Source organism: Bos grunniens, chromosome 3, assembly GCF_055505025.1.
Source record: "Bos grunniens cultivar Pamir isolate PY7600 chromosome 3, Bosgru_T2T1.0, whole genome shotgun sequence".
In the NCBI taxonomy this organism is placed as follows: domain Eukaryota; kingdom Metazoa; phylum Chordata; class Mammalia; order Artiodactyla; family Bovidae; genus Bos; species Bos grunniens.
The window spans coordinates 5,349,091-5,420,589 of record NC_141167.1 but is presented as its reverse complement, the minus strand read 5'-3'; the positions used below and the strand labels follow the sequence as shown (position 1 = coordinate 5,420,589).

At 48.0% G+C, this 71,499-nt stretch overlaps 1 protein-coding gene and 1 long non-coding RNA gene across 2 annotated transcripts; one reads left to right on the top strand and one right to left on the bottom strand.

Annotated features, from left to right (window-relative positions):
* Positions 1 to 49,140: 49,140 nt before the first annotated feature.
* On the bottom strand, positions 49,141 to 53,238 carry LOC147374888 (uncharacterized). Its single transcript, XR_015161491.1, has 2 exons — positions 52,194 to 53,238; positions 49,141 to 51,197 (listed from the first exon to the last, which is right to left on the bottom strand). It is a non-coding gene; the product is annotated as an uncharacterized LOC147374888 (long non-coding RNA).
* Positions 53,239 to 53,902: 664 nt separating this feature from the next.
* ACKR3 (atypical chemokine receptor 3) lies at positions 53,903 to 66,759 on the top strand. Its single transcript, XM_086394198.1, has 2 exons — positions 53,903 to 54,374; positions 64,859 to 66,759. Exon 2 carries the CDS (start codon positions 64,885 to 64,887, stop codon positions 65,971 to 65,973), a length of 1,089 nt encoding a protein of 362 aa, XP_086250324.1. The 5' UTR covers positions 53,903 to 54,374; positions 64,859 to 64,884; the 3' UTR covers positions 65,974 to 66,759.
* Positions 66,760 to 71,499: the final 4,740 nt, after the last annotated feature.

The following is a 71,499-nucleotide window of genomic DNA, read 5'->3' as shown; positions in this document are numbered from 1 at the left end:
TCATAACTTTCCTTCCAAGGAGTAAGAGTCTTTTAATTTCATGGCTGCAGTCACCATCTGCAGTGATTTTGGAGCCCAGAAAAATAAAGTCAGCCACTGTTTCCACTGTTTCTCCATGTATTTGCCATGAAGTGATGGGACCGAATGCCATGATCTTAATTTTCTGAATGTTGAGCTTTAAGCCAACTTTTTCACTCTCCTCTTTCACTTTCATCAAGAGGCTATTTAGTTCTTCTTCACTTTCTGCTATAAGGGTGGTGTCATCTGCATATCTGAGGTTATTGATATTTGTCCCGGCAACCTTGATTCCAGCTTGTGCTTCCTCCAGCTCAGCGTTTCTCATGATGTACTCTGCATAGAAGTTAAATAAGCAGGGTGACAATATACAGCCTTGACATACTCCTTTTTGTATTTGGAACCAGTCTGTTGTTCCATGTTCAGTTCTAACTGTTGCTTCCTGACCTGCATACTGGTTTCTCAAGAGGCAGGTCAGGTGGTCTGATATTACCAACTCTTGAAGAATTTTCCACAGTTTATTGTGATCCACACAGTCAAAGGCTTTGGCATAGTTACTAGAGATAGTATTTCCCAAACCATTTTCCTTTAAGAAAAAAAAGTTGCTACTTAATCATGTGAATACTCTAGAAAAGGTGACTTTGTCCTCAGTATTTAATTATGCAGCTTCCTGATCATACCACCGGGTCTCTGAGCAAACTCATCTTTTTGGTCTTCTGAATATATATGAAGTCATTTGGATAAACATTGAGTGATGCCCATTCTGTATTTATTTGGTCTCCAAAATCAGTGTGGACAGTGACTGCAGCCATGAAATTAAAAGACGCTTGCTCCTTGGAAGAAAAACTATGACAAACCTAGACAGCATATTAAAAAGCAGAGACATCACTTTGCTGACAAAGGTCTATCTAGCAAAGCTATGATTTTTCAGTAGTCATGTATTGATGTGAGAGCTGGACCATGAAGATGGCTGAGTGCCAAAGAATTGATGCTTTTGAACTGTGGTGTTGGAGAAGATTCTTGAGAGTCCCTTGGACTGCAAGGAGATCAAACCAGTCAACCCTAAAGGAAATCAATCCTGGATGTTCATTGGAAGGATTGGTATTGAAGCTGAAACTCCAATACTTTGGCTACTTGCTGTGAAGAGCTGACTTATTAGAAAAGACCCTGATGCTGGGAAAGATTGAAGGCAGGAGGAGAAGGGGATGACAGAGGATGAGATGGTTGGATGGCATCACTGACTCGATGGACATGAGTTTGAGCAAGCTCCAGGAGACAGCGAAGAACTGGGAAGCCTGGTATGCTGCAGTCCATGGGGTTGCAAAGGATTGGACATGACTGAGCAACTGAACAGCAATTTATTCCAAGCACAATGGTTCTCACTGTGCAATAGGAAGAGATCGGTCTGATATGAACGAATCCTGCCTTCCAGGAGCAGAGGTGGTAGTGACCCAGGGGAATGATAATCTCAGGCTTCCTTATCCTGGGAACATTCCTGAAGGAATGACAGGCCCAGAAGAGCCATCGGCACTTGTCTGATTTACTTCTGTCTCAGATACTTCAGGCCCTCAGGACATGTCTGTTTCTTGAGCATCCCTTCTTGCCCAGGCTCTGGCAGAGAGAGGGACCTTCTGGCCTCTTGAGGAAGTCCACTTGCCTTGGGACAACTCTCACTATTAGCCTTTTTCATCAAAGCTCTAGGGCAAAACAGAATAGCCCTCTTCTTACAGGAGCAGCCTTTTAAATGCTTAAGCCCATTAAAATGTCTGCTTCCCACAAGTCTTCTTAATTACAGGGTTCAGTTCAGTTCAGTTCAGTCGCTCTTTGCGACCCAATGGGCTGCAGCACGCCCAGTCAAGTTCTTCAACACTAGTTCCCTTGCCATCAGTCACTCTGTATCTCTGTTCACTGTCAGTGTCCTTTAGACATAGACCGATGGATCAGAACCTTCCAGGTTCAGGCTGGTAGGTGCTCCATCAGGCAGCAACAGGGGCCCCACGTTGGCCTTCGCCCCTTCCATCTGTTCTTGGGCAGTCACAGTCAACCAAACCTCTAAATCGCCCCATAGTCCGCCTGCTGAGCCCCTTCTGTCATTCAGCATGCCCACTGTGCCAGCCAGGTCCTTGTCTTTCCTCAGATTTGATCCAGACCGTCGATGAGAATGTTCTCTATGAGAAAGCTGGAGAGCCTGGCAGCCCAGCACTAGCAGTGTGTCTAAGTGAGCATCAGTCTGACGCGTTATCCGCCTCCCCTGCCGTCGTATCATCTCTTGGTCCTCAACAAGTCCATGAGACAGAGATGCAGTCGAGTTTGTCACCAGTATAGAGCGCTCTCTCTTTCTACAGTTTTGTTCTTCTCCACTAAGCTGGTCACTATGGCAACTGAAAATTCAGATTATCTTGCATGCTTTGTTGTAGAGAACCCACTTGTCCCTGCTTCCTTTTTCTAAGAACCCATAAATTGTTTTTTTTCCCACTTTTTTTTTTTTTAATTGAAGGGTATTTGCTTTATAGAACTTTGTGGTCTTCTGTCTTACATCAACAAGAATCAGCCATAGGTTGATTCTCTCCCAAACCTCCCTCCCCTCTCCCTGCCCATCCCACCCTTCTAGATTGTCACACAGCCCCCGTTTGAGTTCCCTGAACCATACAGTAAATTCCCGTTGGCTAGCTCTTTTATATATGGTAATATAAGTTTCCGTGTTTCTCTCTGCATATATCTCACCCTCTCCTCCCCTCTCCCCATGTCCAAAGTCTATTCTCTATGTCTGTTTCTCCGTTGCTGCCCTGTAAATAAAGTCATCAGTACCACCTTTCTAGATTCCATATATATGTGTCAGTATGTGATATTTATATTTCTCTTTCTGACTTACCTCCCTCTGTATAATAGGCTCTAGGTTCATCCACCTCATTAGAACTGACTCAAATGCAAATCGTTTTAACGATCTATTCTGGATCCACTATGAAGTTCACTAGACCAGAACCTAACCTGCTTTTCTTTTCTGAAACACCAGTCCCTGCTCTGCACGAACCCTCCTTTCCAGGAGAGCATGGTGATTCAGCCAGCCCAGGGACCTGGCTCCTCACACGTGAGTCTCCTGAGAAGTCTGCACCAGAGTTAAAACAGCACAGAGAAGCTCCACCCTCTCTGACTCCTCTGTCCTCCCAAGTCCATCCCAGAGTCCTTTCCTGTTAGAGTCCCTCTTCTGGCAGGAAAATACCAAGTTCATTTTGTTCAGTGGCCATACTCTCTGCTTCCCTGGACATCTGGCACCCTAATCATTATTCTGACTCACCTTTCTGTAATTTCCTCTAAATCAACCCCGGTGGCTCAGACGGTAAAGAATCTGCCTGCAGTGTAGGAGACCTAGGTTTGATCCCTGGGTTGGGAAGATCCCCCAGAGAAGGGAATGGCAACCCACTCCAGTATTCTTGGCTGGAGAATTCCGTGGACTGAGGAGCCTGCTGGGCTACAGTCCATGGGGTCACAAAGAGTCAGACAAGACTGAGCAGCTAACACACACATTTCATTTAGAATGAAAATGCCTTTTTACACGGCCTCATAATCTGACCGCCAGCTCTCTGGGAAAAGTCATAGCTCTCTGATATGTGTGATGTCCCTGGGAAGCTGTTTACTGATACCCTTCTACACAGAGCCCCACACTCAACCCTGTGCAGTTGACAACGATGACTGGGAAATTCTGGCTCCCCAGAGGAGAGGAGAGGAGAGGAGAGGAGAGGAGAGGAGAGACAGGTCTCAGGTGATTAAATGCCACAGTGCCAAGTTACCTGGGAGTTTAGAAGAGAGAGGGATCACCGTGCACTTGGGGAAGGAGAAGAGGTGATGCAGCCTGTGAAATTTCAACTGGCTTTGACCTGAAAAAACAGAAAGAGAACATTCCAGGCAAAGGAAACAACATGGGAAAAGACTTAAAAGCAGAAGTGTGGGGAGCTGTTTATCTGATGGTCTCCATTTTGATCTGATCTGGGAACAAGCTTGGCATCCTAATGTGAGGCCAGATGGTGTCTGTGCTCAGTAGCTGCCAGAGAAGTTTGGACTGAACTCTATGGACCAGGGAGGTCCACTTGGGCAGAGGGTGGACGTGATCATGGGGCTGCGAGATCAGTGAAAAGTCGAGAAGTACAGATGAGAGGGTAAATGAGATGAGGTATGAATATGGGGGACAGCATTCAGCCATAAAAACAACAACCTTCTGATGTGTGTCTTAATATGGATGAACCCTGAAATAAGCCAGATGCAAAAGGACAGATATTGTATGAGTTTGTTTAACGTGCAATATCTAGAATAGGCACGTTTATAGAGGCAAAAAGTAGTTTAGCAGTTCCCAGGGGCTGGAGGGGGAGGAGGGGTGGAGAGCTGTTGCTGAACGAGTGCAGTTTCTGTCTGGTTGCTGAAGGACTTTGGAAATAGCGCTGATGTGTGTGGGACATTGTGGTGCAGTTAATGCCACCGAACTGTATACTTAAAACTGGCTTAAATGGCAAGTTGTGTGCCATGTATATGATGGAATTTGGCCTGTGAAGGGTCGGTGGAGTCGGCAGCACCCGCAGTTTGGGTAAGTCTCTCTGTAACCCGCAGCAGCCCAGGTGTACCGGGAAGACTGCATGTCCGTCTCCAGGGACCAGCACGCTTGTGTGCCTCTCCACAGGGAGCGATCCAGGGTCACGATGCGTCTCTTCCATCCTTTGCACCATTCAGATTTCCCCAAAAGCCCCCAGCATACGGATCATGCTTATTAGTCCGTAAGGTACAGGATGTCGTTTTTTTCTCCTTTAATACTTTATTTATTTGTAAATTTACTTTTTGCTGGCATCATGCAGCCTGTGGGATCCTAGTTCCCTGGCCAGGGATGGAACCTGTGCCCCCTGCATTAGAAGCATGGAGGCTTTACTGCACCACCTTGGAAGTCCCTCCTTTAGTGCTGTAATTACCCCACTGATGCTCAAAAATAGGTTAGAATGTAATCAGGCAAACTATAAGCTGATTTGAAAGTTCATTTGAATGATTTATAAGTTCATTTGAAAATAGGAGCTGGGTGCTTTATGACCATGAATGGAATAATTGCAGGCAACCAGAACATCAGACACCCCGTCCCAATCCTTCCATTGTCTGCCAGGGTGACTTGAAGTGGCCTGGGGAACATTTCTGAAACTCGGTGAGAACAGACCTCCCCCCAGTCCCCACCACCCCTCATCCCTGAGAGCCTGAGGTTTGTCTCCTCCTTCAGTGTCTTTGAATTGCCTTGAGTTGGAAAACTGGATGTTACAACCCTGTGTACTTGAGAGTCTGGAGGTTTAGTTCATGATGTTTTCCTGAAGACTCAGTACGTGAGCCTTGTAGACAGTTTTCCCTACTTCCCTCATGCAGCGCATGGGACAGGACTCGTCTTTCAGAGGCGGGTTCCCTTACCCCCCAGGGTGGCTGGTGTGCAGGTTGTCCAGGGAGTTTGGGGAGTGATGGCTGCGGTCCCTCCCCTGACGCGATGGGCTTTGAAGTGGAATGGACCTTGGTTCAGTTCCCATGTGATCCTCAGATGGGCCTGCAGAGCAGCAGGCAGAGGAAACGGGATGGATAGAAGTGAAAAGGTCTGAAGTTCAGCTGGAATTTGATGGTCTTCTCAACTTAGCCATAAGGAGCATTTTCTATGTTTCAAACTATAATGTCATTCCACATAAGTGCGTGCTGAGTTGCTTCAGTTGTGTTCGATTCCTGGTGACCCTGTGGACCACAGCCCACCAGGCTCCTCTGTCCATGGGATCCTCCAGGCAAGAATTCTGGAGTGGATTGCTATGCCCTTCTCTGGGGGATCTTCCCAACCCAGGGGTCAAACCCATGTCTCTTACGTCTCCTGCACTGGCACGAGTGCTCTTTACCACTAGTTCCGCCTGGGATGTTATAAAGTATCAGGGGTTAAACTCTCTGCTATAACACACTTTTGCATCTAACATTATATCTGTGCAAAAGAAAACTGATACCATTCTAACTTGTTATGTTTACTTACATAACTGGAAATGAATCAAGCATGGGTTTCATCAATTCATAATTATTAAAGTAAGCTTTGATAGATTGCTGGTGTTCTAATATTCCTTGTCTTGACTCTTTCTGACATCCCCTAATGTCTATGAATGTTATAATTTGTAAGAGGGACAGTTCCACTTACCTCCAAGGATTATGCAAAAGATTAGGTGAATAATGTAGGTAAAGCACTTGGTGCAAATTAGAAGCACATGCTGTGGTGTGTCGGCCAGTTCCTTAAGGTCCAAGGAGAATCTAGGTGTCTGTTCAGATTCCTTAAGTCAGCTAGCAGTATTCCTAATTTGGGGGTTCACAGAAATCTTGGGTGTCAAAGATCTGCTCCATATGAGAGGTTTGGTGGATATAGCATCTTCACCACAGTGATAATTACAAATTTCTCCATCCGCTGAAATTGACATTCCCAAACAGAAGACATTTTGGTTGTAAACCTTGGCTTCCCTCTAGTCCATTAAATCGCATATCAAAGGATGTTTTGGACTAGAAATAAGTCTTATTTGATACATTTTGTTGAGAATATGTTAGTAAACTGATTTAAAAGGGATGTGAGCAATCTGAAAGTTACTTTCTGGAGGAGATTCCAAAGATAACAGAATCTGCAAACACCAAAGCTATTTTACGTCAAATAAACATCACTTCCACCAGGAAATGAGTGTAACTGTGTGTGTGTTTCTTATAAGCTGCCTTTATTATCTATAAATAAAACTGCCCAGTGTGAGAAGAAAATAAAAAGGAACTAGTCAGAAGCAGGATGTTTTTTAATTTATCATTGTCCTGTTTTGTTTCACACACGTTGGGGCAGCTTTTGTAACCCAGGTGCAAAGGAGGTCACTTCTCATTGTTTTCACACCTGCTGTCTTTCAAAATGAACACGATTTCCACAGGCCCATTGATAAATTCAGCCCTAAACCTCCCTCAAAAACGGCTCTCTCCTGTATTTTGGTGCCACTTCTGAACAACCAGCACGTGTCTGCCCAGTTTCTGGTTTGTTTTCTTCCCATTCTACTCTCATATGTGTTCCCTCCTCTTGTGCTATTTTACGCTCACAATGCTTATAATGAAACAATAGTTCTTGGTACCTCGGGTAGAGAGCCCATTACAAGTAACAGCTGCATTGTTCATAAAACAGAAGCGATACATGAATGAGGCTTATTTATTTAAAGACTTGAATTGCCAGTAGCCCTGACTACAGCTGTAAGATGAAGATTAGCAGCAGAGAAAACATCTACTTAATCTATTAAGTTGCCGTAATACACTGCCTGACTTCATAGAAATAGAATCTGGGTTTTCAAAAATCAGGCAGGAGGCTGGTAAGAATGTTTATATGCACATTTCTTCCTCCATCCATCTTCCAGACTCAGAGACGTAGAGAGCAAGTTAGTGGTTACCAGTAGGGGAGGAGTGGTGGGGGGACGAGACAAGGGGAGGGTAGTACAAATTATTATAATAGAAGCAATAGAACTACAAATTATTACTCATAAAGTAAGCTGCAAGGATACATTGTACAGCACAAGGAATATAGCCAATATTTTATAGCAACTGTAAATGGAGTATAGCTTTTAAAAATTGTGAATCACTGTACTGTACACCTGTAACAAGTACTTTAAAGCAGTGGGCCCCAATCTCCTTGGCACTAGGGACCAGTTTTGTGAAAGATAATTTTTCCACAGGCTGGGGACGGGTGCTTTGGGGATGATTCAAGAACATTATAATTATTGTGCGCTTTATTTCTATTATTATTACATCTGCTCCACCTCAGATCATCAGGCATTATAGCCCAGAGGTTGGGTGCTTGGAGTGGAGTGAAAGTCACTCAGTTGTGTTTGACTCTTTGCTACCCCATGAACTATAGTCCATAGGATTCTCCAGGCCAGAATACTGGAATGGGTAGCCTTTCCCTTCTCCAGGGGATCTTCCCAATCCAGGGATTGAACCCAGGTCTCCCACATTGCAGGTGGATTCTTTACCAGCTGAGCCACCAGGGAAGCCCAAGAATACTGGAGTGGGTAGCCTATCCCTTCTCCAGGGAATCTTCCTGACCCAGAAATCGAACCAGGGTCTCCTGCATTGCAGCCAGATTCTTTACCAACTGAGCTAACAAGTACCCCTGCTTTAATGTATAATAAATGTCCCAAACCGTGAAACTCTTAAGCACCCAGCTCATTTTCTCAGCTTGCAAACACAAGCTGAGAAAGATCAAGATGCAGAAGAAAAGCTGAATTCCAGAAGCATCCCCGAGCCCTCTTACTCTGGGTCAGCTTCCTACTACCTAACACAGAAGGTTAATTTTTCCCTTATAAAGGAAGACTTTATATGTACGATGGAATTATACAATGATGCATAGTAGCTTTGACCCACTGTGTGTGTGAGTTTCGCTCACCGTGTGGCATGGAGATGAAGTTTGTTTCCATGACTGAGTAGTCTCCCATTGTATGAACAGACTTCAGTTTGTTATCCATTCTACTGGTGATGGACAGGTGGGGTGCTCCCAGGCTAGGGTTATTATAGATAATGCTGCTGTAACCAAGTCCCTATGTATCTCTTACCACACATGCCTGTCTCTTGCTGGGTCATGGAGTATATGTATGTTTAACCTCAGTGGACGGGGCTTCCCAGGTGACTCAGAATCCACCTCCCATGCAGGAGACACAAGAGAAGAAGGTTTGATCCCTGTGTTGGGTAGATCTCCTGGAGAAGGAAATAGCAACCCACTCCAGTATTCTTGCCTGGAGAATGCCATGGACAGAGGAGCCTGGAGGGCTGCAGTCCATGGGGGCGCAAAGAGTTGGATATGACTGAGCATGCAAGGACAACCTCGACAGATACTGTCAAAAAGTTTTCCAAAGTCTCTGTAGCAAAACCTTCTTCAGTTCTACCAATCAGTGTTCTGATTGCTCCACGTGTTTGCCAATACTTAGTATTTTCTGTCTTTTTCTTTGAAATTGTGGTATTATTCAATCGTTGTGGTTTTAATTTGCATTTTTCCTGACAAATACTGGTCCTGAGAACCCTTTCATATGCCTCTTCAGCCATTTGAGCATTTCTTGGGAGTGAAGTGCCTTTGAAATCTTTCACCAACTTTCAGTACTTGGTAACAACCAGGAGGGGTGGGGTGGGGAGGAAAGTGGGAAGGGGTTCCAGATGACACATGTATGCCTCCAATTACTATAAATAAATAAATTAGAAAGAAGAAAAAAGAGAAAGAGTTGGGTAGGCTGGGTGAGGCCAGACCTGTTGTTATCTCTGTCTTTTGAGAGAAGCCTGCCTCTCCCTGGCTGGTGGTGTGATGGTGAGTGTCTCCAGACTCTGAAAGACGTTCTGGTTTCCTCAGGGTTGGGGCTGGGCATGAAGACCTGGCCCCCGTCCTCCTGCACTGGCCAGGGCCCGTGTCTGCTGCAGAATGCTGCGATGTCTGGGGAGGATAAAATTCTTCTTTCTGCATGATCAGTAGTCATCAAAGGATTGCCTGGGTGAATTAGAAGAGGAGCTGGACTCGGGTCACTTTTCCTTTTTTTTTTTACTGATTTGGAGGCTATATTACTATTAAACAATACGGGAGAGTGAAACTGTTGGTGGCTCAGCTGTGTCTGTCTCTTTGCAACCCCAAGGACTGTACCCCGCCAGACTCCTCTGTCCATGCAATTTCCCAGGCAAGAGTGCCAGAGTGGGTTACCATTCCCTTTGCCAGGGGATCTTCCCAACCCAGGGATTGAAGCCAGGTCTTCTACATCACAGGCAGATTTTTTACTGAGCCACCAGGGAAGCCCGTGGGTGTAGAATTCAGGCAGAGGTAAATGGGAAAAATGATCACATGTGAACAAAAGGCAAAAAGAAAGAGAACTGGCTTCAAATCACAGCAGATGCGCTCTCCATGTAGCACACTTCCTGCTGGTGTGTAACTGATGACCACACATCCCCTGGCTTTGAACTGCATCCGTTAGTATCTCACTGTTTCTATTGGTCAGAGGGCCCATGTGGCTTGGCTGGGGGTCTCTGCACAGGGTCGTGCAAGGCTGAAGGTTAGTTCTGGCTGGGATGGAGCTCCTGCTGGAGCTCTGGGTCCCCTGCAAGCTCATGCGGCTTGTTGACATAAACCAGTTTCCCGCAGGGTGGGACCGAGCCCCCAGAACTTAGCTCCTGGATACCAAGCTCAGGTCCCAGGCCTGGGGTCCTCTCCCAGCACAGACAGCCCACTTCTCCAAAGCCAACCAGAGAAGTTCTCTCCTGGGGACCACAAGGGAGTCTTGTTGCTTCTGACTTGATGGAAGGAGCTGCTCTTGGGGGAGGGGCTGATATAGGGGAGGGACTGTAGAGGCCCTTCTTAGCATTCTTCCCGCCACAGACTACAAATCCAGTGATTTCTTTTACAAAAGCAGTTTAACAACAAGGACATTCTGTATGCCACGGGGAACTATAAAGAAAGTGAAGTTGCTCAGTTGTGTCTGACTCTTTGAGACCCCATGGACTGTAGCCTACCCTACAGAGGGCTGTAGGGTCCTCTGTCCATGCGCTTTTCCAGGCAAGAGTACTGGACTGGGTTGCCATTTCCTTCTCCAGAGGATCTTCCTGACCCAGGGATTGAACTTGGGTCTCCCACATTGTAGGCAGTTGCTTTACCATCTGAGCCACCAGGGAAGTCCTGAGCCACCACGAAGTACAATGGAGATGTCACTCCAAACCCTTGTCCTACATGAGGTTGTTGCAAGACTGACTGGACTCAAACATGTGAACTGCATCTGCAAATATCCACAGAAGAGAATGGGGGCCCGCGCTTGGGTCCGTGCTTGTGCCTGCAGTGAGCCCGCCTACCTCACCTGCCTCCTCTTCCCCACCCAGAAGTCCACCCATTACCATTTCTGTTCCCACTGCATCTTTGCTGCTGCTTTTTTTTTTTTTTTTGCACTTTTGCCTCTTATAGGATGCTAACACATGCCACCTTCTCTTGTCATTTCTTTTTACCTTATATCTGTTCCTTACCCATTTGGAACCTTTCCAGCCATAGAGTTTGCACCTTAATTATTTTCTGGCATCCACTTAGAGTCACGAAAAAGTAAAGGGACGATAATCCATCGCACACTCTGCACGTTGTAAGGCTGAGTGCAGTCATCATTCAGCGGGGAGGGGCTGGCCCCGTCCTGGAGGGTCCTCGTCAGTAGATTTCACTGGCTTCCTTTATGTAGCACTTAATGAGTGCCTGCCTTCACCAGGTAAAGTGTCATCAAATGTGGTGACTCTTCAAGGTGACTCTCTGCCTTCTTAGAAATGCTCTGTGTTAAAACAGAGCAACTTACTTTGAGTAGCAGTGAGGCTTCCATCACATCACAACATGCCATTCTGAATTACTTTTGCTGTGAGTGATCAGTTGCTCAGCTGTGTCTGACTCTTTGCGACCCCATAGACTGTAGCCCGCCAGGCTTCTCTGCCAATGGGATTCTCTAGGCAAGAATACTGAAGTGGTTAGCTGTGCCCTCCTCCAGGAGATCTTCCTGACTCAGGGATCGAACCCACATATCTTATGTCTCCTGCATTGGCAGGCAGGTTCTTTACACCTAGCACCGCCTGGGAAGTCCTTGGCTCAGACAGTAAAGAAAAGTGAAAGTGAAGCCACTCAGTCGTGTCTGACTCTGCGGTCCTTTGGACTGTAGCCGTCCATGGGGTTTTCCAGGCAAGCATACTGGAGTGGGTTGCCATTTTCTTCTCCAGGGGATCGTCCCAACCCAGGGATTGAACTCAGGTCTTCTGCATTGCAGGCAGACTCTACCCTTTGAGCCACCAGAGAGTCCCAGATGGTAAAGAATCTGCCTGTAATACAGGAGACCCAGGTTTGATCCCTGGTCTGGGAAGATCCCCTGGAAAAAGGACATGGTAACCCGCTCCAATCTTCTTGCCTGGAGAATCCTATGGACAGAGGAGCCTGGCAGGCTGCAGTCCATAGGGTCACAAAGAATCAGACGCAAGTGAGCAGGTAACACAATACAAAGATCTTTTAAAAAGGATACTGAATGCAGACATACTTTAAAATTTCACAGTAGTACCTGGTGGTCCTTAGGGCAACCTGCACTAGCCTGGAGCTGCCAACTCCCCAGGCGGAGGTGTATCTAGTTTGCAGGGGGACTTTGGGGTGTGGTGGGCTTTTGACAGCCACGTGGCGTGGACATAGCATCAGCGTCCACGGGGCTGCTAAAACCAGCTCCCTGCGGGTTGGCAAGAAGGCTGTTGCTCATAGTGTAAAATAAATACCTGTGGTGGAGCCACGTAAATTTGTTGGATGAAGGGGCTGAGCGGCACGTTGGCCTGGTATGAACTTGTAGCAAGTTAAGAGGCATTATTGAACGTCTTTCTCCTTCTCCAGGCTCAGAGAGGGAAAGCTTTGTCTTAAATGTGGGCACACAAGGTATGCTTTCCATAACAATTGTCAACCACATCTCAGCTTAGACTAAAAGTTTCCACTTGGCTAGAGTGTTTTTTTCCAAAGTTTAATTATGACAAACCTTATGCAACTAAAAAGGTATAAAGAATTACATAATGAGCACATAGATTCCCACTCCAGAGGTCTAAAAAACTGCTAATTTAGTTGAAGACCCTGAATCCCTCCCTGATTATCTGCCCTTCCTTTCTTTCCCCCAAGGTATCTATGAACCTGAAATTCCTACTTTCTAATCTTGTCTTTTGCACTACAGTATCCACAAACTTTAGTTTCTCATGAGTTTGGATTTTATTTAAATGCTATCATAATGTAGGTATTCTTTGATGACTTCCCTTTATCATTCAATATTATGTTGGGAACTTCATCCAATACTCATAGCTCTGGTTCATTGTTCCTGCTATTTAGTCATTGTAAAAACATATAGCCATTCTTTGTTCATTGGACATTTGGATTTTTTCCAAGTTTTTCTAATACAGGCAATGACACTACCAACATTGTGGCCCATGAGCCACTGTATACAAGAATTTTTTTCTTTTTTTTTTTTCAAGAAAAGACCTTTATTTTTTTTAAATTAATTTTATTTTTAAACTTTACATAATTGTATTAGTTTTGCCAAATATCAAAATGAATCCATCACAGGTATACATGTGCTCCCCATCCTGAACCCTCCTCCGTCCTCCCTCCCCATACCATCCCTCTGGGTCGTCCCAGTGCACTAGCCCCAAGCACCCAGTATCGTGCATTGAACCTGGACTGGCATCTCGTAAGAATTTTTTTCTGATTGAATAAATATACCTAGGAGTGGAGTCCAAGGATATATCTCTCTTCAACTTAAGAGAATCTGCTCAATTGCTCTACAAAGTTCTACACAGGGTGGGTTTTTTCGATGCTAGACTTAAGACTAAGCTTACCCATGAATTCTCACAGTGTTGAGTATTTGGAATCTCAAGCTGTTGATCAGACTAGGGCTGGTTCTCATTTGCTCTGTGAAAGATTAACCAAACCATCCATCAGAATGACCATGTTTATTTTCTTAATATTGAAGCCTTCTTCCAGAGAACAAGTTTTTAATTCCCTTTCTTCTCCACCAAGGTGGGACCTTTTACTGAATGATGCCTTCCTGGCCAGCATCACAAACGATCTCGCCCTCCCCTTCCTTTGCTTAGCCTCGTTCTTCTGTGCTCTTCAAAGACCAGATGAATCCCACCCCCACTTGCCACAAACCTTTCCTACCAGACAAGCCACAGCAATCTCTGCCTCATCTAAACCCCTGCGCAAGCCGTTGTTTATTTTTTTAGGCTGTAAATGGCAGAGAAACCCACTCCAATGGGCTTAGCGAGAAGCACTGTTTATTGGCTGGCAAACCTGAAAAGCCTTGGGGTTAACACCACCTTCATGCAAAGCTGGACTGAGGCTTGCTTTGCTTATTGCAAACACCAGCATCTCATCCTCTCTGACTGATTCTCAGTCCCTGCCTGGTGGCCTGGGATGGATCACTTCTCTCGATGACCCCAAGACAGCTGTACTTCTGCCCCCATCCAGTAATTTAAAGAGTTATAGGGCCTATAACATTCCCCTCTGGATCACTTCTTCATTTCTCTTTTTGTTTGTATAGGAATGAACAGATCTACATATGGTTAGAAGGTCTGATTATTGGCGCATCTTTTCTTTTTTTCTGGGCCTTGGGAAGTGCAGTAATGATTTGTTTTTAATTATGGAAAGTAATACTGATTGATGGATAATGAGGATTTTTTTTCTTTTACTACCGATGGTAAGTTGGATCATAGAGAAAGCAAGGGAACTCCAGAAAAAACATCTACTTCTGCTTCATTGACTACACTAAAGCCTTTGACTGTGTGGGTCACAAAAACTGAAAAATTCTTAAAAAGATGGAATACCAGACCACCTTACCTGTCTCCTGAGAACCTGAATGCAGGCCAAGAAGCAACAGCTAGAACCAGACATGGAACAATGGACCATGTCAAAACTGGGAAAGGAGTACGTCAAGGCTGTATATTGTCACCCCACTTATTTAACTTCGATGGGCTTCCCAGGTGGCTCAGTGGAAAAGAATCTGCCTGCCAATGCAGGAGACGTGGAAAACACGGACTCGATCCCTGGGTTGGGAAAACTCCCTGGAGAAGGAAATGGCAACCCATTCTGGTATTCTTGCCTGGAGAATCCCATGGACAGAGGAGCCTGGTGGGCTATAGTCCATGGGGTTGCAAGAGTCAGACACAACTTAGCGACTGAGCATATTTGCATGCCTGCAGAGTACGTGATGTGAAATGCTGGGCTAGATGACTCACAAGCTGAAATTAAGATTCCTGGGAGAATCTCAGCAACCTCAGATACACAGATGATACCTACTCTAATGGCAAAAAGCAAAGAGGAACTAAAGAGACTCTTAATGAAGGTGAAAGAGGAGAGTGAAAAAGCTAACTTAAAACTCAACATTCAAAAAACTAAGATCATGGCATCTGGTCCCATCACTTCATGACGCATGGATGGGGAAACAATGGAAACAGTGACAGACTTTATTTTCTTGGACTCCAAAAATCACTGCAGACAGTAACTGTCATGAAATTAAAACACACTTGCTCCTTGGAAGGAAAGCTATGGCAGACCTAGACAGCATATTAAAAAGCAGAGACATCACTTTTCCAACAAATGTCTGTATAGTCAAAGCTATGGTTTTTCCAGTAGTCATGTATGGATGTGAGAGTTGGACTGTAAGGAAGGCTGAACACCAAAAAATTGATCCTTTTGAATTGGGGTGCTGAAGAAGACTCTTGAGAGTCCCTTGGACCATACGGAGATCAAACCAATCAATCCTAAAGGAAATCAGTCTTAAACATTCATTGGAAGGACTGATGCTGAAGCTGAAGTTCCAATACTTTGGCCACCTGATGCAAAGAACTGACTCATTGGAGAAGACCCTGATACTGGGAAAGATTGAGGGCAGGAGAAGAGGGCGACAGAGGATGAGATGGTTGGATGGCACCAGCAACACAATGGACATGAATTTGAGCAAAGTCTGGAAGATGGAGAAGGACAGGGAAGCCTGGCGTGCTGCAGTCATGGGTCACAAAGAGTCGGATATGACTCAGTGACTGAACAACAGCAACAACTTATGGCAAATGAGAATGTTTTACTTTAAAGTTATCAATGCTTTTCTTTGAGGAGGGGCTAATCTCTTACTGAAGTGACTTACTATTTGAAGGATATGCTTCTCAGCTCTCACCCTGGAGTCATCCTGAGGCAGCAGCATCTAATTACACGTGCATGATGTTCTTAAAATCTTGGCGTCAATTTCATTCAAAACCTAAGGTGTGTGTGTGTGATATTTTTATAGAGCATTCTAATTGCTGCCTCTGATCTGTGGCTATGATGCCTGTCTTTCTCCAGTTTACAAGGAGGAAATAATCCATTTTGCTGAATCTTTTAAATATTCAGTTGATGAAATGAGTTCAAAGCTTTTGCCAAAATGGCATTTTTTTTTCATGCCACCAGCAAAACAGAACTGATAGCCATAATTCAAATAACCAAAACCATTTTCTTCAACCAAAGTAAAAAATATGTCTTTATCAAACAAACTTCGGTTGAGTGGCAAAGGACAGGGTGGTAAGCGTTCTGTGTTTTCATGGAGCATGAAAAATCTGATGGTGCACCAGTCCTTCCCATCCTCCCTTCTTGAGATAAGGCCTCTTTCACGGGCACCTCCATCCAGCCCTCCCACCTGCTGCCTCTCCGTGGAGCTGCTTCCCTCTGCTCATCTGTTCTGTGCTCCACTCGCTTCTCTTTTGTCAGATTTCAGACTGTAAAGTCTGAGCCTCCCAGTCCAACGCTTTCCACAAGTAGGAAGCATATAACTGATAAAACAAAATATTCATTCTAATAGATTATTTACTCAAGAACAACATAAGGCTACAAGAAAGGCCATTATTATATATTGCCTAAATTGTAAATAATTTTTGTTTTTTTAAATTTATTTATTTATTTTCTTCTTATTATTATTTTTTACTTTACAATATTGTATTGGTTTTGCCATAAATCATTTTTAAACAAGGTGAAGCTGTTTTTCACGTACTGCATCAGATAAATTTTGTAGATAGGCGGCCATCTGTACTAAACATTTTTGGCTCATTCATTTTTCTAATAGAATCTTCCTGATATAGGATTTTTAGTACACAGAATTATTACTGATCCTCAACAGTGAATATTATGTTTAACCCACACATTTTTTTAAAAAATGGGAGGATTGTGGATTTTTTTAAATAAAAGAACATAAAATGAGGCTATAAAACATGATGCTGTTTAGAAAAGTTCCACGATAGGCATCTGAGAAGATGGAGGAACAGATATCAGGACCAGGAGACTCCATCTCCCAACGTCTTCAGCTGTATGGATAAGAACTCAGTGAGGACATGGTGAACGTGACTCACATCAGGCACTCACAGAGTGCTCCTATGTGATGCTCGCCATAGAGATGGATCCAGAAATACCTCCCAAACTGGAAAGTCAGGCAGGTCTACAATCATAACTTACATGAGGGAAAGGATTGCAGGAAAAATACCAATAAATATGCATATTATGTTGACAGGCACACAAATTGATAGAAGACACGTTGAGTGCTTGGTGAACAAATGGACAGGATTGTGGGGATTATTCACAAGAGTAAATGCACTTGGTAAATAAGATGGGAAAATGTCCCCTCCCACAAGTAATCAAAGGACAAAATTTTATCCCCCATCCCCTAGGGGAAGTGATTTTGAATATTATGAGTGAGATAATATTCTCACTCACTCCTGGGAATTTCTCCTAAGAGAGGAGGAACTCTCAGTACAGTTTTATCTTCAGTAAAGAAGCAACATTCAATATTAAGAAAATGGCCAAATACATCACAGTAGCAGCCCCAGTACAACCATTCTACAGTTAATGTAGAAGACTATCGTCAAAACAAAAATACTTGAATCAGAATTTCCAGCAAAGATCCAAAAAGCAATCAGAAGCTCAGAGCTGAACAGGTTCTTAAATGTCATGCCATCCCCAAACCTGCCACATAAAGGTGAGGATGGGCCATGTGAAATATGACTGGTTTTCCTCCAGTCCTGGGCACTGGTTCTGAATTCAACCTGAAGGACAGGGAAGCCTAGCGTTCATGGGGTCACAAAGAGTGGGACATGACTTAGAGACTGAACAACAACCACCGAAACAGCTGAAAAAGACTTGATGAGAAGTTGTTTTGAATAGAGGCACTGAAGAATTGATGCTTTTGAACTGTGGTGTTGGAGAAGACTCTTGAGAGTCCCTTAGACTGCAAGGAGATTCAACCAGTCCATTCTGAAGGAGATCAGCCCTGGGATTTCTTTGGAAGGAATGATGCTGAAGCTGAAACTCCAGTACTTTGGCCATCTCATGCGAAGAGTTGACTCATTGGAAAAGACTGTGATGCTGGGAGGGATTGGGGGCAGGAGGAGAAGGGGACGACAGAGGATGAGATGGCTGGATGGCATCACTGACTCAATGGACCTGAGTCTCAGTGAACTCCAGGAGCTGGTGATGGACAGGGAGGCCTGGCGTGCTGCGATTCATGGGGTCGCAAAGAATCGGACACGACTGAGCGACTGAACTGAACTGAACTGAACAACTGTACGAACCTCCAAGGAGACACATGTAGGTGTGGAATGCTCTGTGAGTGAAGACAGAGATTAGTGATCAGCTTATGACTCAGGGAAAGAATGGAATATCAGTTAGTTGGTGTGAACCATGGCACACTCACCACAGCACTTGGAGAGCTGTGTTGTGTCCCATCCCAAAGGTGGGGGAACAGAGGCAACCAGCACAGCATCCTGGGGGCAGAGCCTGCCTTTGCCCTGCCCCCGTGCCTCCTGGCACATCCTCCTGACAATTGGAGGCTTTCTTTTATATATATATATAATTTATTTATTCATCTGTTTATTTGGTTTTATGGCTGTGCTGGGTATTCATTGCTGTGTGGGCTTTTTTCTAGTTGCCCTGAGCAGGGGCTCCTCTCCAGTTGTGTTGTGCAGGCTTCTTATCGTGATGGCTTCACCTGTTGCAGAGCACAGGCTGCAGGCACTCATGTCAGTAGTCGCAGCATGTGGACTCAGGAGTTGTGGTTCTGGGTTTACTTGACCCATGTCACGTGGGATCTTCTCAGATTGAACCCCTGTCTCCTGCCTTGGAGGGTGAATTGTATACAACTGAGCCACCAGGGAAGCCCCAGGGGTCTTCTCGAAGTGGACGGAGAGAGGGAACTGGGTTGGTGTCTAGAATGGGAGCACGGGGAGTGACGCAGCAGTTGTGAGGCTGCGCCAGTGAAGGCCAGGCTTTTTGTTCATTACGTTAATGTTTCGTGGGCAGGGCCTGGCGGAGAGTGGGAAGTAAACATGGGCGATACCGGCCAGTCATGGGACGGCCAACCAGGATGAACGGGCCTTGGTGTGGGAGAGCGCGTGAAACTGTGTGTGGAACCAGCTGAAAGCCGAGGCTCTCTAAGGAGAAGGTCTGTCTCCGAGGGCTCAGCCATCTCCCCCTGACTCCAGTCCAGGGAGGGGACCGGGGTCCTAGCTATGCCATCAGGCAACCCACAAATGGTTAAGGCAGGGAGATAGGGTCTTAGTGGAAGCTGACACAGGCCGTTGCCTTTGCCAGCATCTCCTCGTGAATGGGAAGACCCAAGACTCGGAATGGGGGGCTCAGGAGCAGCGCTTTTGCCCCCAGAGTTGGTTGGCTGTGACCAAGGAGAGCCCCGGCCTCAGCTAGGGCATCCTAGAGTGAGAGGAGAGCTGTCAGCCCTGTCCCAGACCATCAGGGGTGGAAACTTGAAGCCCAGTCTCTTTGGACGGCAGTCTGCTCAGTCCTTAGTCACAGTGGCTTTTTCCAAGGTAGGGTTTCTTACTGGCTTGTAGGCCCCACCAGCAGGGACAGCTGAAGGAGGCGGGCACAGAAGGGTGGGCAGTAGCGGAAGATGGAGACCCACAGCCGGCACCTGTCTTAGCCTGGATTCCCCTCTGGAAAGCAGGGCCGGATGGAATTTATTTGGAAAGTCCTCTTCCGGGAGCAGGAGCAGGGTCTAGAGGGTGGGAAACTTGGGAGGGTTCAGGCTGCTGTAGTGCTTCCCGACACTGGCCCCACTGCTGGTCACGGGGTTCCATCCTCTGGGCCCTCCGAGAGCCGCATGGAGAATGCCTCCCAGAAAGTTCCACCCGAGGATGGCTAGAGACCAGATCGCTGGGGCTCCTGCTCCCACGTCGGGAGCCCCGCACAGGGTGTCCCGCCCTGGGACTTGCGGGCTGTATGTTCTGGAGGAACCAACTCACTTACCTGAGACTTAGTTTCCTTGCCTGTAGAATGGAAGCATGAGTCTCAAGTTTTCATATCCTGTGGGTGTTGTGTTGTTGTTTAGTTGCTAAGTCATGTATGACCCTTCTAAGTCCCCATGGACTGTAGCCCACCAGGCCCCTCTGTCCGTAGGATTGCCATTTCCTTCTCCAGGGGATCTTCCTGACGCAGGGATCCCACCTGCCTCTCCTGTATCGGCAGGCGGATTCTTTACCTCTGAGCCACCACGGAAGCCCTGGTGTTGTGTTACCAGCAGTGAAGAATGAATGGAGATGCTTCACATCTTGTAAATCACTGTCCAAGTGTGAAGCAACACTGATAGTTAGGGCAGACATCGATGTGCCTGAACCATGTGACAGCTGGAACAGCCAGCCTCTTCAACTTTCGGAGTGCCTGCTGCCTTGAAGCACTTTTATATATACCGTCATGTCATCCTCACTGCAGCCTCTAAGGTGGCCACCGTCATCATCCCCATCCACGGACAGGGACACAGAAGCTCAAAGGGGCCAGGGCACAGGCCCGAGGGGGGCACAGAGGACTTCCCCTGCCTCCGTTCCATTTCTTGGGAAGAGCATGTTGTCACCTGGCAGTGTAACACCCAGGCCAGCACCCTGGGGTTTGTGATCACATTCTAGGAACGCTAGTGGTGGGAAACCCAAACTGCCAGCTCCCGAAAGGGAGGCAGAGAGGGCAAAGGTCAGCAGGCAGCCTGCCTCTGCTGTAAGTGCGAGAGGCCGCGTGGGGATCAGCCGTGAGGAAGCAGGGGATGGTAAATATGTGGGTTTTGCTTAGCACGGGGCCTCTTGGCTGGGGCTCTGTGAATAAACTCAGGGCCAGTGTCTGAAGCTCTCGAAACGGTCTGTAAAAAAGTGTGCATGTGGGTGTACGTGCACTTTTCCAGGAAGCAGGTTCGTAATTTTTATTACAGTCTTAATGAGCCATGACCCCAAGTTTTAAAGCCACTTCAGTCAGGCCACCCCAACATAAATACAAAAGGCGCAACCCCCTCCTCGGTGGAACACCTCTGGGCACAACAAGAACCTTCCAATCTGTCCTTCAGAACAGCTCAGATTCCATGCATTCTGCTTTTTTTTTTTTCTTAACATAGTCTGCTTTTAATTTCACATCTTCATCTTTTTGCTACTGTTATTTATGAGCCAAGGTTAGCGGTTTTTTACAAGGAAAATGCATAATAATTTTATGATCAAAGGATTCCTTTCTACTACCTTTATTATTATTTTTTGGACTTTCTGCAAAAGGTATAATTTCCTCATCAAATGTAGTTTCTTTCACTGACACATATTCATGCTCTTTCAAGCAATTGAATGTGCTTCTTTCAGGGAACCAACCCTTGCAAATTATACCTCTTTGAGTTGCCAGACCAGGAAAATAAAAATAACCTATTGAGAAAGTGTTTATGTTCCAAGTAGGTAGTCTTTTAAAAATCATATCCCTGAACCACTCAACAGATTTTGATTCAAAGAGCTCTTTTGTCCTTGGTATGAAAAGCAACATGAATAAATCAGATCCCCGCTTCCCTTGTGTGGTGCAGTTAATATCCGGGCACATCACACCTGGTGTCTGACTTCTTGAAAACTGGCTGAAAATCCTGAGCACTGTATAACCCCAGCTTGATGAGCTGTGGTTGCGCGTGTCCTGCAGAGTAGCTTTGGATGTCCCCCAAATAGAAAGGCAGGACAGGGGACAGCGGCATAGCGAGGGCGCCTTTTCTGTGATGTGAAATCATGGACGGTCGGAAGGATTCATTTAAGCTGGAGACTGGGCTCCATCTGTGACCACAGGGGACACCACATGTCCTCCCCGGGTGGGCCCCCCACTCTGACCCATGGAGGGAGGGTGGGCACCCCTCCACCCTTTGAGAAACCAAAGGGCAGAACTGGCGCTGAGCATGGCTGGGGCAGGCCAGCTGGAAGGCTGGCTTGCAGGCTTGCTTCTGTTTTCTCTGAGGAGGACTGGAGGGGAGGACCGGCCTGAGCGGCCTCTTCGTCAGGCAGTGCTTGCCTTCAGAGAGGCCATAGGAAACCGCGGAGCGGGGTTGCCAGAAAAAAACACGGGATGCTCGTTACATTTGAATTTCGGATGAAAAATAAATCAGTGTTTACTATAAGTATGTCCCATGCATATACATGCCACCCACGTCCTAGATAATTGCATGGGACACACTCGTCCTAAGAAAGTTATTTGTGGTTTATCTGAGGCTGAAATTTAACTGAGTAATTTGAAATTGTATTTGATGAACCTTGGCAACCCCATTCCAGAGCAGAGAAGGCCCCAACAGGCTGTGCTGGCGGGACATATATATATATATATATATATATATATATATATATATATATATTTTTTGGCAAGACTTTCTTAACATGCCTGTAAAGAATCTAATTAATTATTTTTTATTGGAGTATAATTGTTTTTATTTTACAATGTTTATGTTAATTTCTGCTGAACAACAACATGAATCAGCCATCGAAAGCTTGAAAGTGAAGTCGCTCAATCGTGTCCGACTTTTTGCAACCCCGTGGACCATAGGAAATGGCAACCCACTCCAGTGTTCTTGCCTGGAGAATCCCAGGGACGAGGGAGCCTGGTGGGCTGCCGTCTGTGGGGTCGCACAGAGTCGGACACGACTGAAGCGACTTAGCAGCAGCAGCAGCAGGACTGTAGCCTACCAGGCTTCTCCGTCCACAAGATTCTTCAGGCAAGAGTACTGCAGTGGGCTGCCATTTCCTTCTCCAGGGGATCTTCCTAACCCAAGGATCGAACCCAGGTCTCCTGCATTGCAGACAGACGCTTTAACACCTGAGTTACCAGGGAAGACCGTTTTCCCTCCCTCTTGAATTCCCCCTCACCCCTCTAGGACATCACGGAGCCCGGAGCCCGAGCGGAGGCCTCCGTGCCGCACAGCTGGTCCCTGCCGGTCATCTGCCTCACACGGGCGCATGTCAGTGCCGCCGGCCCTACTTGCCCTGCCCTCCCCTTCCTGCTCTGTGTCCACAAGTCTGCTGTCTTTATCAGGCTCCCAGCTTCCAGGATTTCAAGGAGACGGACTCCTGCAGGGCTCTTGTTTGTGTCTTACCTCTCTCACTCAGTATGCTTTTGAGATTCTTCCCGTTGTTGCCTTTAATCAGTAGTTTGTTCTTTTCATCTTTTTTAAAAAATAATAATTACTGCTGCTAAGCTGCTGCTGCTAAGTCGCTTCAGTCGTGTCCGACTCTGTGCGACCCCATAGACGGAAGCCCACCAGGCTCCCCCGTCTCTGGGATTCTCCAGGCAAGAACACCGGAGTGGGTTGCCATTTCCTTCTCCAATAATTACTGAGTGCTTTTCTATTGAATGAAAGCACCACAGTTTATCTATTTACCTCTGGCGGGCCTTTGGGTTATTTTCAGTGGTCATCTGTTATAAAAAAAAGCTGCTATGTGTTTCTATGAGCAAATGATTTTGTGGACATACGTTTTCATTTCTCTAGGGTGAAACCTTAGGAATTAAATTGCTGGATCTAATGGTAAGTTTAGCTTCATAAGAGACTGTCAAACAGTTTTCCAAAATGGCCGTACAGCTGTGTTCTCTTAGCAGTGTCCTTGGTCTGTTCAAGGGGCCTCCCTGGTGGCTCAGATGGTAAAGAGTCTGCCTGCCAGTGCAGGAGATGCGGGTTCAACCCCTGGGCCAGGAAGATCCCCTGGAGAAGAGAGTGGTACCCACTCCAGTATCCTTGCCTGGAGAATTCCACGGACAGAGGAGCCCGGCAAGCTGCAGTCCATGGGGTCGCAGAGTCACAGAACTGACGGGCTAACAGTAACTGAGTAGTCTGCTGCGGGTGCTAGAACGAGCCGTCCCAGGCCGGGTGACTCACACAACAGAAATTCATGTCCTGCAGTTCTGGAGCCTGGGACGTATGGTAGAAAGTAAACGGGGGCCTTCATTTCCCTCCCACATATTGTCCGTTTTTACTGTCCTTCCCCAAGGAATTAGGTTGGTGTCTTTGTTGACGATCAGTGGAGCCTGCCTCTGTGCTCCTGTTTCTGGGCACATTCTTGTCCTTCGACTAATACATCTGTCTTTACGGCAACACTGAGACAGCCTGGGACCCGGGGCCTGGGGCCCTTTGCTGCAGAGCTCGCACTGGACACACGTCTCCTTCTCTGGAGCAACAAAATACAAAGAAACTATGAGGGACTAGAAGCAGCTGTGCATGCGAAGCTGGGGCAAGTTATGGGCAGGGGTGAATTATGGACAAAAAGATACATAAAGACCAAAAAACCCCAACTGCCGCTTCTGAGGTGTTGGGGCAACAGCAGGGTCTTGAGCGTGGCCCCAGCATACAGCACCCCCAGAGGGGTGGGCAGAGCATGCAAGCTGCCCCTCTCCCCATGCAAGGCACCAGGTTGCCCCCGCCCCCTCACCCAGGGAGTGAGCAAAGGAAACCACGACTTGTTTTTTGATCCCTTTGCACTAAGAGTTCCATTAAAGCCTTGCCTGAATTTTTCATCTGGTCTCTTATCAATTTCTCTTGATTGAAGAGTCCAAGACCATGGGTCAGTAACAACACCACAGTGTCTCGGTTACTGTAGCTTCATAGGAAATCCCGCCAGAGTCCCTCTCACAGATAACTCCACTTTCTTGGGGAAACCAAGCTAGGACGACAGGGGAAAACCTGATGACACAGCTCCTTGCTGGCGTCCGTCTGTGTTTACATCCCGATCTTTCCCTGAATATGTATTTCTGGACTGATATGTAAAAAGCATTGACTTTGGTAATCTTTAGGAGACTCACTCCAGGACACCTTCCCGGACCCCTCACTCCTCTCTGTGACCGTTCTTTTTCTTTTCATATGATATAAAAGTAAAAGCTGTTGAAAGTTCTTAAAAGTAACACTTTGCATGTTTAACCTCTTAGCTTCCAATCGTCTCCTTGCTTTTGCTGTGAAAACAGCACCACGAAAGACAGACAGATGCTGGTGTTGTAAGGCAATGCCAGCCATTTCCAGTCTTTTTTTTTTTTTTTTTTTGCTGTCACAAACCTATGGTGAGTGAAATGAGTGTCATACCCTATCTGATGCACTTGGGCAGTCCTGTTTCTCTTCTAGGTGACTCCCAGTGAGACAGGCTGGGACCTGGGACTTTGCTGCAGAGCTTGCACCTGGACAAACGTCTCCTGGAGGAATAAAATACAAAGAAACTATGAGGGACTAAAAATAACTCTATGCATGCAGCAGTTGGGGCGAATTACGGACAACAAGATACATAAAGACCAAAAAACCCCAACTACCACTTCTGAAGAGCTGGGAGCGAAAACAGGATGTCGGGAGCAAAAGCAGCATATTGTACATACCTCCTGCACTCAACACTACCTAAGGGATGGGCAACCACCCAAGTCACCCCTCCAGCTCGAGCCCTGGACCTGCCTCTTATTGTTCTTCGGTCATCCAGTCGTGTCCAACTCTTTTCGACCCAATGGACTGCAGCACGCCAGGCCTCCCTGTCCATCATCAACTCCCAAAGTTTGCCCAAGTTCATGTCCATTGTATAGGTGATGCCATCCAGCCATCTCACCCTCTGATGCCCTCTTCTCCTTCTTCCCTCAATCTTTCCCAGCATCAGGGACTTTTCCAATGACTCAGCTGTTTGCCTCAAGTGACCAAAATACTGGAGCTTCAGCTTCAGCATTGGTCCTTCCTATGAGTATTTAGGGTCGATTTCCCTTAAGACCTACTGGATCGATATCTGAACTGAACAGGGGACGCAACCGTCCTGCTGGTAGGGAGATAGGACAGCCACTGAGTTTTCAGATGTGCTGTTGTGTGCAGGGAGGAGGGCTAAGGATCTCAGGACACTAAGGACAGACATCTCGCTGCTTTGGCCGGATTTCCCGAGTACACTGTGATAATTTGCAGAATCATGCAGTATTATGATGGAATCTGGCCCTGAAACAACCTTAGAGCCAATCACCAGCGAGGGCTCCTTTGGGATGACATCTAATTAGTGAGAGAGACCAGTGGGGGGATGCTCTGGGCCTGTGCATCCTGGTCCGTGTCTGCCTTCCAGCCACTCACTGACTCCAGAAATTGCAAAAGATAAGGATCCCATTTTCAAAATTGCTACACCTACTTATGCAGAGGCACGCTGCCTTAAAAAGCTTTGGAAACATTCCCAACCGGCTGTATTTCAGTCATTACCCTATAGCGTTTGGACTCTCTTGGGTCTTTCATGCCATCAGAATAAATTGGCAGCAAGAAATTTATAATCCCCTTTACACGTGTTTTGGGTTAGGAAGGAGTGGTGCAGATTTCGTTCTGGGCAGTGTTGTGGTGTTCCAAGAGACGCTGCATTTCAGTTTGAATTAAGTTTACGTATAAGAGGAAAAGTGTATGACGTTTCTTACCCACAGTGGAAACCTTCAAGGAAAGCAGTAGTAATCCGGGACGCTGCTCACGTAGGAGAATCCAATGTGGAATTTCTTCCCCTGCGTTTTGAGTGTCTTGTGAAAAACTCAGAGCATGCCACGCTGCTTAGTATTTTCCGTCATGGTTTCTGTTCTCTCTGGGGGTCTTTGAGTTAAGTTATCCATGGAAAACTATTTGTTTAAGACCTACTATGCACAGGCCCTCTGCTAAGTAGTTTATAAAGATACGATGTGAAAGAATATAGTTCTTGCCTTCCAGGAGTACAAATCTTTCACGGGAGACTGAGATATAAAGTGATTACTGAACAGTGTGACAAAGGCTTTCCTGAACCTAAAAGGAGATCAGGGAGTCCTTCTGGACAAGCTGCTATTTGGGGCATAAATCTGTGAGTGGGACTCATCCTAGTGGGTAGAAAAAGGAGGTTGCTTCGGGCAGAAGAGGAGAAGTGCACAGGAGGAGATGTGCTCTTTGGGTTCAGAGCGTGCAGCAGTGGTGGCGCCAAGGACAGGTTCACCGTGGGCAGCAGGGTGTGGAAACGGGACCGGTGTGTTTCTGTTTCAGCTGTGCTCAGTCAGTCGTGTCCAGCTCTTTGCGACTCCGTGGACTATATAGCCCGCCAGGCTCCTCTGTCCTTGGAATTTTCCAGGCAAGAGAACTGGAGTGGATTGCCATTTCCTTCTCCACTGTTTCAGCTGAGACCCCAAGAAATGGATGCTATGTTCCAAAGAGGAGTTTGAGGCCGTGTGCAGATAGTGGTGAAGACAAAACCTGTTTAAAAAAGGTCCTAGTGTGTATTGAACTATATTCAATATCTTAGGAAAACCTATAACCAGTAATGGAAAAGAATCTGTAAAAGAATATGTATGTGTGTGTATATATATACACACACACATAACCGAATCACTTTACTGTACATTTGAAACTAACACAACATCGTCAGTCAACTCTACTTCAAATAAAAATTAAAAATTAAAAGAAACCCATTACATGTGATGATAAATGACGGATTTTTAACAAAGGCTCTATTCTCAAAAAAATAGAATATTGGCATCGCTTTCCATTTTTGCAAATCTCTTTAATGCTTTCCTTTGAAAAGGCAACTGAATTCTCATATCTACTTATACATTTAATCTTTTGTAATATGTTGTTTTGATTGAAGTACATGTAGAAAAATCTGGCTGCACACAAATGTGTAGCTGGAGGAAACATTTGATGGACGCCGGGAAGAGCCTCGGGGATACCCGGGTGCTTTTGGACCACATTTTGACAGTGACTAATACAGATGTAAGTGCTGAAACACCTTGTTCCCATAAAAAGTAGATGGAACTGGAGAGAATGGTTATAACAGTAATGCGCCTAAAATTTTCTATTATTAAGTACTATTTTAAATTTTCTATCAGGGAACAACTGAATCAGGGCCTCCTTTAATTGAAAATAAGTGATTTGAAATCACACACAAATACAAAAGTGAAAGCTGTTTCATTACCTTTATCTCTTCACACGCTCTGACTGTGTCTATGAGCTCAGCCATGTCTGACCCTTTCTGACCCCGTGGACTGTAGCCTGCCAGGCTCCTCTGTCCATGGGGTTTTTCAGGCAAGAATACTGGAGTGGGTTGCCATTTCCTCCTCCAGGGGATCTTCCTGATGCAGGGATTAAACCTGCGTCTCCTGCTTTGCATGAGGATTCTTTACCAAATGGGCCACTGGGGAAGTCCCCAAATGTTGCGGTTACAGCAAAAGCCAGCTTGGAGGTGAAGAGAAGATTTGGAGAATTGTTGACATGTTGTGTGTCCAATCTCATCCCCAAGAGGTGATGGCAAACACACAGTGTGGGGGAGGCGAGATGAAGCCCCCCACCGTTCCAAACAGGTGACTGGCCTACAGTTGGCATGGGCTGACCAGGATCGGTACTCTTAAATGAAATCACATATTCTGATTACATCACTACACTGGTCATTGTCATTCCTGATCAGTATGGGCACACTTATTGGTTGAATGTGATCAGAACAGTGATGGGATATGACCCAAATTCCATCCCAGGGCACAGAAAGAATCAGCCTGCCAGAGCAATCTGAAGGGACAGTGGAACCCCAAGTAAAATTAACAGATTATTATACCCCTGAATTGTGCTTCTTCAACATAGTGGTTACGGAGCCTCCCAATCTTCTCTGTGTAAATAATCATAGTTTTATAATGGACCCAGGATTTGGAGAGGTTCTAAGTATGGCTGCAGACATGGGGAGGCTGTTGTGCTGTTGTGATGGTCATGACAGGAGCAGCTTTGTCATCTCTACTACTGCCTTGGGTGACAGAGAGGCCTGTCTGATGGGGCGGACCCAAGTCTGGAGGCAGGGAGCTGAGTGAGGGGGCCACTGTAGGAGCACAGGGCTTGTGTCTGAACCGGAGACTGTAGAGCTGCTGGCAGATTCCAGAGCAATCCAGAGACTGGATCAACGGCAATAGTGGCTGTGTAGACCAAGAAGAGATGACTCTTCCCAGCCTTCTGGGTTGACCAGATGGACGGACCACGGTCTTATGACTGAGCCAGGGGAACATAAGAGGAGGGGCAGGTTTTAGGGGGAAGATGATTGGCTTGATCTAGGAATTTGAGGTGCGTTGAGGAAGGAATCCGGAGAAGGCAATGGCACCCCACTCCAGTACTCCTGCCTGAAAAATCCCACAGATGGAGAAGCCTGGTAGGCTGCAGTCCATGGGGTCGCTGAGGGTCAGACATGACTTGAGCGACTTCACTTTCACTTTTCACTTTCATGCATTGGAGAAGGAAATGGCAACCCACTCCAGTGTTCTTGCCTGGAGAATCCCAGGGACGGGGGAGCCTGGTGGACTGCTATCTATGGGGTCACACAGAGTGGGACACTACTGAAGTGACTTAGCAGCAGCAGAGGAAGGAATCGATTGGCTGATGCTTGGAAGAGAGATCTGGGCTTGATTTGGAAGAAGGCAGAGGTACAGAGTGTAGGCAATTATCTAAAAAACCTGGAAAGCACGGCAGAAATGTAGAAGACACAATATGGATTTCATCTATTTTTAATTGAAGGCACTCGGACATTTTTATAAGGGACCAGAGCCACTGGTTTTCACTCCAAAGAAGACAAATCTGGTCTGCAGATGGCAGCAGGCAATCAGAGCAGAGATGGGAGAGACATGTGACCCCCCCAGAAGCCTCACATCTCAGGCAGCTGGCGCTCCGTGTTTTCTACAAGCTCTCAGCATAACAGTCTTGCTTCCCTTGTCTTCTCTGCATCAGCCTGCATCCTTCCTATACATCCTTCATTGCTGGAAGCTTAAGTGAGGTTGAGAGGGCTTCTGTTTATAGTAACTGAAAGATGTGAGACCCACACCTTGACCTTCAGGGGCTCTGTCACTCAAACACATTTGGGAATTGGTGCCAAGGGTATCATTCACAGCTCTGAAACACCCCTCCACTGAGAGTCCACAGCACTCACCCCCGTCTTTTGTCACCCTGCCCAAGAATACAATTCTTGCTTCCCTCTCCATTCACCCTCTCAAAGTCAGTGCCTCTGTTGGGTATTTCTTCAGCACTTGTGCACACGTCTGTAGGTCCTCAGAACTCTCCATCCATGCTGTATGGATTTATTTGGCTGCTCTGGATCTTAGCTGCAGTTCCTGCACCCTCCCATCTTCGTTGCAGCCTGTGGAATCTTTCAGTTGCAGCAGGCAGGATTTGTAGCTGTGGCGTGTGCACTTCTCATTGCAGCATGTGGGATCGAGCTCCCTGATTAGGGATCAAACCTGGGCCCTCTGCATGGGGAGCATGGAGTCTTAGCCTTTGGACCATCAGGACAATACCCCCTGTTGTATTTAAAGGGAGAAGAAACTAAGGAATATGTTTTACCTTTCACAGTCATGGAGCCAGGGTGCCACAGGCATATTTTCACCATGATGTTGAAGATATGGAACAAAAGATAGGCCAAATGTTAGGATTCCAGACAGGACTTGGTGCGGGAAACAAGTGGACAGCGTCCATTTGTCTTTTGAGTGTAGTTCAAACCAATAAGGCCAGGAAGTTCACCTGCGGCCTGTTACTCTATTTTCTCTTCCTCCAAAGACGCTTCTCGCTTCCGTGGTGAGCAGGGAACAGGGGCTGCTCTATGGATGTAGTATCAGCACAGCAATTGTTTAACACTCTGCTTTGCATTTTGGTTGTAAAATAGGAAGATTTCATGGTATGTATGTTGGGAACTCTCCTCTCTAGGGAAGTAACATAAACTTCTGGGAATTTACGGCCGTTACGGGGAGAGTGTGCTGTGTTTTCCAATAAATACTTCTATTTTACTAGAAAGAGAAGTCATGTTTATTTGTGAAATTATTTGCATGATTTAGCTTGTCATGGTTGCAGTTCACATGCCTCAAACACACAGCAGGGTGAGAACTGAAAGGCCGAGTTTCCAGCATGTGGGAAAGGAAGTGACGTTCCACAGCAGCTGTTCTCTGCGCTGCTTTTGCCTTGACTACCGAGGAGGGAGCCGTCTTTCAACCACAAGGGTTTTGCTTCCTTTTCAGAGATTGATCGCATGTGTAACTGCAGAAGACACACCACGGTGCTCCGTCACTTGCAAAGCACCAAAGCAACTGGACTTCCCTTCTCACCTGTCATGGCCCTGCAAGAAAATAGGTAACTGGCCAAGTGTGTGGAATTGTGATAGGAAGATGGTTGCAGGTAAAACGGGAACTTGATAACTGGTGTGCTCGTGAGGGACCCCAGCCTCCTTCAGGGCTCCTTCAGGAAGGATGTCTTCTTAGGATGGACCCATGGAGGCCTCATGGCTTCAGGGGCCAGTGAAGACTCTGCTTTGTCTCTGCTAGTCTCCTCCTGCACAAGGGCAAGCATTATTTCACTTGTATTTTTTCACTACAAATTTAAATAAAACGTGTGATCAATTCTTGGTGGTTACAACCAGGAATCAGATTTAAGGCAATAAAAGTGACCTGTGAGATTTATGTTATAAAATACAAAGATGGGTGGATATCATTCACCCTGGAGCAGATGCTCTGGCCACCAGCTTGGTCATCCTCCTGAGACTCTGCAAGAGTGACTCTAGAAAACATATCAAAGTATAAAGAAAAAATAAAAACCGCCCAGAGCCTCTCAGTGCAGATAATGACTATTCATAAATATCATCCTTCTTTTTTGTTTTTCGCTTTTTAACTTAGATCATACACTCTAAAGGTATAAGCACAGTTACTGATTAGGTTTGAGTTAAGAAATGCTGTGAAAAGAGGCAATTTGTTCTAGGTTTATCTGCAAAAGAATATGTATCCTTGTTCCCAAAGAATAAGCTCTACAAATATATAATAAGAATTTGTTTAGATTTACCCACAAGTTTATTATTTTCTTTGCTTGTCCTTTCTTCATAAATAACAGATCATTTTTCCCCTGAAATTATTTTATTTCTTCCAGATCTAGAACTTTTAAAGAAGTTACTTTGTGGAAGGTTTCTTGGTGAAAAAACTCAATTTTTGATAATCCAAAGGAATTTTTGACAGTATATATATCTGTGGTTGATGTTTTATTGTCAAATACTTCTTGGGGAATGAATACTTGAATTAATTTTTATTTTTTAAATTAAATAATTTTAATTTTATAGTGCTTTACAATTTTCGAAAGTTTCACACACATGATTTCATATAGTCCCATAATAACTCTTTATCCCTCTATTGCCCCTTCGCCTTTTATCTTTCCCCTGGTAACCACTAGCTTGCTCTCCATAACTGTGGGTCTGCTTCTTTTTTGCTATATGCACTAACTTGTTGTGTCTTTAAGATTCCGTCTATAAGTGATATCATACAGAATTTGTCTTTGTCAGATTCATTTCACTTATCATAAGCCCTCCAAGTCCATCCATGTTGCTGCAAATGGCAAAATTCCATTTTTTTTATGGCTGCGTAGAACCTACATTTAAAAGTGAAGTGTATCTCTTGAGGTAATACACTCAAATGTTCTGAAACTGGATTCTGGTGCTGGATGTACAACTATAAGCAGACTAGAAAGCACTTAAACAGGTGGGATTTACAGTATGTGGCTCCAGAAGCTTTGCATTTTGCACTCATTCTTTTAAAAAATTATTTTCTTTTAATTGGAGGATACTTGCTTTCAGTATTGTGATGGCTTTTGCCATACATCAACATGAAGAGGCCACAGGTATACATGCATCCCCTCAATCTTGAACCCCACCCCCACCCCCCCCTCCACTATCTCTCTGGGTTGTTCAGGAGCACTGGTTTGCACTCATTCTTAATAGATAATTATCCTGGGCTTATAATTCTAGATCGAGAGTTCTAGATTGAACATGTTAATGGTATTATCCCACTGACTTCCAACTTTCATTACCGTAGCTGGACAGTCAGATTTCAGTCTAATTGCCATTCTTTTGTGATACTGTCTTTTCTCTGGGGTTACTTTTAAGATCTTTTTTCATGTTTAGTACTCTTAAAATTTTAAATAATATATCTGGGTATTGAACTCTTTGCATGCATTCTGCTTGAGAACTGTCATGTTTCCTGAACCTATGAATTGGTGTCTTTCATCAATTCTGAAAAATGTGGAACCATCTTTCCTGATGACTGTGTCATCTTCCTTCTCTTATGTCTCTCCTCCCGGGATTTCTATCAGGCATCTTACACATTCCTGTTGGTCCTTCTTATCCTTTCATTTCTCATTCGCATTTCCACTTCTCCCTTTTTTTACATTCCTATTTTTTAATTAGTTAATTTATTTTAATTGGAGGATAATTACTTTACAATATTGTGATGGTTTTTGTCATACACCAGCATGAATCTGCCATGGGTGCACATGTGTCCCCCCATCCTGAGCAACCTAGATATGTCCATTGAAAGATGAATGGATAGGGAAGTTGTGGTACATGTACCCAATGGAATATGACTCAGCTAGAAAAAGGACACATTTGAGTCAGTTCTAATGAGGTGGATGAAACTGGAGCCTATTACACAGAGTGAAGTAAATCAGAAAGAGAAACACCGATTCTGCATATTAAGGCATGTATATGGAATTAGAAAGATGGTGAGGATGATCCTAGATGTGAGGCAGCAAAAGGGCTACATTCCTATTTTCTCGTTTCTCCCCAACAAGTCCATTACTGTGTCAGTAGGTTTGGATTTGCTGTTTGTTGTCTATGCTCATTCAGCTTTCCTCGTGCCTTGTCTGCTCATGTATTCTGTGATTTCACTTCTGAGTTTATTTGTGAGCTCATGATCAGTGATCTTTGTCTCAGGGAACTCTCTGAGGCCTGGGTTGAAAGCACCTCTTCCGGAGATATTTGTATTCACTTCTGTCTGGCTCTTGCATGAAGGTCTACTTCAAACTAACTTTTGTGGTTCAAACTAACTTCTGGACCACAAAACTGAGACAAAATCAGCCCCAAAACTCACACAAGTCTGGCCTGTTATTATGAAGTATGGGGAGTATTTTTTCTCCCTGTAAGCAGGATCAAAGAATCGATGCTGTCAAACTGTGGTGCTGGGGAAGACTCTTGAGGGTCCTTTGGACTACAAGGAGATCAAACCAGTCCATCTTAAAGGAAACCAATTCTGAATATTCATTGAAAGTAATGATACTGAAGATGAAGCTCCAATACTTTGACCACCTGATGCGAAGAGCCAACTCATTGGAAAAGACCCTGATGCTGGGAAAGATTGAAGGCAGGAGGAGAAGGGGGCAGCAGAGGATGAGATGGTTGGATGGCATCATCAACTCAATGGACATGAGTTTGAGCAAGCTCTGGGAGATAAGGTAGGATGGAGGTGCCCGGCGTGCTGCAGTCCATGAGGTTGCAAAGAGTCAGACACGACTGAGCCACTGAACAACAAGCAGGACCAAGACCAAGAGAGGAAGATTCTTCATCATCTCCCTAGTTACTCCTCCCGGAGGGTATGGTACTGTCTGTGGAGGTCCCTGACCTGACCCTTCATCTCTATCTCCTGCCCCATGTTTCTTGAGCAAACCAATCCAGCAAGAGGAAGCAGAGAGGACACTTGTAAACCTCTGGCCAGGAGCCCTTGTTCTGCTTGGGAATGGAGCGCCGTGTGACACAGGCAGAGAGAGGCTGGAGAGCATTGTCTGGGGAGACTTGCAGATGTTGGCTTTTTCCTGCCATAACAGCCAATAAAAATTCACATCAGCACAGTTCAGCATTTATTTAATTGTGGCTTATATTTACTAGATGAGTTTCTTGCCAGCTAGCTCATTTAAAAAACGCATCTAAAGAGGCGGCATTACCATTTTGGAAAATATTGCCTAAAGGCAGACAGCGAGGGCATACATATGCTAGCCTTAAAACTCAACTGGAGCAGCTTTCGGTCACCAGTTAGAGTTATTTAACAGAAAACCTTAATTTTCTTTGTTCAACCTTGGAAGGAAATGTGAAACAGCTTTAACGAGTTACTAAGAACCCTTGGCAATCTTCACAAACTCTGTTGATCTGAAATGAGATAAACTCTCCTCTTTTGCAATAAGATTGAACTGAGATGCTTTTGAGAGGTTGATGTGTTTCTGTCTCTGTCTGTCCATCTGGGGGAGGTTTGTCTGAGCTCATGACTTCCACGGAGAACCCTCCCCTCTGTTTTAGCTTTGCCAGCTCCAGGCTCCATCCTCACCCTGACCCAACCCTTTAGGCCTGAAGGGCTGCAGAAAGGGGGTGCTTCCACCTTTGTGGCCCCAACATGCTTCACAGTCTCTGGGTGTGTCTGTGAACTGCCCATCATCCTTTATGGGTCCCTGTTCAGTCACCCTTCTGGGTGTGCCATCTGCCCTTGCTCCTGCCTGGAGGTGACTCTGGGTACCCCCTGTTCCTCCTCACTGGGAAGAAGGCTTCCATCCTTGGGGTCCGCACACACAGCATGCTGGAGGGCCCATTCCTCCCAAGGGCTCTTCTCCATGAGGTATCTTTACCAACTGTTGGGTCTGGATCCCACGGGAGGCAAGCTGCCAGTAGGTTTCCAAGTGACTCAGTTTTTAACTAAACCGTGACAGAGCAACGATGCTCATCCAGGCAACATCCTCCTTCCTTGGCTGCAGTTCTGATCGTGAGAACATGGCGACAGCTGGTGCCAGAGACTGGAGCAGGGCCCTCCATCCCACGCTGCACCTGGAGTGGGGGAGCCACCACCTGTGCCCGCAGAGCTGTGACAGGCCCACAGGATTGGGCTGTGTGCCCGGTACATCCCCAGGGAGTGCGTTTTGAAGGTGCACACTATGTCTGCTTGTTGCTGTTGTTCAGTCGCCAAGTTGTATCCAACTCTTCGCGACCCCATGGATAGCAGCATGCCAGGCTTCCCTGTCCCTCACCATCTCCCAAAGTTGGCCCAAGCTCATGTCCATTGAATCGGTGGTGCCATTTAACCATCCCATCCTCTCTCGCCCCCATCCCCCTTGGACGGCAAGGAGATCAAACCAGTCCATCCTAGGGGAAATCAACCCTGAACGTTCTTTAGAAGGACTGATGCTGAAGCTGACGCTCCAATACTTTGGCCACCTGATGGCAAGAGCCGGCTTACTGGAAAAGGCCCTGATGCTGGGAAAGTCTGAAGGCAGGAGGAGAAGGGGACGACAGAGGATGTCTTGTGCTTAGTAGAAGACAATGGTCCGGGGAGCCATGAGTCACTTGACTTATTTCCAGAGGGCCGATGGGGAGTAGTGTTGGCAAATCACCATTTTCTCTACTGTGACTGAGGACATTTCCACAGGACTCTCGTCCCTGACATAACCTTTGTGGTGTGACTGCTGGCGAGGACATCTGACCAGACAGGGCGCTGTCTGCTGGGGACACTCACTGACCTTTGACAGTGGATAATCATGGGCTTTGGCTCAGCATTGTGGATTCTCGTTTTGTACCCTGTCCTTTCCCATGTCCGTGGTCACCAGAGGGCCCAGCTTTCTGCAGGCAGGCTGTGCAGTGTGGGAGCTGCAGGGGAAAAGTCAGTTACATCCTTTCTGGTGTCTGTGACTGGGATAGAATGGGCTGGAATGCCTGAACAGGAGCACTGCTTTGCCAGACGAGGCCCAGCAGGGGACATCGGGAGTGGGTGGGCCCCCTGGGGCCCTGTTGTCTAGCAGGCCAGTGAGCTGACCCGTCTAGTCAGGTTAGAGACAAGCTCTGTTTCCAGAGGTGCAGATGCAACTGGTGAATCAACATTCTTCGTGTCAGCCAGCAGTAAATCCGTGCTGATGGATGGCATTACCTTTCGAGGAATCCAGCCTGGGGGACTGCTTTGCTTTGTTTCAGGCCAGAGTCTCATGCAAAGGGTGACAAAAGCCCTAGACCAGCTCCAGGCGAGGCGGGTTCTCTGGGAGCAAATGACTCAGCCTCCCTAACCCAGGCCAGAGACGACTGAATAGCTGGGCAAGATTTTGGGCGCAAAGCACGGCACCTCTCTGAGCCTCAGTTTCCCCATCTGCAAGATGGGTGTATTGATGCTTTCTGAAGGGCTGTTACCTGGGTTCAGAGATAAATGCAAAGTCTCTGGTAAAGAGTCAAGGCTCAGTAAGGATCTACTTATTCTTGCTATCATACTTTTGCTGTGAAAATAAAGCTATTCCTTGCGTCAGCCCTGAGCCCCCTGCTCCTGGCGTCTTATTCTCTCCCTTGTACGTTGTTCTGGAGGCAAAGTCTTCTTCCCCATGGGTGTCCCCTCCTTGGTCTTCCTGGTCCCTCAGCACTGCAGATGCACCTGCCCTCGGCACTCTCTTCCACAGGGCGCTGCCCACCTCTGCATCTCACGTCCCACCTGCGGGCTGGTCTTGGAGGGGCCTGGCTGGCAGGACAAGCAGCTGCCTCACTGGCGCCCGCTTCTACGCCATCTTCGGAACATCCTGGCTCCTTGCCCAGGCCCCCTCGGGAGGCTGGCCTCTCATGCGCCAGAGCCCCTGCCCCTCCCCGGCCAGGGGAGCCTCACCATGACTTTGAGCTGAAGGTGGCTGCTCGCAGGTGCAGCGGGGGGCTTGCAGGAAGGAAAGTGCGCTCCGGCCCGCCTACGGGGAACTCAGAGAGCTTTTCCCTGTGGAACTCTGAGTCCCCAGCCCCGGGGTGGGCTGTCTATGCTGACACAGGGGGTTGAGCTGTCAGCTCCCTCCCCAAGTCAGGCTGCCACCCCTATTCATGCACTAACTGACCGCAAAGTCAACACGGGTTGTGAGGGAATGGTCCACTCGTTCCCTGCCCTCACCACCTAATCCACAGAAGGATGGCTTCTGAAAGGCTATATGGAATATTTCTAAACAACAAAATGTGTTAGAGGCTGTTTGATATAGAGGACCTGTCCTTTCCAGTGTCAGCCAGCACAGGTTTATATTTTAGCCCAGACCTCCAAGCCCTCTACCAACTTGGACACCTGAGCCCCTGGGTCCCTGGTTCCTGCAGCTGGGACCTGGAGGAGGCTGGGTCCCACCCCCTCAGAGCCCGATGGGGCATCGGGGAGACCATGGCCATGGCTCAGAGGCCCAGCTTCTGGTCTGGCTGCTGGCCCCACCCATCCTGCCGTGGGACTCAGGTACCCCTGTTTGGACTCTCTGTGTGTGTGCAAAGTCGCTCAGTCGTGTCCAATTCTTTGTGACCCCATGGACTGTAGCCCGCCAGGCTCCGCTGCCTGTGGGATTCTCTAGACGAGAATCCTGGAGTGGGTTGCCATTCCCTTCTCAACTTTGGACTCTAGCCTTGCTCCTTATCATCAAGTTCTCTTCCTTTTCTCCCGTTTTAGTAATTGAAACATGGTTTCTGTCTCCTGTGGAAACTTCTGCAGAGTTTCCGATCCAGCACTTTCATTCATTTACATTTCATTCATTTACATTTTTGTGGGGGAGACAAGATTTCTCAAGGCAAAGTGGGGATGATCTTTTTCAAAAATTTGTATTTGTTTATTGACTATGCTGGATCTTCGTTGCTGCTCGCAGACTTTCTCCAGTTGTGGACAGCAGGGCCTGCTTTCTGTTGTTGGGCACGGGCTTCTCTGCTGGGGCTTCTCTTCTTGCAGAGCACAGAGAAGGGCACTTGGTAGTCGCAGGTCTCAGGCTTAGCTGCCCTGCAGCATATGGGATCTTCCCGGAGCAGGGATTGAAGCTGTGTCCCCTGCATTTGCAGGCAGGCGGAGTCTTAAGCTCTGGACCACTGGAAAAGCCCAGTGATGATCTTTTAAGATGTAAATGTGCTTTGTGAAACCCTGAATGAGATGTGAAGCAGAGGAGACCTCCCTGGTAGGGGTCTCTGACTGAGGACGTGTGTCCTGATGGGCATGTCTCAGGACAGCAGGAAGGGACAAAGTTTGGGGAGAGAGAAAGGACTCTTTCCACCTGCCTATCATCCATCTAGTTTATTTCACTCATTTCTATTTTACATGGTGAAGAGCTGAGAAAATGAGCAAAATCAGAACTAAGGGAACATACCAACGTGGGTGCCACCATCCAAACAAAGCTCCCTGTAGAGTTTCAGTGTATTTCCTTCCAGTCTTTTCCTCCTCGGTTCCATCCTTCGTGTGGTACTGATTGCCATGGGCTTCGGTGACCGCCAAACAATTTTTCCTCTGGGGGTAAGGATTCTTATTTGGAAAAAAATGTAAATATCTGCTACTGTCGAAAAACTAGGAAATATAAACTGATTGTGATGACACCACGAGGTGTGTTTGTCCACGAAGTGTCTCTGTACTAAGATCTGGGTATGGGGACTGGAAGGGGTGGGGTAACAGGGCCTCAGAGCCAAGGGACCCCTCCCGACCCCCACGGCCACAGCGATGTCCATAGGACTTCATGCTGGCCACTTGCACAGGCTCCTCCCTTCCCAGGCCCCCGGCAAGGCTCATGGTATAACATTGTTTGGGACGTTTGTAGAAGGAACACATTTTTTTTTTTTTTTTTGAAGGAACACATTTTAACTGACAGTAGGTAATGCATGTCTCTTCCCATTCTGATTTCAAGTCTCCCTTGTCCCCTTTCCTGTGCCTGGTGGTCTGGAGCGGCCCAGGCGTGTTTAGTCATAATAATGAGTTCTTTTTCTGAAAGGGGCAACACAAACGCATCAGTTCCAGGCCCCACAACTTTGGATCCACCGTCATGTAGAAGGGGTAAGGGCTTCTCCAGTGGCTCAGAGTAAAGACTCTGCCTGCCAATGCAGGAGACATGGGTTCAACCCCTGGACTGGGAAGATCCCCTGGAGAAGGAAATGGTAACTCACTCCAGTATTCTTGCCTGGAGAATCCCACGGACAGAGGAGCCTGGTGGGCTATAGTCCACAGGGTTGCCTGATGTTGGTGGATCTGGAGGCACCCGAGGTGAAGGTGGGAGGGCAGGGGGAGCTCTCTTCCTATCTGCTGTGGAGCCTGTGGATGCGTCCATTAGGTCAGCCTCTTGTTGGAGAACAGGTGGGGAGGGTGATGTGAGGATCCCATCACAGAGGGATGGATCTTGGCTCCACTGAGGACTGAGGGAAAGATCTTGGCACTGAGTACCTCCCACCACCAAGGCAGCCGCTGGGGACCTTGTGTCACATGTATGCTCACCATCCTTTAAAGAGAATTCTGCCTGAGGCCAGAAAGACCAAGACAGAGGAGCCAATGAGGAAGAGCCAGAACAGTGAGAAAACAGATTCCTGAGGGCCTCAGTCAAGGAGAAGCTGGAAAATGACCCAGCTGCTTGGAACAGAACCCCCAGTTCTATAAATTAAGGCACAGATAGAGACGCACCTGCTTCAAGTCTGAGGTGAAAAGGAAACCCCTCAGCCCTGGGCGTGTTCCAGAGAATACGTGAAACACGGCTGTTCAGAGGCCTGCAGAACCGGCTCTGCGGGTGGGAGACGGGAGCCCACCCCCACCGCACGCCCACCCCAGGCTTGTGTTTAGATGTTGGGCTTGTGGGGAGGAACAGTTTGGTTTGTGGGCATCTGATATGGTAAAACAAGAAGGAAGTGTCTCAGAAAAAAATACAGACTTCAGAAGAAGAAAGTGTTTTCTTTGGTGATATTTTAATTATTTCATCTCAGCTTGTTCCAGCCATTCTGGGAAAACTGTCCAGCACTGTTGTTCCATTGGTGTGGGGTTTTGTTTAGGAAATGCTTTTGCATCTCATCTCTGGAGCATTGCTAAATAGGATCCAGGTCACAGACTCACAAAACGTTCTTGTTGTGGGGGGGGCGGGTGGCAGGACACAGTGTCCTAAGGAGCAATGCTCAGTCATGACTGAGAGTCAGCAGTGGATTTGAATTTCGGGGGGACTTAACCTCAGGGCTGCCCTGGTGGCTCAGCGGTAAAGAATTCGCCTGCCAATGTAGGAGACATCGGTTCAACCCCTGGATTGGGAAGATCCCCTGGAGAAAGAAATGGCAACCCACTCCGGTATTCTTGACTGGGAAACCCGATGGATAGAGGAGCCTGGAGGGCTACAGTCCATAGGATTGCAAAGAGTCGGACATGACTTAGTGACTGAGCACTCATACATGGGACTTAATTTCAAGGAGGAAAGTGTGGTTTGAGAAGCTCCCAGATGGTTACAGTGCCTGCCTCCTTTCTTTTCCTCAATTCCGCTAAAGCCGGTGATTAAGACACATCCCTTTACCCTCAAGAGGCTATTAGTAACTTGGGGCATTTTACATAAATAAAGTGAAGTGTGATTGAGGCAGTGTCCACAGATTTAGGTAAAAACTCTATGGATCCTTGAGGGGGCGATAGATTTTGAATGGTTGAGCTGGGACATCATCATGGGGAACAAGGTGGGTGTATTGGTCCAGGCCCAGATGGGAGAGAGAGGCCACAGGCAACTTGAACAAGGCAGGTTTTAATATAAAGACATTAACTATAGGAGCAGCTACAACCCCAGGGCTGGGACCGGAGACCTCAGTGAAGAGGGCACAGCTAGGGCTCTCTGGTGGCAGAGATGTTGCTATGGCGATGCCTTGCTATCAGGCCTTACCAGAACCCTGTCCATGGAGAAATAGCTCATCAGAGGTTACCCAGGTTTTTTTCTGCTTAAACAAACAAACAAACAAAAAAACACCCAGGGTGCTGCGGAAAGCTGCTGGCTATACCCAAACTAGAAAGCAAAATGCTTCCTCCTGTCGCTCATGGGCTCCCTAGAGCCCCCTCCACCAACAAAGCTGAACACCATGCCAACCAGAAAGTAAACATATTGAAAGGGGTCATACCCATTTTCACAGGATGAGGGAAAAGGTTGAATTTGTATCTGAGAGGCAATAAATAAATGAGCTTGACAGGAGGGTCTCACTGAGTGTCAAGTTTGGAAGGATCTTTAAACGTCCTCTTGTGGGCTTCTCTGGTGGTCCAGTGCTTAAGGGTCGGCCTGCCAGTGCAGAGGACACATGTTTGATCCCTGGTCTGGGAAGATAACTAAGCCCGTGCACCGCAGCTCCTGAAGCCCATGCGCCTAGAACCCGTGGTCCTCACCAAGAGAAGCCAGCACAACGGAAGCCCACGCACTGCAACCAGAGAAAGTCCTCGTGCAGCAGCACAGACCCAGCACAGCCAAAAACAAAGAATTTTTTGAGAGTCTTATTGATTCCAAATACTCATGTCCCCATCATGGGGTGGCCAAGTTGATGAGACATCGAGGCCAAGGCAGCTACCTATGTCTAAAATGGTTAGACAGTCCCTCCACGTACTGAGCCAGCGTCCATCACCGGTTCTGGTCCTGGGGACAATTATCTTGTTGTCCGCCTGACAACTCTTCTAATACACGAACCCAGACCTTCCGCTTTGCTCCTCCCTCAAGTCTTCTGCCTCTTGCAAGCTATGTGTCCTTATGACCGCCCGGACATTCAGAAGCTTTTCACTCCACCAAGCACAGGTATGAGACTGGGTAGTCTCTCCACCCAGAAGTCTGCGCTCTGGTTGTGTGAAATTGAGCAGGACCATTTCATTCATAACTGATTCATCTCACTGGCCACAGTGGTTGACCTAAGGCCTACTTCCTGATCCATGTTAGAAATGGGACTTTTCAGGGACAGTTAGTTAAAAATAGATACTGAGAGCAATGGACAGAAACTCACAGACAGGAAACCACAAATTCATATAGATATAAATAAGTCAATGAATAAACAAAAAGTTTGAGGAAGAATGAGATATTTGCATAGAGTCAAAGTCCCTCCCCTCAAAGTCACATAGGAGAAAAGAGTAAGACAGTGAAGAAGTCTGACTGACAGTTCCTGAACCAAGGGATCAAAGTGAACATCAGTGCAGTAATGAATTAAGGGATCAGGTGGATATTGTCGGTAGAGTAGTAGAACCAAGGAATACTGTTCACCCCCGATGGGCTTCAGAGAGAACACACACCTGTAAGAAAAGTGAAAGTGAAATCTCTCAGTCGTGTCCGGCTCTCTGCAACCCACATGGACTATGGAGTCATGGGATTCTCCAGGCCAGAGTACTGGAGTGGATAGCCTTTCCCTTCTCCAGGGGATCTTCCCAACCCTGGGATCGAAGCCAGGTCTCCCGCATTGCAGGCGGATTCTTTACCAACTGAGCCACAGAGGAAGCCCACACCTGTGAGACTCCTTGCCAAAAATGCATAACCTATATCTAACCACGAGGAACCATCAGACAAACCCAAATGGGAGAACAGTCTACGATATAACTGTCTTGTTATTTTCAAACCTGTCCACACCATGGAAAGACTGAGAAACTGCTAGACGGACAAGGAAAGAGGTATAATGACCAGGGCAAGCCACGATTCAGAGGCTCCTTTTTCTATACAAGATACTGCTGGGATAAATGGCAAAACTTGAACGGGCTCTGGAGACTTGGAGGTATGAACGATTTGAAGTTAGTTTTCTGGATTTGGTGGCTGCTTTGGGATAAAAGAAGAATATCCTTATTTGTGACAAAAGCACATTAAGTATTTCAGGGGGTGATAGAACATCATGTCAGCAACTCAGTCTTAGATCGTTCAGGAAAAGAAGAGTCTTTGTTCTCTACTTATAATTTTTCTTTAAGTTTGTAATTATTTAAAAATAAAAAGGTAAGAGGAAGGAAGGAAAGAAAGAAGTAACAAAGGAAGGAAGAATGGAATCTCATTCTAATTTTGCCTCATATGGTGTTTTAAGCTTTTTAGAGGTATTTTCAAATTACATGGAAACGATAATATATAACCCTATGAGCAGGTATAAAATGTGGATTCTTAAAACCCATAGCAGCTGGAATAATTTTATTAGATATACTCAGATATTTCTTCTTTGATTGTCTTCAGGTTTAGATATTTTTTTAAGCTGAAATTGCTTTTAGACTTTGAAGCTAAAATCTTTATATTGAAGTTTGTGGAATGTTAAATCACAATACTTCTGAATGTTGCCAAAGTTTCAGAAGAATGAGACTTAGTCTGACCTGATGTGCTTGGTATCTCATTAGGCTTTCCACGCTTTGATACGCTCTCCTGGCAAAAGTCTCCTGGGCTCACTCAGAGATCAGAAAACACTCTATTCTGTGTCAAACTTTACAGTGAAGTAAAAGTAGAGGAAGCAGTGCTTCACTCAGAATTTTCTATTCAAGTTTTTTTTCTTTCTTTTCTTAAAATTTAAAAGCTAAGAATGAAAAATTTCAAATATGGAGAACAGCAAGTAATATAACGTATTCCCATGAACCCACCAGTAAGATTTAACAGATGAGAGTATTTTGCCTAAAGAAATAAAAACACTACAGAGACAGTGTGCTGTTCCTGGGCCTGCTCCTGCTTCCTACTCCTGTTCCTCGCTCCATTGTATTTCTCTTTCTCTCTGCTGATGAAACCTTTGTCCTCAGGTTGGTGTATAATCATTCTTCCATCTATGTGGGCTCTTTGAATAGTTCCACAAACAATATATACTTTTCTTTAAGTGCTTTACATTTTTATATAAATAATATCATTTTGAATATATTATATGTGTGTGTGTGTGTGTGTGTGTGATTCTGATGCTGGAAAAAATTGAAGGCAAAAGGAGAAGCGGGCAGGAGAAGATGAGATGGTTAGGCAATATCACTGACTCAATGGACATGAATTTGAGCAAACTCCAGGAGACAGTGGAAGATAAGGAAGCCTGGCATGCTGTAGCAAAGATCTGGACATGACTTAGCAACTGAACAAAAATAACAAATATGTACACTCTACAACTTTTTAGAATTAGTAACATTTAATGAAAATCACAGGGCTTCTCTGGGGGCTCAGCTGGTAAAGAATCTGCCTGCAATGCAGGAGACCTGGGTTCGATCCCTAGGTTAAGAAGATCCCCTGGAGGAGGGCATGGCAACCCACTCCAGTATTCCGACCTGGAGAATTCCACTCACTGTATATGTATAGTCCACGGGGTCTCAAAGAGGCAGACATGACTGAGCGACTTTTACTTCACTTCACTCACAGATCTCAAGTATACAGTTTCATAAAATTTGATAAATATATACACTTATGTCACCACCTGCCCAGTCAAGATACAGAACATGGCCATCCACATCAGAAAATTCCCTTCCAATTAAGCCCCACCCCTATAGGCAACAACCATTGGATTTCTACTATGATACTGTAAATATCATTGTTCTTAAACTTTTCTAATTGCTATGGAGCCTTTGTTGTATATCAACGGACTGTATATTGACTGTAAAATGAACATTTCATGCAAAGATGAGCATAATAAAGGACAGAAATGGTATGGACCTAAGCAGAAGATATTAAGAGGAGGTGGCAATAATATATAGAAGAACTATACAAAAAAGATCTGAATGACCCATATAACCACGATGGTGTGACCACTCACTTAGAGCCAGACATCCTGGAAAGTGAAGTCAAGTGGGCCTTAGGAAGCATCACTATGAACAAAGCTAGTGGAGGTGATGGAATTCCAGTTGAGCTATCTCAAATCCTAAAAGATGATGCTGTGAAAGTGCTGCACTCAATATGCCAGCAAATTTGGAAAACTCAGCAGTGGCCACAGAACTAGCAAAGGTCAGTTTTCATTCCAATCCCAAAGAAAGGCAATGCCAAAGAATGCTCAAACTACCACACAATTGCACTCATCTCACACGCTAGCGAAGTAATGCTCAAAATTCTCCAAGCCAGGCTTCAACAGTAGGTCCAGATGTTCAAGCTGGATTCAGAAAAGGCAGAAGGACCAGAGATCAAATTGCCAACATTTGTTGGATCATTGAAAAAACAAGAGAGTTCCAGAAAAATGTCTACTTCTGCTTTATTGACTATGCCAAAGCCTTTCACTGTGTGGATCACAACAAACTGAGGAAAATTCTCAAGAGATGGGAATATCAAACCACCTGACCTACCTCCTGAGAAATTTGTATGCAGGTCAAGAAGCAACAGTTAGAACTGGATAGGGAATGGCAGACTGGTTCCAAATTGGGAAGGAGTACGTCAAGGCTGTATACCTTCACTTTGCTTGTTTAACTTATACGCAGAGAACATCATACGAAATGCGGGACTGGATGAAGCACAAGCTGGAATCAAGTTTGCTGGGAGAAATATTAATAATCTCAGATATGCAGAGGACGCCACCCTTATGGCAGCAAGTGAAGAACTAAAGAGCCTCTTGATGAAAGTGAAAGAGGAGAATGAAAACCTGGCTTAAAACTCAACATTCAGAAAACTAAGATTGTGGCATCCGGTCCCATCACTTCATGGCAAATAGATGGGGAAAAAATGGAAACAGTGACAGATTTTATTTTCTTGGGCTCCAAAATCATTGCAGGTGGTGACTGCAGCCATGAAATTAAAAGATGCTTTCTCCTTGGAAGAAAAGCTATGACCAACCTAGACAGCATATGAAAAAGCAGAGACATTACTTTGCCAACAAAGGTCCATCTAGGCAAAGCTACGGTTTTTCCAGTAGTCATGTATGGATGTGAGAGTTGGACCACAAAGAAGGCTGAACGCTGAAGAACTGATGCTTTTAACTGTGGTGTTGGAGAAGACTCTTGAGAGTCCCTTGGAATGCAAGGAGATCCAACCAGTCCATCCTAAAGGAAATTAGTCCTATATATTCATTGGAAGGACTGATGCTGAAGCTGAAGCTCCAATACTTTGGCCACCTGATGCAAAAGTATTTGGCCACCTGATTCGTTGGAAAAGACCCTGATTCTGGGAAAAAGACTGAAGGCAGAAGGAGAAGGGGACAACAGAGGATGAGATGGTTGGATGGCATCACCGAGTCAATGGACATGATTTTGAGTAAGCTCTGGGAGTTGGTGATGGACAGGGAAGCATGGCGTGGTGCAGTCTATGGGGTCACAAAGAGTCGGACACGACTGAGAGATTGAACCGAACTGAACTGATTGGACTGTACATGTGTGTCTATTTTTGGACTATTTTGTCTATCTATTAATATTTGTCTATCATGTGAATACCATACCAGATTGATCCTATATCTTTACATTAAGCCATAAAATCACAAAGTGTAAGTTCTCCAACATTCTTTCAAGTTAGTTTTAAATATTTTTAGGTCTTTTCAATTACCATTAAAATATAAAAATCAACCTGTTAATTCTGCCAAAGAATATTCTGGGATTTTGATTAGGACTGCATTGTGTTCACACACAAATTTAGGAAGAATTCATGTATTAACATGTATTGAGTCTCCCAATCCATGAACATGCTTTACCTCCTCATTCATTTTTGAGGAGAGCATAGCAACCCACTCCAGTATTCTTGGCTGGAGAATCCCATGGACAGGGGGGCCTGGCAGGCTCCATTCCCTTTGGTTTCATTTAATTTCTCTCATGGCTGTTTAGTTCTCGAATTTGTTTTGTAGATTCATCAGGATTTTTTCTATGTAAATAATCATGTCAACTGCCAATAAAAGAAGTTTTACATGTTTTTTCCAATGGCAGCCCACTCCGGTACTCTTGCTTGGAAAATCCCGTGGAAGCAGAAGCCTGGTAGGCTACAGTCCATGGGGTCGAAAATAGTCAGACATGACGGAGCAACTTCACTTTCACTTTCTTTCCAATCCATTGCCTTTATTTCTTTTTTTCCTTATTGAGACTAGCTCAGAAACCAGTACAATATTGAAAGGAGATGGTAAAAGTGGGTATCTTTGCTTGTTTTTAATTTTAGATGTAGTTAAGGTATTCAATTTTTTAGCGTTACGTATGATGTTAACTAAGTATTCATACATGCCCTATATCAAGTGTATACATTGGTTATATCAAACTAAGAAATTAAATCTAATCAAGATTATTTCATTTCCAGATTGCTGAAAGTTATCATGAATTGGTTTTAAAGGTTTTCAAATGCTTTTTTATTAATTTAGTGAATTCTATTAATTTTGAAATGTTTAACTGGCCTTGTATTTCAAGAATAAACCCCACTTAATCATGATATATTATACTGTGGTATTTGATTTGCTTTTTAAAAGATTTTTATGTCTATGTTCGTGAGGGATATAGGCTTGCAAGATCCTTTTTGGCTAATGTCTGGTCATTTCTAGTTTGAGTTCTTATAAATAGTCCTCTTATAAACATTCTGGCTTTTTTTTTTTTGCTGCAATATAACACCTTTAAGTTGTGTATTTATGTTGCAGTGGAACTTCTGGGTCATAGGGTATACGTATGTTTAATTTTAGCAAATCCCGCCAAAGTGGTTGTGGTATTTTGCACCTCCACCATCCGGGTAGAGTGTGTCACTGGATGTGTGTGCTGTGAGCTACTTTCTGCTAGCCTGCAAAGGGTCAGGTCCAGAAATTGAGAATGAGCATTTAGAAACTTCTAGAAATGTGCCAGTGGCACACGCATCCACAGCTGGCAGCCTTGTGTGACAGTGCAGACTGACACTGCAGATGGCACAGCTGCCTGAGGGGCCCCAGGCAGGGACTTCTGTCCGGGTGCTTCTCGGTGGACCACGTTCTGGTTTGCAATGCACGGGAGCCTACAAAGGATGCTGGTCTTCACCGCACAGAGTTTGAGAAGCAGGGGTGTGGGAAAATTCTGGCGGTTCCACAGCCTTTGGTAACACTCAGTCATCTCATTTTATTCTTTCTGATGGGGGTCCAGTTGTCTGGCCCCGTTATTTTAGTTTGTATTTTCCCTATGACTAAGGAAGTTGTACACTTTCTGTTATGTGTTTAGGTCATCTGGAGATCCCTCTGTGTGAAGTATCTACCTGTTCACATTTTTTGCCCACTTGCAAGGTGTATATTTTTTCAGTTGAAGTATTGTTGTCATTCAGTCGCTCAGTCATGTCCGACTCTTTGCGATCCCATGGACTGCAGCACACCAGGCTTCCCTGTCCTTCACCATCTCCCGCAGCTTGCTCAAACTCATGTTGATCAATTTGGTGAAGCCATCCAGCCATCTCATCCTCTGTCACCCCCTTCTCATCCTGCCTTCAATCCTTCCCAGCATCGGGGTCTTTCCCAATGATTTGGCTCTTCAAATCAGGTGGCCCAAGTATTGGAGCTTCAGTTTCAGCATCAGTCCTTCTAATGAATATTCAGGATTAATTTCCTTTAGGGTTGACTGGTTTGATCTCCTTGCAGTCCAAGGGAATCTCAAGAGTCTTGAGAATTGAAATATAGTTGATTTCTAATATCACGTTTGTTTAAGGTATGCAGCACAGCAATTTACACACACACACACACATATTCTTTTTCAGATTCTTGTCCCTTATAGGTCATTACAAAATACTGAGTATGGTTCCCTGTGCTATACAGTGGTCTCTGTGGGTTATCTATCTCATATATAGTAATGTCTATATGCTAATCTCAAGCTCCTGGTTCAATGTTAATGTTTTAGGTTTCGCCAAAACCCTGAACCTGGACTCTTTCCTAAACCCCACCCCCGACTTCTACGAGGGAGAAGATGAGCAAAATAGGAGGAGAGCAAAACCCTGATTTGAAAGTGAGATTTGTCTGAGTTTATTCAGGTCATATTTATGAGCACTCAGCATGAGCCAAGCGTCGAGTGTGCCCACAAGGACACAGCACTGAAACAGAACAGGCACATTCTTGCTCTGCAGGAATTTACACTCGAGCGGGTAGAAGACAAGAACAAAATGATGACTTTGGATTGTGAGTAAGTGTTACGAAGAAAGCAAAATAATGAAGAGAGTAACTGGGATGGAGGGATTCTTTGGCTAGAGTGGAGAAAGTGTTTCTAAAGCAATTGTATTTAAGCCTGGAACAGGATAATGAGAAGAAGGCAGCCATATAACAATGACTAGAAATAGCATTCCAAGAACAGAAAACATCGGGGGCAAAGGTCCTGAGGTGGAAACAAGCTGGTCCAGGTCTTGATTAAAGACTATTCTCCTATGTGGGTCAAATCTGATAAGTTATATGCCCCACAGGCCAAGTGTAGTGGATGCTGGTGGTATTCCCCCAGGTCCCCTTGACCCCTTCTAGTTCTGTGTACCCCCTTGGCACCCTTAATGTGGGTTTACTGCCCAGGCTTGAGACTGGGTAAATCTATGAGAGGCTGACCTCGATTTCCTAGAGCAGCTTTGCCCACACAGGTTGAGAACGGGAAGTATCTGTGGTTATATTCCCCGACCCATCACCCAGCAGTCCAGATCCACTGGCTGAAGGATACAGGACAGGAAAACTAGCTTCCTTGCCTGGGGTTGGCACAAATTAGGGTGCAATTTAGGCTTCAGAGAGACATCAGGGATCAGGCTACAGGTGAGAGACAGGTCAGAAATGGTATCTCTGGTTATCTTTCCCCCTGCACTCGCCGGCTTCTTCTGGCAGCACTTCCTTAATACATCAGTGCCCCCTGAATTCTCACCCAAGAGCCTGCTTTTAGAACCCTGATACACGTTTTACATTTAAGAGTATGTGTTTCTGTGCTGGAAAGCTAGGCAAACCAGGTTGAATCTCCCTCTTTTTCACAGGCAGTGACCTGCCCAGGGGCAGGCTGCCCACTCCCTCTGGGCCTTAGTTTCCTCCGTTACAAAAGCAGGACAAAAACAGACACTTTAGGTTAAGGGCTGCTGTGACTGTTAACTGAAAGAATGCAACGCTTAGCACAGAGACTGGCAAAAGTCACACACGCACAGCTGTTATTGCACAAAGTTTAGGGAAGAGTTCATAAAATGTTGCAAGGCTTTAGTTTTATATCTTCAAGGGTGTTCTGTGTCACCAGAATTTGGCCAGGGCCAGGGGATGAGGCGGGAGAGAAATAGCCTTTCTGGGACCTACAAGGTGCCTCCAACTTTTTCATTTAAGCCTGAGAGTGAAAGTGAAAGTCGCTCAGTTGTGACTTTTTGTGACTATTTGTGACCCCATGGGCTATACAGTCCATGGAATCCTCCAGGCCAGAATACTGGAGTGGGTAGCCTTTCCCTTCTCCAGGGGATCTTCCCAACCCAGGGATTGAACCCAGGTCTCCTGCATTGCAGGTGGATTCTTTACCAGCTGAGCCACCGGGAAAGGCCAAGAATACTGGAGTGGGTAGCTTAACCCTTCTCTGGTGGGTCTTCCCAACCCAGGAATTGAACAGGGGTCTCCCGCATCGCAGGCAGACTCTTTACTGGCTGAGCTACCAAGGAAACCCTAAGCCTGAGATGCACCTGCCAAGAATAGAAGGTTCTGTTATAATCACTTTAAAGACAGGAACCTAAGCGTCCAAGGACATAAGATGCCTAAGGAGACATGGTGTGCAAGGCAGGCTCTAAATTAGACCCATCGGACCCCAGCCCAGCCTGGGACCTCCATCCCCTTGAGGGCAGGGCTCTGTCTTCCCTTCCAGGTCCTCTCACCACGCCAGGCATCGGCATCTGTGGTTCGGGGTGGTGGGATGTCCAGTCCTGGCTGAGATGACTTCCGCCAGGCCAAGCCTCTGGCTGGTTCCAGGAATCCATAACACCTGGTGTGATGTGCTGAGGTTGCAAGGAAGCCCCCCCCGGGGCTGGGTTAGTCTTCAGCCTTCGGGCAACGGTGCGGGGGAGCCTCTGTGGGCCACGTATGCAGTCATCAGAGACCACCCTCTCTCCATCCTACTGTGCCTCCTGAAGCTCCCACCCTGCCCGCCATCAGAGACCACCCTCTCTCCATCCCACTGTGCCCCCCTAAGCCCTCACCCTGCCCGCCATCAGAGACCACCATCTCTCCATCCTAACTGTGCCCCCCGAAGCCCCCACCCTGCCTGCCATCAGAGACCACCGTCTCTCCATCCTAACTGTGCCCCCCCGAAGCCCCCACCCTGCCCGCCATCAGAGACCACCATCTCTCCATCCTAACTGTGCCCCCCGAAGCCCCCACCCTGCCTGCCATCAGAGACCACCGTCTCTCCATCCTAACTGTGCCCCCCGAAGCACCCACCCTGCCCGCCATCAGAGACCACCGTCTCTCCATCCTAACTGTGCCCCCCGAAGCCCCCACCCTGCCCGCCATCAGAGACCACCATCTCTCCATCCTAACTGTGCCCCTCGAAGCTCCCACCCTGCCCACCATCAGAGACCACCATCTCTCCATCCTAACTGTGCCCCCCTGAAACCCCTACCCTGCCTGCCATAGCTCTGGCCCTCCAGGATCCCTCTGAAAGGGAGCTGGGGTTTCGAGGCAGGAGGTTGATGGGGCCACATCCACAGGCAAATCAGAGCCCAGTGGGGACAGCTGCTCTATGGGGGTCTAAAATCCCAGGTGCAGATTATAGACAGGGAAAAAGAGGGGCTTGGCTGAACACCCCTTCACGGCGCCACTGAATGAGTAGTCAGGGCTAGGAACGGGTCAAGGAACTATGAGTTCTGGACAACCCTAGGCACAGAGACCCATTTCTGCTTCTCGGAGTTTCCCATGGGGCTAATCAAACCCATTCTTCCCCAACTAACCCCTCCGTTAGAAACGCAATCCTCCCAACAGCAGGGCAGACTTCCAAACGTTCCAAGAGACATTTTGGGTCCCAGGGGGATGGATTCCTGTTCCCTTGCAAAACCTGGCTTACTTACCCTCTCAAATCCCCCAGGACTGGGCTCTCCGAGAGGACTGGGGGTGGGAACAGCCAGGGGAGTACTCGGACCCGGGAGGGTGGTGGGCGGGAGCACGCAGCTCTGCACGAACTGAACCAGTACCAGGATCCCTGCGCCCTTCGCCCTCCTCTGGATGCTGAGCCCTCTCGGGCCCCACAGCATCTGACCTGAAGTGGGTTCTTTTTTTTTCTTTTAACATCTAGTTTGTGTTTTCCTTCCTCTGCTTTAGCGACTGCATCCTGTCGCACTGGTTTTTCTGCGAGGAGGCTTGCTTTCTTCGCACTGGTTTTTCTGCGAGGAGGCTTGCTTTCTTTTCAACACAGCACGCCTAATTGAGAGCAGATTCAAACCCATCCTGCCTTTTGCTCTGGCCCCTGGAACCTGCCAAAGGAGAATCGTGTTCACTGAGGGACAGATCAAGTTCATAGACATAGAAGGTCAGCCTGTGCGTCGCTGTCTGGAGGAGGGCAGCTCTGTCCTGGCTGCCGCCGCGGGCATTTGTCAGGCTCAGACGCAGGGTCACTGCCGGGAGAAAACAGGTCCAGGAAAGTCCTGAGCGTGTACTTACAGACTCCCCCAAATCCTGCGTGTGTGCATCCTGGCGGCCTGGGTTTTACTTCACAGTCACTTTCACTGTGGGAGCTTGGAGATGGGGCTTCTGGTGCCCAAGAGGCAGGGCAGGAAGAAGGTCCGTGCCAGTGGTTAAGGACAGCGACCCGATGAGCCGGGACAGGGTGGGCAAACCCCCTCTGAGAGCCTCCCGGAGCAGGTGTGCTCTTAGCTTGTATTTTGGAGTGATTTCACTGTGCTGGTGAAGTTTCATCTAAACAAAATATTTCTTTTGTTGAGGGCTTTCTGCAACACGGAGGCCTTCTGGCTGCCCAAGAGTTTGACCTCCCTTCTCCAGACTCGGCATTTCGCTGTCTGCTGGTATTTTTAGTAGAAGCATAAAAAGAATCTCAGAAGGTTTGGGCTGGGGAGAAGGGAGAGGAGGACTGGGTGCCTGCTTACAGTGACTTGAGCCATGGAACTAACGCCAAGAGGCAGAAAGCAAAACAGAAGCCGCAGAACAGCAGTTACTCTGGGGGAAAGCTCAGTAAGCATGGTTTTAAAAGTGAAAGTTCAGGTCCTTGTCTTACCCTTGATTAATCTAAATAGGGCAGTAGAGGTGATTATTATGCGAAGCACATTTTTAGGTCTAATTCCCCCATGGACAGAACTTCAGCCACCCACTTCTAGATAAGAATGTATATGTCAATAATAAAAATAAATATTTGCTAAATTAACCTCTGAACAGGACATTATCAAAAGACATGTCTGATACCTCTAGTGTGTGTCTGGCACTAGGTAGGTGGTTCAGAACGTTATTTTCACCAGACTTTCAAGATTTACAAATAAAAGAATCTAAATAAAATCTATTACAAATGTTCCGTCCCCTCCTTTGGGGGTAGTATGATGTGGTACAGATTCATTGCTCCCCTTCCAAAACTGTTGCTTCTGTTTTGGAGGAATTAACAAAGACAACCCAGGCTTAATAAATCAACACCGAAGTTCAGAAGTTCAGAGCAATTTGTCTTGGGAACAAAGTCTTCCCTAGAGCTAAGAGGCATTCAAAGGAATTCTTCTTGTTAATGGGATTATTAAAGATATCCCTGAGACCCAGATAAATATTTGATGATTTGGCAAAGTGCTGGGGTTTCTTTGCCGATGTTTCTTCTGCTGACGCATCTCCCCCCTCCACCTGGGGTCTGGATCTTGTAGCTTCATTAGACTCTGCAAATGAAGGCAGGCTGGGATTTCCCCAGAGTATGCTTGTGTGCGAGAGTTTGGCCGGAAACCACAGATCGGGGTTTACAAGAGGGGTGAGGGTGCGCGCGCGCGTGCAAGTGTGTGCGTGCATGTAAGCATGTGTGTGTGCGCGCGCGCGCGCACGGAGGGTGGATGGCCGGGGCGGAGGGATGGAGGGGGAGGGGGGCGGCCCGGGAAGGGAAGCAGCAGATGCCGGTTACAAAGCTGCCATCTAGAGGCCGCCCGCCCGCAGTGTATATAACGCGAGTCTGCAGCCCCAGAAAGCTCACACTTGTGCAAACTGCTCAGCCCTAAGGCACCGAGCGCCTGAACCCAGAAGGCGAGCCGGAGTCGGAGGAGCCCAGCCGCCAGGTAAGGAAACGCTGCTGGGTCCGCAGGGCGTGCGGACGGCGGGCAGGGGTCTGCTCTTAAGCGCAGTGGTCTTTTTCCAGAGCTCTTCTTTCTAATAAGCTCTGATGGGTGCTGGCGAGTCCGCAGGTCTGGTTTCCGAAAGCCCAGGCGGCGTGCTGCCTTGCGAAGTGCGGCTGCTAACTTGGGGCTTCCCGTGGGCTGCAGAAAGTCAACAAGGGCTGTTTTCTGAAGTGGAAGGCGCTCTCTGTGTGTGTCTGTTGGACTGAGGAATCTGAGGTTCATCTGCAAGCAGACTGTCCATCCCTCTTGCTCAAAGTTGGCATCGGGGTCAGCTTAGCGCCGCTGCCTACCTGTTTTCTCTTCTGTCTCTCCACTGGGGAAACAGTTGGCACTAAACGTGTAATTCCAGAAAGATGTGCCCCTTACGAAGAGGCGTCCTCCAGCGGAGAAGAAAACTGGGCTGAGAGTCTTTGTGGGTCCAGAATGGGTTTGAATTCACTGCTCTGGAAGATTACCAGAGCCTGTAAATCCGGAAGCTATAAGAGTGAATGTTAAATACAGCCCGGCCCTCTTGTCTCTCCACTGCATCCTTCTTAATCTGACTATTTGCTGTTCGCTCAGAAGGTGTTAAATCTGACTTCAGTTGGGAAAAAAAAAAAGGCACACACAAGTCTAGGATTTTGCACTGTGATTGTACTCTTGAAGTAAAAAACATGAATTTTGTTCGATTTTGTTCGCCTGCATAAAGATCTGAGGAGTGACTCAAAACTCTGCAGTGAGGTCAGGCTTGGGTGGTTAGCCAAGACTTGGAAGTTCCAGGGAGAATGAGAAGTTGTAAAAGTCAGACTGCCTGTCTCCCTTTTTCTTTCTCTCTCTGTCTCTCTTTCTTTCTTTCAATTCATTTGCTCACACCAGGATCATTACGTTTTCCAGACGTAGAAGGGCCCCCCCCCAAATGGTTTACAGCCCTTTGAAGGTATTTGATGCCCTGACATCTCCTGAAACATTCATTCTGCAGAGTCTCAATGTGGTAACTTTTTCTTTTCTCTTTAAACGGGCAGATGTTGCCTTTGTGTGGCTTTATTTATTCCAGGGAAATGCGGAGATCAAATAGCCTCTCCGAGAAAGGCAAGTGGAGGCGGCTGGTGTCTGCGCTTCACTTTCCATAGATTTTAAATGGATAAACTGCTTGCCCTTCTTTCATCAGCCCTTGAGCTTCCCCAGATGCAGAGCCTTTTTCTAAAGCAGAGTTGCACATGGGGAGCTCTAGCTTGGAAACAATTTGCTCTTTTTTCCCCCAGTCTCTGCCATAAACACTCCAGTGTGCACCAACTGTGGAGCTCCATGCCCCAAGCTCCTGGAGATGGGGGTGGGGGAGGAGGGTTGCTCGGGATTTGGGTGGAAAAGCAAAAGAAAATTGAGACTTGCTGCTGTGTTTTGCTGCTCATCTGATTTTTTAAAGGGATGTGCATTGCAGTTGTCATTTTTTAAAAGTTCTGGAAGGTACAGTGCAGGGAGCATGCAGATGCTTAACTGAGTCAGGACTTCCGAGGTTATCCCATATTAGCAGCCAGTCTTGAGAGATTGGAGAAGGTATTATGGTTTTTAATCAGGTCCAGAACAGGCAAAGTATAGTCTTTCTGGATGGAAAAAAAAAACCCAAAACAAAAAAAACCTACTTAATCAGGAACAGTGGCTTTTTGTCTGATCACTCCAGGCAAAGAGAGAGGCTCGTGTTTTCCAGGAGACACCAGGGAAATTGGTTACTCAAACCTGAGACTGAAAGAGAGTCATTCTGTGAACCCTAAGGGTAACCAGGAGAAGGAAAAAACCTTAAAGGTTTTAGGACTTGAGATGGTTCTCAGTGGTTCTGCAGAACACGAGTGGAATTCCGGGCTAGAAAGTATTTGTATTTTTCATCCAGGCAACCACGGAACTTGGTTTTTATTCAGGGACAGAAATAGTTTTAGAAGGGCTTCCAGACAAATTGCATGTGTGTAGGTGGAAATTTGTGTGTCATGTCAAGTGTTTTTAAAGTCCAGGAAATTATGGCTCTGGGAGACATATGTTTTATTAAAGTGAAAGCAAGCAGAAAAAAGGGAAAGAATGAGAAAAAAGGGGGCAGTCCTCTGATTTTGAATACTTAATGGTTTGCTGCTGGAATCTTTGATCCTTTGGTTACACAAGAATCGACTCAGCTTAGAACTGGAAAAAATGTCGTTGCTTGGTTCTTCAAGTGATGAGAGAGTTGCGTGTTTTCATAGTGAAAATTTTGCGGAGCCCTAAGCAGATTTGGAAGCTGACTCTGCTTTTTTGTTCCGAGGTGGAGGGGCTGAGACCGCCTTGGGTGGTGCCCACGGGCAGGGGACAGATAAAGGGGGCAGGGCCAGCCACATGGCTAACACCTCCCAGTTCTCTTACGGTCCAGGAAACCTCTGTCACGTCTGCTCCTAGTTTTAAGTCTAAGATGGGAACCCCACTGTGTGTAGCCCAGGGTTTGGGGTTGTCCTAGGCTGGCTAACCCCCCACCGCTCATCCTGCTTCTAAGCTGGGTGGGAATTAGGGCTCTGGTTACACCCGCCAGCCCAGAGGGCAGCCTTTGTGCCGTGGGAACCTCTGGGTCTGCCCTCCTGGGTCCTGTGCCGCTTCCCAGTCGGGCCGCTGAGCACAATAGAACAGATCAGGTTTCTGGACATGGGGTTCGTTCTCTTTCCCCCAGTTCTCCCCGTGTATCAATGCGAAGTGTCTGAGGACTCTGGAAATTGATGGCCTCTATCTGGATTAGGGTTTGGATTTCTCTCTCTCTCTCTCAAACGACTCAGAGCAGTGCTTTCCTTGTGAAAAATAACAGCAGCCAGGATGGCATTGTTCTGTTTGTTTGACATGGGGTGGGGGGAGACAGACTGCCCCCCTGCCCCAGCTCTGCTCGCAGTCCTAGCAGCTGGCCTCCCAAGCCTGGGCCAAAACTCTCCTGGACGTTCCCATAGATTTAATGCAGGATTGGTACGAAATGAACAAACCCCAGAGCTGTGCAGTTTCCTAAGGACTTTTAGCACGGGTGCTCTGGGTCAGTCCAGAGGGATGGGGTGGGGAGGGGGATGGCGGCACACATGTATACCCGTGGCCGATTCATGTCGATGTTTGGCAAAAACACCACAATATTGTGATTAGCCTCCAGTTAAAATTAATTAATTTGAAAAAAAGAAAGGAATGGTGCAGGTCTTCCGTATATAAATTGCGCTCCTGGAGTGGAAAGGGCTGGGCTTTCGCAGGCGACCTGCTTCTGTGTCCCCCTAGAGAGTCCCTGGGGTGTGGGGAGGGTGAACAGAGCTGGTTTCAGCCACACCCCTGAGTTTCTGGTCCTGCTGCCTGTCTGGCCTCAGTTTCCAGGTGCCCAGCGGTGCGGTTAGCTAGGCTGGGTGATCGTGTTGGGACAACACTGAGCTGCTCTGTGAAATTCCACCCTGGGAGGACATGAGTTGAGCCCCAATTGCAGAAAAGCCAGTGAAAAATGTCGCCTGCGGGCACAGATCCTGGAGAGCCCAGGGTCCCCTCGGCGTCCAAGTCGGTGCCCTGGGTGGCCCGGCCCATGTCACCTTCTCTGCACTGCACCCAGGCCTGACAAGCACCTGGCTTCCCCTGCAGGCCTGCTGCCTCCTCCCTCAAAAGCCTTTTCTGCCCCAAAGCCAGGCCCTTGCTCAAGACCGTGGTGGCTCTCGCACGGACAGGCTCAGCCAGGTTCGGTGACCCTCCGGTAGCACATCCCTGGCCACCCCAGCACCCACTTTCCTCTGGGGGGTCCCCATTGGTCACTGGAGCGGAAGTCCCTCTCCACGCTCCAGCGATGTCCACGCTGCTTTCCCGACCTTCTCGGTTAGCTGGCGGGTCCCCAGGGGTGGGTGGGGAGTGATGATTCTGGTCTGTTATTGCCCCAGAGCAGTGCTTCTCACAGAAGGGGCTCCACAAACATTGGCAGGCATAGAAACTGGTGAGACTTAGCTCAAGGGAGGCTTCCGGAATAGTCTCCTCGGGGCTCCTGTTTCCATTGATAATCTCATATTTCTGGTCTCGGGAGCTTGATTCACTGTTGATTCATTGATTATGAATTCACTGAACACGTGCTTTGTCCAGGCGCCATTGCTGGCTGCCCTGTACACAGGCAGTAAGATGTCGTGGGGTGGGGGCTTGAGCAGGAAGGAGGGGGACCGGGGAACAGCCCAGTGAAAAAGAGTGGAGGTATACGGCCTGGCTGGGAGGAGGTGGGAGTAACAGAGGGCATAAATGGGGAGATGGGGGCCTGCCTGGCTGGCCGGGAAGGGCGTTCCAGGTCTGTGACTGGAAACTGCTCACATGCTGAAGGCAGTGTTGGGGAACTCCGGTTGGGTACCTGAATGTGGGGCCGTCCGTGTCCTGCAGGGGGTGACTGTGGTCCAGGGGAAGGACATGTTCCTTGCAGGCCAAAGCACCAGCCCATGGAGACCCTGAACTTGGAGATGTCTCGTTCTGGCTTTGCCCTCAGCTTGCCGGGTGAGCGCAGGGAGACCACTGGGGGCAGCTGAATGTGTCAGGCCGCTTGGAGCTGTGCTGTGGTCGCCAAGGAACCTTGATTGATGAATAATAAGCCCGAGAGACGAGGGGACATCTCCCTTCCAGCAAATGGGGATGTGAGTGGTAGATGAGTCTCTTACAGATGCCAGTGTGGGGTTAGGGGGTGGGGGTGACGAGGTGGACAGACGCTGGTTCTCCATCCTCCAGGCCATAGGAAAATCTACTTCCTGTCCTGGTGGCAGTGTGATGCTCTCTGGGTGCAGATGTTGGACCCAGAATCTACAGGAAGTGATCCCTATAGAGGGAGCTTGGTGAGAGAAACCAGTACCCATTGGGAAAAGGGGAACGAAAAAAAAGTGATGCTGATTACTACTTTGTTTTCAGCGGGGTCCCTCTGGTCTAGAAAAAATGGACCACGAACCACCATTGTTCTGTGGGATGTTCGTGCCTCTAGTAAAATTTCCATAACTCTTGATGCCAAGTTTCAGATCACAGAGAAGTGTGTGAGGTGAAAGCCACAATCCCTCCTTTGTCCTCTTATCCCACACTTCCAGCCCAGTTTTATATTCACTGCAGATCTTTCCCCACGCTTTTACGCATACATGAGTGTGCACCCAGTCACTTCAGTCATGTCCGACTCTTTGTGACGCCATGGACCGTAGCCGGCCAGGCTCCTCTCTCCATGGGATTCTCCAGGCAAGAATACTGGGGTGAGTTGCCGTGCCCTCCTCCAGGGGGTCTTCCTGACTTAGGGACTGAACCCGCATCTCTTGCGTCTCCTGCCTTGGCGGGCAGGTTCTTTACCGCTAGTGCAACCTGGGAAGCCTCTTATGCACATACATGTACCTATCAAAATGCACATAATTCTTGTGTTTTTGGCATGTATATATGTGTAACTTTCCATGTTCATAAAAGCATCCCCTCTTTCTTTATACAGCTGTATTATATTCCAGATAGTGGTTTGCGGTCCTTTATGGATCGACATTTATGTTGTCACCAATTTTTTTTGCCGGTGTATAAATAGTGCTTCAATAAACATCCTTGCATCTTGGGAATATTTATTTTGAGAAGAGAATGTGTGAACTTGTGAGATCAAAGAACTGGAGGAATCTTTTATCCCAAGCCCGGTTGCTTTCCTTCCATGAGAAATCTTTACGCAGATGTTATTAACCTGTGTCAGAAGTCGTCTCTCATTCTCCCGCCCTCCCTGGTTGGGGCTCTGAACCCCAAGGGACGCAGGTGGTGGACAGGTGTGACTGTCACCCAGAGGTCCCTCCTGAGCTCTGGCCCAAGCCGACAGGAACGGAACTGCTGGCTTATTGCAGCAGAGGGGGTCTGGTCCACGTGGATTGGGAGTCGGCTTCAGACCCTGGGATCCTCAGCCTCACCACAGCCCTTCCTGCCATCACAGACCGGCCACATGGCCTGGAGATGTCACCGTGTATACGAGGATCACGGCCCATGCTTCCCAGTTGGCATAGGCAGTGAGCCCTCCAGTTGCATGGGATGACCCCTCGCTTTTCCTGGGGGCAAGTGGAGACTCTGGTGAAGGGTCTCGGGGGGTTGATGGGATGTCCCTCTCACCCCTGCCTCCCTCAAGTTTGCCAGGCCTTGGGGAGCCAGGGGTCTGGGTAGACGTTCTGCAGTTGCTGGATCACATCTTTGTTCAGGTCAGGGTCTTGAGAGCATCACCTGTTAAATCTAAGACAGTGACTTCGGAAGTTTGTTGTCTTAGGCGCAGGGACCACCCACGATTAGCCTCGGGCCTCCTGGACACACGCTCAGAGGCCCACCGACTGCATTCGACGTGACCTGGCAGATGTCTTTATACGATACTATTCTCTTTTTCTGGAAAGAGCCCTTGTTTGTTTCCAAAACAGAACAGGTGAAAAATGACAGGTGACGTGGGCTGCGCTCTCCTGCAGCATTTTCCCCCCTCTTTGGCTTCCCGTTTAGATCTGCAGGGGGCTGGATTGCTGCACTCCTTGCGTGCACACCTCCTCTCTTGCGGCCTCTCTTACTTCTCTGGACCCCTGGAGCCTCTGCCCTGGGAGGGGAGGGGCCGGTAGGCTCCCTGGTAGAAGGCCGGTGGGCACGGCGCAGGCCTCTGGCTCATCTCCTGGGCTGGTAGCTGGTCAGTGATTGGTGGTGGATGATCGGTGGACCAGCTGGCTTTCAAGCTCCAGCATGGCGCCCCCCAAGCCTCTGCTGTACCCCCAGCCCCTCCTGGAAGGTTCCCCACACTGCCCAAGAGGAAACAGAGAGGACTGTGGGGGAGGGGGGGCGGTGGACCGACTCTTAAGTCACCTTCTGGTCCCAGAGGACCAGTGATCATTAAGTCGGGTTTTCATTGTCCAGAGGCCAGAAACCTAAGGACCCGATGGGGTCCCTGAGCCCTTCCCTACCTTGGCTGCGGCGCAGGGGACACCGAGGGCCGGCCCAGGCCCAGAGGTGTGAGTGTGGACGGTCTGCTGTGCGGGAGATGTGGGCCCTGGAGGGACACAGACTCCTGGTGATTCCTGTAGACCTCCTGTGCCCGTGGGCCCCTCCGTCCACACTGAGCCATGCCCCTCCACCTGGGTGCTGGGGGGTACGGCATGTCCAGTTAGCGGGATGACTCCTTGGGGGGAAGACAGAAGTGGGGGCGTAGCATCTCAGTCAGGCTTCCTTTTTCTCCAGCCCCCGTGCACGGCGCAGACCCCAGGGATTCTGGCTGCATCTGTGGAGGCCTCTAGTAGGGCTGTGCCAGGGCGGGCAGAGGAAAGGACCCTCAGCCAGGGCCCAGCCCCACTCTGCCCGCCTCTGTGGGGCAGCAGCTCGTCCTCCGGCTGAGTTCTGCAGGGACCCGGGTCAGATGAGGTCATGGGCTGAAAGTGCTTTATAAGCTAAAGTGAAAGTGTTAGTCGCTCAGTCACACCGACTCTGCAACCCCACGGGCTGTAGCCCGCCAGGCTCCTCTGTCTGTGGGATTTTCCAGGCGAGAATACCGGAGTTGGGTTGCCATTTCTTCCTCCAGGGGATCTTCCTGACTCAAGGATTGAACCCATGTCTCTTCTGTTTCCTGCGCTGGCAGAAGGCTTCCTTGCCACTCGTGCAGCCTTTACCACTAGGCCTTAGGGAAGCCCATGCCATGCTGCAAGTGTGTTTCATGGATCACAGCCTGGTCGTGGCGAAGGGGCTTGTATTACTCAGTGAAGCTATGAGCCGCGAGTCCATCACCCCAGATGGACGGGTCCCAGTGAAGAGTTCTGACAAAACGTGGTCCACTGGAGAAGGGAAGGGCAGACCGCTCCAGTATTCTTGCTGTGAGAACCCCATCAACAGTATGAAAAGACAAGAAAATATGACACCGGAAGGTTGGAACCCCCCCCAGGTTGGAAGGTGTCTTGTATGCTTCTCCCAAAAGAGCAGAGCGCAATTACTAACAGCTCCAGAAAGAATGAGGTGGCTGGGCCAAATAGGAAACGACGCTCAGCTGTGGATGTGTTTCATTTTAAGGAGATGGGAAAAAACGGGGTCACACCTTACAGCCATACAGGAGAGTCAAGCCCAAATCCTCCCCTCCCTCTCTCCTGAAGGCGAGGGTGCAGCGGGCACCATCAGTTCCTGGCTGCTTAGCAGCCCAGGGTGGTGGGAGGGTCAGGAGCACCTTGAAGGCAGGATCTGGAGGTGGCTGCCCACCGCGAGGGCTGTCCAGGCCTGGTCTCTCACAGGCATGCACTGTGCGTCCATGTCCGCTTGGGGTCCTCCAGCTGCATCTTCCACAGTCTCTTAGGAGGATGAGTTTATTTGTCCTGACTTGACCTTGGGCTTCCCTGATGGCTCAGCTGGCAAAGAATCCACCTGCAATACGGGAGACCTGGGTTCGATCCCTGGGTTGGGAAGATCCCCTGGAGAAGGAAAAGGCCACCCACTCCAGTATCCTGGCCTGGAGAATCCCCTGGACTGTGTAGTCCATGGGGTCGCAAAGCGTCGGACACGACTGAGTGACCTTCACTTCATTTCACTTCAACTTGACCTTGCTGATTTTCCGTGTGTGCCCTCTGGTCAGGTTTTGCCTGACCAAGTCGGTGGTCCCAGGGCCTGAGTGTCCTCTGGTGATGGGGGGAGGCTCTGAGGACCACCAGGTTTCCTGGCCTCGGGCCCCGTGGCTCCACCACCCCCTCCTCAGAGGTCCAGCTGTGTCCAGCAGCAGCAGGGGATGCTGAGGCCTGGTCAGGTCACCTGGAAGGGAACCAGCGGCCACTTGCTGCTCACAGAGGCAAACAGACAGCAACTGAGGGCCATCTCCATACCTGTGGTCCTAGGGCAGGTCCTCAGCTGTGAGTCTGGAGGCTGAGGTGGCCTTGGGCGGCAGCAGGTGGATGGCCTCACTTCTTGGGCGTCTGCTTGTTTCCCCTGGAGGTAAAGGCATCAGCTCGCTGTCTGCGGGTAGCTCCTGCCTTTCCCCCCTCTCAGGGCGGGACATTGACCACTTAGCCACTTGGTCAGTTTTGAATGTGGAGCAAGAAGTAAGCGAGTCCGTGCTTTTTGATAGGTCAAGAGAGGGGATGGATGCGGTTTTGAGTTTCTGTCCGTTAGATTCTGTCCTCAGCCCTTGAGTTCTTAGCCCTGGGAGATGGGGGCTGGTGCGCTGAGAAAGCAGTGGCAGATGACGGATTAACTAGACTCACATGAAACGCTAATGAGGCAGGAGCCCGAATCCCAGCCCAGGACGGTCTGGTCACCAGAGGGGTGCTCTCCCAGCTGGGTCTCTGTGGACTGTTAGCCCGGCCACTGGGCCCTGACTCAGGGACCATCCTTCCCCATCCTCCGGGACCTCTCATGTGTAGCCTGGAGTCCAGTTTAGATGAACTTGGCAAATAAGCTTGGCTTGCAGTCGGTCCTTACCTGCGACGGGAGAAGGAGGAACAGACTCCCTACTCTAGATGGCAATGCCCAGCCGGGCACCCTTGGGCCGAGTGTTTTCATTTTACAGCCCCTTCCTGTGGGGACGCAGTGAGGCTGTCCACCCAGGGTGGTGGTGGGGGCACTTCAGAGCCTTCAGGTGGGCGGGTCAGCAGGAGAAGACAGCCCTGGGCAGCTCTCAGAGCTGGAGTCAGTGGGCCGTCATCCCCAGGCACAGTAACGCCTCAGGCCGGGATTCTTCTGGGTGTTAAGATGGTGCCAGTCGAGAGTGTTGACCTCACGCCAGATCAGCAGGGAAGACCATTAGGAAAAGCCAGTCCCTCCAAGACCCAGCTTTGGGTCTTGGTACAAGTTGCTGTCAAAGCAGTTGGACAAATAAAAGGTGGAAAACCAGGCAATGGCCCACATTAGGAGATGGCTGATTGGTGGCTCTGAGTTGAGAATCACATGGCAAAGTCAGAGACTGTGGATGGGGGCGCAGTGAAATTGCAGGGCAGGCCACACACTGTCCACACCTCCAGAGGTCTGCAAACCGCAGGCAGCCCGACACGGCCAAGCAGGACGCTTGTTACTCACCAGTGCAGGGAACAGATCCACCCCCTGCTCTTGGGTATGTGGGTGAAATGCCTCTGCCATCCGCAGGGGAAAGTGAGCTGGCCACAGGCACCTCCCGGCTGAGGCTCAGCTGCCCGACGTCCCTCTGACCCCCCAGAATGTGTCAGTTTCACATCCGGGCACAGCCCAGTCTGGTGACCTCTTGAGAACACAGTCCTGCAAAGACAGAGGAAGCGAATGCTTTCACTCTTTGAGAGAGATGGACTCACATGGTTTTAGAATGTGGGTGTGTTTTGCAGATTCTGTCATGGTCAGTTTTGTTCTCTCCTTTCTTTGCAAAGTTACTTGGGAGCTACTGTGAAACCTCTGAGCAGATGGGGGTGCTGGGAAAGCGCTTTACAGGCCTGGAGCGTTTGCTAAGGGATCCATTCTGCTCTTGCATCTTTTAAAACTGTATTTGCTTTTGCGCGCAGGCCGTTCAACCGCTGCCCTTGACACCATGGATCTGCATCTCTTGGACTACTCGGAGCCGGGGAACTTCTCCGACATCAGCTGGCCCTGCAATGGCAGCGACTGCATCGCAGTGGACACCCTGCAGTGCGGCCACATACCCAACAAAAGCGTCCTGCTATACACGCTGTCCTTCGTCTACATCTTCATCTTTGTGATTGGCATGATCGCCAACTCCGTGGTGGTCTGGGTGAATATCCAGGCCAAGACTACGGGCTACGACACGCACTGCTACATCTTGAACCTGGCCATCGCCGACCTGTGGGTGGTGGTCACCATCCCTGTCTGGGTGGTCAGCCTCGTGCAGCATAACCAGTGGCCCATGGGCGAGCTCACGTGCAAGGTCACCCACCTCATCTTCTCCATCAACCTCTTCGGCAGCATCTTCTTCCTCACCTGCATGAGTGTGGATCGCTACCTGTCCGTCGCCTACTTCGCCAGCACCTCCGGCCGCAAGAAGAGGCTGGTGCGCCGTGCCGTGTGTGTCCTGGTGTGGCTGCTGGCCTTCAGCGTGTCCCTGCCCGACACCTACTACCTGAAGACCGTGACGTCCGCCTCCAACAACGAGACCTACTGCCGGGCTTTCTACCCCGAGCACAGCGTCAAGGAGTGGCTCATCAGCATGGAGCTGGTCTCCGTGATCCTGGGCTTCGCCATTCCTTTCTGCATCATCGCTGTCTTCTACTTCCTGCTGGCCCGCGCCATCGCCTCCTCCAGCGACCAGGAGAAGCAGAGCAGCCGGAAGATCATCCTCTCCTACGTGGTGGTCTTCCTGGTGTGCTGGCTGCCTTACCACCTGGTGGTGCTGCTGGACATCTTCTCCATCCTGCACTACATCCCCTTCACCTGTCAGCTGGAGGCCTTCCTCTTCACGGCGCTGCACGTCACGCAGTGCCTGTCGCTGGTGCACTGCTGTGTCAACCCCGTGCTCTACAGCTTCATCAACCGCAACTACCGGTACGAGCTGATGAAGGCCTTCATCTTCAAGTACTCGGCCAAGACGGGCCTCACCAAGCTCATTGATGCCTCCCGCGTTTCGGAGACCGAGTACTCCGCTTTGGAGCAGAATGCCAAGTGATGACGCCCCGCGCGGCCTCTGGACCTGTGCGCTGGGCTGCAGCGGGGCGACCTGCTGGGCTGCCTGGTTTTCCGGAGGAAAGCCGAGTGGCTTCGAGCTTGGCGACCCTCATTGGCGTGGAGAGGGGCAGCCTGCGTCCCTATGGCTCCTTTCTCGCTCTCGGCCCAGCGTGACCCTCGCGGGGCCCCTGTGACAAGCCCCCGCTGCTCGTCACACCAGCTTCGGGACAGGCTTGCCTGCACTTCTGTAACATACGACTTTTCTGTGCTGCCTAAAGGTTTCATAATGGGGATTTGTATTTAAATCTTAAGACTCTATTTTTCTCACTCTTGATGTACCCTCTCAGTGTATTTGAAAGTTTATATTTTAAATATCGTATGGGAGGTATCCATGCTGACATGTACTCAGTGTCGTAGTTCTGAGGTTAGTTTGACTTCCGTTTTGACTAAGGATGACATTAATTGTTAGCTGTTTTGAAAGCCTCTCTCTATATAAATATATATATATATATATAAAAATATATATGCCAGTCCTGGCTGAAATGTTTTATTGACGATAGTTTTATATCTGTGTGGTGCTTTGGGCCGGTCTGGGATACAGAACGAAAACTGCTCTATAATGCAGTTTGTGACATTAATATTATTGTAAAGTGACATTAAAAATAAGTGCAGTGACACTATCCCAGTCTGTAACACGGCACGCAAAACAAACCCTTGTATTCCAGAGAGTTCTTTCCATTTGTAAGTTATTATTTTTTTTTAATAAAGATGTTTTTTTTCCTAAAAAGGTGTTCAGATCTCAGTTTTCAAAGCATGTTTAGCATTCAGGCGGCATGTTTGATGATGATATACAAATATTTACAACATAGGTGATCAACCTAATAAATATGTTTAAAGAAAGGAATACTGTCAGAAAAGCAAATCCCAGGAGGTTAACTTGGATGAAATTATGTGAAAGGAGGAACATCTGAGTGCGAGTGTTGTGGTTTAATTTTTTTTAATTTCTGCCTATGTGTAAGGGAGGGGAGCTGGTTGGTAGGTGCACTTGTCAATGCAAAGTTGGTAAAGAAAAGTCCCAGTCTGCCGTCTGCCCAAAAGGGTTGAGGGCCTGGAACTCACCCTCGTGTCCGCCAGGCCTTGAACCTTCCCTGCTGAGGCTCTGTGGTTTAAGTCCTTTCTTCTTCTCTGGTCAAGACAGATTCTTCATTTAAAAGATAATCCATCCATGAGCCTGTTCTTTAGGCTGTGCAGTAAGTACAATCCTGGCCTGTGCGGTCACCAAATTAACCCCCCTTACTAGTGGTCAGGAAGAGCTCTCTCAGGAAGCCCCTACCATCTACACGGGCTAAAGGAGCAGTGGGGGCTCGGTGGGCGTGTCTGGGCAGGAACCCAGAAGAGGGCGTGGCTTCCTGATGAGCCCCACCCCCCGATCCTCTGTTGGGACTGATGAACAGAGAGAGATTTTGCCAACACAAAGGTGGACCCGGACCGGGACTCCAGGCTCACCTGGGAACCTGGGGGCTGCCCCCACTATAGGAAAATGCCTTGGGCACGTCGGTTTCCACAGCAGACAGCCCCCCAGGCCCTGCTTCCAACCTACTGCAGGAGGGCTCCCCCTTCTCAGAGGGCTTAGGGCTGAAGTTGTGAAGCCCAGCTTACATATTATTCTAAACATCTACTTGATACGCAGGCGTGTTCTCAGGGCCACGTGCGCCTTGTGGTGCTTGAGTCCCTAAGTCGCATCCGGCTCTCTGCAACCCCACAGACTAGTGCGCCAGGCTCCTCCGACTATGGGATTCTCCAGGCGAGAATACTGGAAGGGTTTGCCATTTCCTTCTCCAGGGGGATCTTCCCGACCCGGGGATCAAACCTGTGTCTCCTGCATTGTCAGGCGGATTCTTTACCACTGAGCCGCCACCAGGGAAGCCCTTGCCTTGTTCCAAACAGGATTCAGGTCAGATGGATAATGACGTAACCATAGGTGAAGACACCAAGGTCAGGGAGAAGGGATGGGAGGGTGGCAAAGTGAAATCAGAGGAGACTGTGATCCAAATATACATTCTTGATGATAGAAAGGGACTGAAGTTTGCTCTGTGCTATCTAGTGGCCTGAGTTCAGACAGAAACCTACTTAGCATGCAGTCAGTGCAAAGCGGGGTATGCATTGCACCCCCAAGTTCAGTGGTGTCCAACTCTTTGCAACCCCATGGACTGCAGCACTCCAGGCCCTCCTATCCGTCCCTCTCTCCCAGAGCTTGCTCAAACTCATGTCTGTGGATTCAGTGATGCCATCCAACCATCTCATCCTCTGTCATCGCCTTCTCCTCCTGCCCTCAGTCTTTCCCAGCGTCGGAGTCTTTTGCAATGAATCGGCTCTTTGCATCAGATGGCCAAAGACTGGAGCTTCAGCTTCTGCGTCAGTCCTTCCAATGAATAGTCAGGACTGATTTCCTTTAGGATTGACTGGTTTGATTTCCTTGTAGTCCAAGGGACTCTAAGAGTCTTCAATACCATGGTTCAAAAGCATTAGCCCCAAGCTTCAAAAGCATCAACAGCTTCAGCATTCAGCCTTCTTTGTGGTCCACCCGTCACATCCATACATGACTAGTGGAAAAACAGCTCTGTCATAGGCCAATAAAAATGATTCAGTGTTGCAGCCCCATCTCTGCCATTCAGAGGCGTCCCGCCCCCATCCCCACTGGCGTCTGCTGAGATGTCCTCTGGTTCTCAGTCAGGGCTCCTCTGGCAGCCCTGTTCAAGGGTCTCTCTCTGCCATTCCACAGCATGCTGGACCACAGTGTACTTGGGTACTGGGTAGGCTGCAGCCTGCTCTTTTCTGCATTCCCACCTCTTGAAGCCAGTGAAAATCACCAGCCACTTCCTCCTGCACCGAGGTGTGGAGGGAGAGAGGAGGAACTGAGTCTGGACACAGCGTGTGGATTTCCTGTCTCCCTGTCTCCCTGAGCTGTCACCGAGCTCAGCACACGGTGTTGCAGACCCCTGTGGGTCTCGGGGTGCAGGCTCCATCTGCGGGATGTGCCAGTGACTAAGCCCTCTCTGTTCCTTCCAGAAATCCTCTTCTCTGCCCAGCCCCTTGTGTGCGTGCCTGATCAGTTGCTCAGTCATGCCTGACTCTTTGCGACCCCATGAACTAGCCCGCCAGTCTCCTCTGTCCATGGGATTCTCCAGGCAAGAATACTGGAATGGGCTGCCATTTCCTCCTCTAGGGGACCTTCCCGACCCAGAGATCAAACCCATATCTCTTGCTTCTCCTGCATTGCAGGCAGATTCTTTATCTCTGAGCCACCTGGGATCCCCCCTGAAGACCCACTTATCCAGATTGGAATCCTTTCCTTTGATCTCTGGTGTAACATCCCTCCTGGGAGCAATGGCACGGGACAGTGTGGCTGCAGGTGGGATGATGGAGGCCCAGGTCAAAGGCACGGTACATCGGTGGGGATGTCATCAATTAATATTTAAAACGTGGAGTGGGCAGAGGTCACGTGCACGGTTTGGGATTTGTGGTGGCCACTGAGGGGAGAAAGGCTGGGCAGAAGCCCGCAGATCTTCTCAAATGCAGAGATCAGAGTTTGAATTCTGCCCTTCTGTCATCCTTTTGGCTTCTCTTGCAATGCAAGGATCTTTGACACATACACACTGCTGTATTTAAAACGGATAACCAGCAAGGACCTACTATATAGCACGGGGAACTCTGCTCAGTGTCATGTGGCAGCTGGGATGGGAGAGGGGTTTGGGGCAGAGTGGATACACGTGTATGTACGGCTGAGTCTCTTCACTGTTCACCTGAAACTCCACACTGCTTGTTAATTGGCTATGTGCTGTGCTGTGCTTAGTCACGCAGTTGTGTCTGACTCTACGACCGCATGGACTGTAGCCCTCAAGTCTCCTCTGTCCATGGAGATTCTCTAGGCAAGAATACTGGAGTGGGTTGCTGTGCCCTCCTCCAGGGGATCTTCCCAACCCTGGGACTGAACCCAGGTCTCCTGTATTGCAGGTATGGATTCTTTACCATCTGAGCCACCAGGGAAACCCTAATTGACTATATCCCAATACAAAATAAAAACTTTTAATAAAAGAAAAAAAAAGAAACATCTTTGAAAATGCCAGTCTTCTGAGATGGTACTAAAACTGTTGGTGATCTAATGAGTGATGGCATTTGGACCCCACGTGGATATCAGGAGCTCCCACGTAGGGCAGGGTCTGGGCTAGGGAGGAAATCAGCCATCAGATCCTTGACAGCTCTGCCTGGCGCTGGAGATGGGGAAGCTTTTCTGCCCCCCTCCCTTCCACCTGACGCTCTATTCCAAAGGGCAGCGGGCAGGAGGACCATGCAAGCCACCCAGGAGGCAGTCTGTTGTCAGCAATAAAGGCTTTTCATTTGGCTCAATGTGTAAGCTATTTACTGGGTTCCGGAAAATGAAGAAGGAAAATAATGCCACTGAAAACACCAGATGTGAAATCCTTTGGGCACAAAGCAATCCACAGGACAATGGACTTTAGTCCTCCCAGCAGCCTTGCCACAAACTGGGACGAGGCCCCGTGGACATCGGGGTTCAGTGCTCTGATTGAGTAGCAAGAAATTCCAAATCACAGACAGCCGGCCTTTTCTCGGGGTCTCCCCAGGAGAGAGCAGCTCAGCAGTGTGACCCCATTTTTTAGGAATGTGGGAATTCTGCCTTTGTTGGGCTTCTCCTGTGAGGACACTGACCATCAATCATGGGTCCAGGAGACTTTCTGTCTAAGTTAAGCCTGGCATCGCAGAATCTGGAGTCTCACGTGAATCTGGCCTGAATGGGCTGAGTGACGATAGTGGATTAGCTCAGGAAGGTCCCCAAAGTTCCCTCCCGGAAGGACCAGGCTTCATTATGAAGCTCCAGGAGGGTACCTCTGTATGGGTATGAGTCACCGAGATCTCATCTCTCCTGAGCAATGGTAGCTAAATGTTTGAAACGATCCACCCAGTATTCAAAAACACTTCACTTCCCTTTGTCTGTGGTCTTGGACCCTCCAAGGAAAGCTCCTGTATACCTTTGACAGTGTATCCAGGCAGTGCCTGCCAGGACTCTAAAATACTGATAACACGGCCATTTAATATGGAATGATGCTAGTTTGGGGAAGGTCTGATAGGAAATTAAATTATTTATTGTAGGCAGTCTGTATTTGCAGCAAGTTTTTTGCTTTCTGGGTGATTAATGACGGCTTGACTCTTCCATAAAATGCTAAGGGTTTTCTTCCCTGGTATCAGCTCTTACACTCACTCACACACATACATGTGGCTTCGTTACTATCTGGGAACTAACACAGGCATCATGGACATGGCTTCCACGTTCATGTCTAGGATGGCCTAGCCAAAGGCTGGACCACAGCGTGGAGGTCTGCCTTTGAGAAGACGGGGACCTCGGCCAGAGTTGGGGCAGCTGAGCATGAAGTCCAAAGAGCCCTCAGTGCTCGTGTCCTGGGGAATCTTGGAGATTCTCAGTTTCCTCATTTATAAAGTCGGATGATAA

What these genes read in the sequence shown, in the direction of transcription:
- ACKR3 (XM_086394198.1), top strand. Translation starts at nt 64,885, where the DNA reads ATGGATCTGCATCTCTTGGACTACTCGGAGCCGGGGAACTTCTCCGAC.